Source organism: Heptranchias perlo, chromosome 18, assembly GCF_035084215.1.
Source record: "Heptranchias perlo isolate sHepPer1 chromosome 18, sHepPer1.hap1, whole genome shotgun sequence".
Lineage (NCBI taxonomy): Eukaryota > Metazoa > Chordata > Chondrichthyes > Hexanchiformes > Hexanchidae > Heptranchias > Heptranchias perlo.
In genome coordinates, this window is record NC_090342.1 from 40,782,203 (window position 1) to 40,854,291 (window position 72,089).

The 72,089-nt window shown below is 44.4% G+C and overlaps 1 long non-coding RNA gene across 2 annotated transcripts; it reads right to left on the bottom strand.

The window, feature by feature from the left end:
- Window positions 1-11,328: 11,328 nt before the first annotated feature.
- LOC137335003 (uncharacterized) lies at window positions 11,329-37,874 on the bottom strand. Of its 2 annotated transcripts, none has more exons than XR_010966295.1 (3): window positions 37,677-37,874; window positions 13,535-13,708; window positions 11,329-11,652 (listed from the first exon to the last, which is right to left on the bottom strand). It is a non-coding gene; the product is annotated as an uncharacterized lncRNA (long non-coding RNA). The 2 variants fall into 2 exon arrangements; XR_010966296.1 differs by having other exon boundaries at window positions 13,494-13,708.
- Window positions 37,875-72,089: the final 34,215 nt, after the last annotated feature.

Genomic DNA, 72,089 nt, shown 5'->3' on the forward strand with positions numbered 1-72,089 from the left:
AGGAGGGGCCATGAAATAACACTGGCGAGCAAAATAAAGGAAAATCCTAAGATGTTTTATAAGTATATTAAGGGTAAGAGGATAACGAGGGAAAAAATAGGGCCCATTAGGGACAAAAATGGCAATCTGTGTGTGGAGCCGGCAGATGTAGGAGGGGTTCTAAATGAATTTTTTGCATCTGTTTTCACTGTGGAGAAGGACGATGTAGACATAGAAATACGGCAGGGGGACTGTGATATACTCGAACATATTAACATCGAGCGGGAGGAGGTATTAGCGGTTTTAGCAGGCCTAAAAATGGATAAATCCCCAGGCCCGGACGAAATGTATCCCAGGCTACTGTGTGAGGCAAAGGAGGAGATTGCGGGGGCTCTAACACATATATTCAGAACCTCTCTGGCCACAGGGGATGTGCCAGAGGACTGGAGAACCACTAATGTAGTACCATTATTCAAGAAGGGGAGTAGGGAAAAACTGGGGAACTATAGGCCAGTGAGCCTAACATCAGTGGTAGGAAAATTACTGGAAAAAATTCTGAAGGACAAAATTAGTCTCCACTTGGAGAAGCAAGGATTAATCAGGGATAGTCAACATGGCTTTGTCAAGGGAAGATCATGCCTGACTAATTTGATTGAATTTTTTGAGGGGGTGACTAGGCGTGTGGATGAGGGTAACGCAGTGGATGTGGTATACATGGATTTCAGTAAGGCCTTCGATAAAGTCCCGCACAGGAGACTGGTCAAGAAGGTACGAGCCCATGGAATCCAGGGTGCCTTGGCACTTTGGATACAAAACTGGCTTAGTGGCAGAAGGCAGAGGGTGATGGTCGAAGGTTGTTTTTGTGACTGGAAGCCTGTGGCCAGTGGGGTACCACAGGGATCGGTGCTGGGTCCCTTGCTGTTTGTGGTCTACATTAACGACTTGGATATGAATGTAAAAGGTATGATCAGTAAGTTCGCTGATGATACAAAAATTGGTAGGGTGGTAAATAGCGAGCAGAATAGCCTCAGTCTGCAGGACGATATAGATGGGATGGTCAGATGGGCGGAACAGTGGCAAATGGAATTTAACCCGGAAAAGTGCGAGGTGATGCACTTTGGAGGGACTAACAAGGCAAGGGAATACACAATGAATGGGAGGACCCTAGGCAAGACAGAGGGTCAGAGGGATCTTGGTGTGCAAGTTCACAGATCCCTGAAGGCGGCGGAACAGGTAGATAAGGTGGTAAAGAAGGCATATGGGATACTTGCCTTTATTAGCCGAGGCATAGAATATAAGAGCAAGGAGGTTATGATGGAGCTGTATAAAACACTGGTTAGGCCACAGCTGGAGTACTGTGTGCAGTTCTGGTCGCTACACTACAGGAAGGATGTGATCGCTTTGGAGAGGGTGCAGAGGAGATTCACCAGGATGTTACCAGGGCTGGAGCGCTTCAGCTATGAAGAGAGACTGGGAAGATTGGGTTTGTTTTCCTTGGAGCAGAGGAGGCTGAGGGGGGACATGATTGAGGTGTACAAAATTATGAGGGGCACAGATAGGATGGATACTAAGGAGCTTTTTCCCTTCGTTGAGGGTTCTATAACAAGGGGGCATAGATTCAAGGTAAAAGGCGGGAGGTTTAGAGGGGATTTGAGAAAGAACTTTTTCACCCAGAGGGTGGTTGGAGTCTGGAACTCACTGCCTGAAAGGGTTGTGGAGGCAGGAACCCTCACAACATTCAAGAAGCATTTGGATGAGCACTTGAAATGCCATAGCATACAAGGCTACGGACCAAATGCTGGAATATGGGATTAGATTAGACAGGGCTTGATGGCCGGCGCGGACACGATGGGCCGAAGGGCCTCTATCCGTGCTCTATAACTCTATGACTCTATGAGTGTGGGAGAATGCGTTAGTGTACTCACTTTGCCGGACCTAGTGAGATCATTGAATCTCTTGCGTCACTGGATCCATGTTCTTGTGGCGTTGCCCCTGCTGCTAACCTCCGCGGCCACCTCCGCCCATGCCTTCCTGGTGGCGGAGGCAGGGCACTTCCTTCCATCGCTGGGGAACAACGTCTCCCTCCTCCTCCTTACCCCGTCCAGCAGCAGCTGGAGTGAGTCGTCAGAAAATCGTGGGGCAGCCTTACCCCTGGGGTGCTACTTCTTGTTTGCAGCAGGAGGAGCATTGGTGGACTGCCCCTTTAAATAGAGCTCCACCATCACTCAGACGTCACTGCGCATGCGCAGGCCGCCGGCGCGCAGCTGAGCGGCGGAAAACCCGTAACCACAGGTAAATGACTTTAATTATCCTGTGATCGCGCGGGGGACGCACTCATTTCACCGGGCGCGTTACCCACGTGCCCGATAGCCCCCCCGCCGAGAACCCACAGCCCTGCTAACATCGGGCCCAGTGTGTTTGATAGAAAGAGAGAATGAGAAAGAGAATGCACTAGGGAGAGAGAGATAATGCATTGGGGGAGAGGGAGATAGGTCATGAGGAAATGAGAAAGACAGTGTGTGACGGAGAGAGAATGTGAGAGAGGGAAAGAAATGCTGGGCAGGGAGACAGAGTCACTATGTGAAAGAGAGAAACGGTTTATGAGGGAGTGAGAGACAGTGCATGAGGAACATAGACATTATGTGAAGGCAAGATAGAAACTATTCACGATGGAGAGATAGAAAGAGAAAATTAGGAAGTGTACAAGAGGCAAACAGAGTACCAGGCAAAATGAAAAGGAAAAGAAAGACTTACATGCTGAGACAGATAAGGAGAAAAATGAAGAGAGTCAAAAAGGGAGAACAGAATCAAAACAAGACTTATATAAAAGAGACTGAGTTAGAGATAATTTTCAGAAAGCATTTGATAAATTGTCTCACAAGAGGCTTGTTAGAAAAATTCAGGTGTATGGTACAATAGACAATATGGCAGCATGGATAGAAAGTTGGTTGATTGAGAGGAAAGAAAGAGTTAGGATACACAAAATGTGTGAAAGACATATAGAGGCGAAAAGCTAGAGAGTGGAAGACATACAAAAAGAGAAAGAATGAGAGTGGTGTACAAGGAGAGAAACATTTTTCTATTTTTTTGCCCATGAGCAATTCCACTGGAGATCAACCGTAATTCGAGCGAGTGATTTGATGCAGTAAAAAATGTCAAAAATCGCAGTACCCCTGCGGCAGAAATGGCAAAAATCTCAGGAAACCACAGGAGATAGTTTTCTCACAATTCCAGTCAGTTTTTCCTCCGACTGGCAGTTTCATTTAACATTTTAAATGTGTCTCTTTCAGCCTGCTGAACAAAGGAGGAGGTTTCCAGCTGTTTACTGCTGGCAGTATTGCACTCAGTTCACCAGAACTGTTTAAAATTAGAATCAGGATTGAGTTGCCGATAAATGAAACACATGTCAATGGTGAAAATTGGTTTTGTTTTTGTCTTTTTGTCTGATTTTCCTCAGTGTTCATAATTAGAGAGTTCTACTTCCTCACTGTTTCATGAATATGAAATTTTGAATGAATCAAATGTCACACAGATATTTGAATGAGTATGACACCAAAATGTGACACAAGTGTGACAGGCCACATGGAACAGTGCTATTTTTAGTTTAGATACAAAGATAGATAGATGTATCTGGATTGATTGGTTTGACATGAAAATTAAACACTATGATTTGAGAACATGTCAGCAGTCTGCAATGCAAGTATTCTGCCTTGTGAGATCTAGGACTACACTCGGCAATTATGATCTACATAAAACATTGAATAATCCCAGGGAATAGCCACTGAAAAAACCTTTTGAAGTGAATTACAGTTGTAATGCCAGAGACAAGCTTTCAAAATAAAGATACAAAATTAGGATTAGTTTTGGTAACTAAGGGGTTAACAGCTCTTGTAATGTGTGAAGTCATTTTACCATCCCCAGCTGGGCAAACAAACCAAATCAGACACTGATGAAGTGCAGCCAAAGCGTCTGACAATAAAAAATGCTGAATTTACACCTAGAGAACCAAAGAATTAGATCCACGGATAAGCTTCATTCTGAGAACATTTATTATTGACCTTGACAGACAAAAGAAACAGATGTCCTACCACTTTACGGTCATAAGGAAATGAGGATGTGTCTCCATTTCATAGACTGTAAAATGTGTTTAAATGCATTAAATATCCCTGCAGGGGACAGAGAGGAGAGAAAGCAAGTGTTTAAGACATCATTTAGTGTAACCGTGCAAATCTACAGGTTAAAGTTTGTAATGCAAGTGAGGACCAAAAAGTAGTAATTGCATACATTAAACAGGAATTTATACATTCATGATAATATATATATATATTTTTTGAAATGAGAAAAATAATTATGAAAACAAATATAAAGGAGCTACAAGGCAGGCAAGGTCGCAACAGAAGGGGCACTAAAATGTGATGTGGAAGTGGCCATTTGACTAGATACGTCAATGAGGCAAATCCCTACATCTGGCTAAGCACAAAGCCAAATCACTCTATGGAACCTTTTAATTTTAGTCTTCAGTATTTCTTGGTATCTTAGTGGTGATTAGTTTTCCTCACACGCCAACCCACTGAACTCAGAAAAGCTGACGAACAGCTTTAAAAAGCTGATAACACAAAAAACAATGTACAACCGAAAATAGCCCTGATTAAAGGCATATGACAAAGGCCACTGCTTTAAAGTGTCTGTGTAAGTTAAATTCCTCTTTATGACAATGGATTTCAGGGTTTTTATTAGTGTTTGTTTTTCAGTGAAAACTGAAACCCAACAACCTCATGCGTGACATACAGTAAGTAATAGTTACAGTAGGAGTGCAGTGGGACATGAACTTGTCCTAACTTAACCTACAGCTATATTCCATCAGTTGTATTATTGGAAACAAAAATGCAATTTTAACAAAAGTGGATTTAGAAATTTTTGAAAGGGGAAGTGAGTTCTGATGTTACAAAATATGTTTTCTAGAGGGGTTGGGGGTATGCTCCTAGGAAATTTTAATTTTTGACACTTTTTTGCACATTTCCAGTATTTTGAAAAGTATTGTGATTCAGCATTTGGAGCCAAAAGTAATATATGTAGGTAATCTGTAGTTGTTGCAAGTTACCATTGAAACTTGATTTTTGCACTATCAGAAGTTAACACTCAGTGAGTATGTAGCCAGATGCCATAGCTTCTGTTGGAACAGCACACTGATCTTTGACAAGTCTCTCCTTGCTCAGAGATTGATTGAGATGCTACTTTGTGTTCTACCAATGAACTTGCTTAAGACTAAAGGTTATTTCCCAGTGAGGGAGAACCTAAGTGTCAAAAGCTAGAATCTGAACTCACAAGCTAATAGGTTGGGAGCCCAATCCTGCACCAGCAGAGCTATTAGACAGCCCTAAATTATGGGACTAGTTTTTAGCAATATTATCGTTATAGTTTAAACTTTGAAATATTGAATCTTCTCAACAGTCAGATATGAGGAAAACTTTTAGATATTTTAAGTGTTTTTTAATTCAGCTGTCAGCCGTGGCTGAGTGGTAGCACCTACATCTCTGTGTTCAAGGCCCACTCCAGGGACTTGAGCACAAAATCTAGGCTGACACTCCAGTGCAGTACTGAGGGAGTGCTGCATTGTCAGAAGTGACATCTTTTGGATGAGACATTAAACCGAGACCCCATTTGCCCTCTCAGGTGGATGTAAAAGATCTCATGGCACTATTTCGAAGAGCAGAGGAGTTCTCCCCGGTGTTCTGGCCAATATTTATCCTTCAACCAAAATCACAAACAGATTATCTTGTCATTATCACATTGCCGTTTGTGGGAGCTTGTTGTGCACAAATTGACTGCTGCATTTCTTACATTACAGCAGTGACTACACTTCAAAAAGTGCTTCATTGGCTGTAAAGCGCTTTGGGACATCCTGAGGTCATGAAAGGCACTATATAAATGCATATATAATTTCATTTTCTCTTTTAAATGAAAGATATTCACTTGGTGGCAGCTGAATAAAAAGGCTGTGCCATCCTGAAACATAAGAGTCAGCATCTGAAATGTAAGAGTCTCATCTTCTGTGCAAGAAGGATTACAGTGCTGTGGGAGGCAAAGAGGCTTGTCAGTGAATGACTGTTGGTGTAAAAACATTAGGTTAAGAATTTTTTTAAAATTGAGAATCATTATTCCTGAAAATATAAGTGTGTGAACAAAAATCACCAGAAATATCCAGGAAGTCACTAATGATCCCCTGTTTTTGATACAGTCTGTTCTTGTTTGGATTAGAAGTGGTTGTGCTGGGTCTTAGGAAAAGGGAGGTGAACAGGCGCGAATTGTACAGGGGAATTATAAATGAACGAATTCAGCAGGACATGTAAAGTGTAGGACGGCATTCAGTCCAAATTTGAGTAGGCCAGAAAATAATGACCATGTGATCTGACTACACTCAATTATTTTCTTCCAGCAGCCAGTTAGGCCCTCACCTCGCACTGCTTTTTTCGTGTGTTCTGAGAGTGACGAGCCATTCCCTCATCATTTTTACCGATTACATACACTGTTAGAACCGCACTGCCAAAAATGAATAGTGCTGGCTGCAGGACGTTAAGAGACGTGTAAGAGGGCAACATCTAACAAAATTAGGGAAGAACAGGTGCTTCCTATTGCACTGGACCTTAAGAATGCTTTTATATTGTAGCCGTGCAGCTAACAATAGAAGCCCAGGTTTCCCTCAATCAGCTACAACCCAATGGCCCGACAGTCAGGGAACCAAAGGCAGAGTGGAGCTGGGTGTATGAATGCGCTGTTGTGTTAGAAGAGTTTGTTTCAGTAAAGTAAATGCAGGGAGCCATTTACCCTGTCAACATTTACACTTGGTCAAGCAACTGGATATCTGTATAACACAGTGGAGACCAGCATGCCTGGCACCAGACTGAAAACTAAGAGGGGAGTACGGTGCAATTCAAACCACTCTCCTCAGACAGGAAGAGTGGGAAATTTGCAATGTAAAAATGGCTTCAAATACATTCTGTGTAGTTAGGTGATCTAAAAAAATTAATAAAACTTATTAACAATTGGCGATAGCCTTCTTTTCCTTATTTACACAGAATGTGGTTGATAGTATTTGTGTTCTTTAAGGAAAGGGATGGCAATGGTGGAGAAGGAAGCATTCGTCTACTTTTTTTGCAATCTGTGTCTTTTTGAGTGCTCCTAGTTCAGATACAGTATGGATGAGGTGCAGAGCGAAGTTTCCTCTACACGGCTCCAACTCCAACCTCAGAACCGGATCCTCTACTGCGTGTGTGTAATATTTCCATTTCCCACATCAGCCACAGCTGGGGCTGGTGCAGGCTGAACGGCATGTTCTGAGCTGAAATGTTGGTGGTCTGTGTTGTTATGGAATTAATGTTGGTTAAGGAATTAATACGAATACTTCGCATTGAAATTATTACCCCCTCCCAGCAATGTTCAATGTTTTAAATTTAAAGTCAGTTTATTAAGTTGAATTTTTAACTATGATGATTTATTCTCCCATTTTCTCTCCTGCTCTCCTGAAGGTGCTGGATCGTGTAGGACGCAGGGTTTCATGGGCACCAGCCAGCTGGCCTGCCCTTACTGTGTGAGTCTAGATATTGAACAGCTACAAGCTATCTAACTGTAGAATTGCAGAACCTAAATAAAGATAAAACAACCAAACAGGGAAACAAAGAATAGGCAGGACTGGGGAAAAGCAAACAGGGCAATAGGAAGGTGAATTATAGATAGTAGCAAGATGGATCCAGATACATTGTTTTGCTACCTATACAGTAGGTGAAATAGTAAAGGAAGAAGTTGGGTAGAAATATTATGAATTAGATTAATTCTTCACATAGGACTTCCAGTATGAAAATTGGGAACAAATTCAAATCTAGTTTTTCTTGGCTTGAGGAACTATTACACATGTAAAGGTCTGTAAAACTCACAATTTTGGCATTCTCCTGATACTTTTTCTTGTGTCCAGTGTAAAAGAGTACTTCCTATAAGCCAGAAACATGATCTTGGCCAAGCTTCCACACTTGCAGCCCATGATTTTTCACCCATTCATTTTAAATGGAAAATCACAGGCTGGCAAGCACAGAAGTGGAAAATCCCAGCTCTTAAGCATAAATTTGGGAGAGCGCATGCCCAGGGCAAACAACGGTCCCCTTATACTGCTGATAAGCTTATTGAATACAGTACGAGACACCTTATACTGTCCAGAGCTCTCCGATTGACCAACAAATTATTGGACAAATCATAGATCTCAGGCTATAAAGCAATCATATTTGAGAAGTAAAATTAGCAGGAAGAGCAAATAAAGCTTTTCCAAGGTTACAATACTTGACTTAAATTTACAGTCTCTGTTCTGAGACAATAGACATGCCATCAAAATCCTTGAGGGCACTTGGACCAAGATCAGTATATGTATGAAATCGGGTATTTACAGAGTGTTCCTCAAGCTTCAGTTGGTCAACCTGTTGAAGCAGACACTCATTAAATAACTTACATTTGGGGCAAAAGGTTATACCTACCATTTGCTTTGAAATCTGAACAGATATTAAAAAGGTGAGTTTGACATTTAACTACAGCTAGCTTTTGGAAGACATCGGACTAGTTTCTCAAACTTGTTTTTAACCAATAACTTTCTTGCAGGATAAGGCTATTCAATATTAAGTGTTATCATTACTTTCGGCAATTAACACTTGTAGACAGCAGTGACTCATCTGTCCCTTTGAAGTGACAAATATCGTGTATTTTAGGTATCCACTCAGGCAGTCTGTTTTCAGTCAGCAGAACACTAATTAAAATGATCACCAGCTGTCCAGTTACCAAAATCCCATTAAGGAACTATAAAAAACAGAGAATTTATTATTAGAAACCAAACAAATCTGACCCATCACATGTGTTGTGGAAATTTTTTTTAAAATTACACCCAGACCAGATGAGATGAAACACCTTGTCTTCACGAAAATGAGGGAATAAATGGGTGAGGGCTGCAGTTAGTACTCTGGGGTAGGTGATGCAATAGGTTTCATGGGATTGGGGGTAATATATTAGCATAGATTTGAGGATTGGTTAACAGACAGAAAACAGAGAGAATAGGAATAAACGGGTCATTTTCGGGTTGGCAGGCTGTAACTAGTGGAGTGCCGCAAGGATCAGTGCTGGGGCCTCAGCTATTTACAATATATATCAGTGACTTAGATGAGGGGATCGAGTGTAATGTATCCAAGTTTGCTGACGATACAAAGCTAGATGGGAAAGTAAGCTGTGAGAAGGACGTAAAGAGGCTGCAAAGGGAGATAGACAGGTTAAGTGAGAGGGTGAGAAGGGCGACAGATGGAACATAATGTGGGGAAATGTGAAATTATCCACTTTGGTAGGAAGAATAGAAAAGCAGAATATTTTTTTAAAAGGTGAGAGACTAAGAAATGTTGGTAGTCAGGGGGATTTGGGTGTCCTTGTATACGAATCACAGAAAGTTAACATGCAGGTACAGCAAGCAATTAGGAAGGCAAATGGTATGTTAGCCTTTATTGCAAGGGGGTTGGAGTATAAAGGTAAGGAGGTCTTGCTGCAATTATATAGAGCTCTGGTGAGACCATACCTGGAGTATTCTGTACAGTTTTGGTCTCCTTACCTAAGGAAGGATATACTTGCCTTAGAGGGAGTACAACAAAGGTTCACGAGATTGATTCCTGGGATGAGAAGATGTCCTATGAGGAGAGATTGAGCCTATATTCTCTGGAGTTTAGAAGAATGAGAGATGATCTCATTGAAACATATAAAATTCTTAGAGGGCTTGACAGGGTATTTGCTGAGAGGCTGTTTCTCCTGGCTGGAGAGTCTAGAACAAGGGGTCATAGTCTCAAGATAAAGGGTGGGCCATTTAGGACAGAGATGAGGAAAAATTTCTTCACTCCAAGGGTTGTGAATCATTGGAATTCTCTACCTCACAGGTCTGTGGATGTTCAGTCAGAGTATACTCAAGATTGAGATCGATAGATTTTTAGACATTAAGGGAATCAAGGGAAATGGGGATAGGGCAAGAAAGTGGAGTTGAGATAGAAGATCAGCCATGATCTTATTGAATGCCGGAGCAGACTTGAGGGGCCGTATGGCCTACTCCTGCTCCTATTTCTTATGTTCTTATGTCTCGCCTGGGGGTTGGGGGGTGGGAAACATATGGGAATGCCAAAGTTCAGATAGTAGGATTACATAAAGGAGGACCTGTGTGGAAGAATGGCAGAGGAGAGAGGGTGATGGTGAGATCTTGTTTGATGGGCCAAATGACCTTTTCTCATCTATTAATGCTCTTATGTAATATCATTTTAAAGTTTGTTTTACTATTGTAGATTAAATAATTAAAAAAACAGAAACATGATGAGGTTTCTTTTCATGCAACGAACGATGACCAAAAATATATAGAGAAAACTCCACCCATTAAATATGCAATGTTAAAATTTATATACAGTGATCATTTTTGTGCTCACCAATGTAGGAGAATTGAGACAAATAGAACACTTTGTCACTGTATTGCACCCTTTGTCAGCACTAAGCACTCTCAGGTCAGATATAACACAGGTTAGATGCAGGGTAAAGCTCCTTTTAATCTACTCTAACAATGGATCTTAATTCAGTGTCTGAAGGCAAGACCTACTGCACCACCTTGATAGGTCTATTTCTATTTTCCCACATCAGGAATCCTAATGATCCTTATGGATGACATTTATAATTCAATGTTAGCTTGGTGGTGAACTGTGGATTGGTTTTGCTTTGGGCCTGATCCAAATGGAACTGGGTTGGTTGCTTTTACATAGAACCTATACAACTGACAAAGGGAAGAGACTTTTGTGTCATCAGCTTGGATTCAAACCCAATTCTCAAGAGGTGAAAGAAAGAACTTGCATTTATATTGTTCCTTTCATATACTTGGGACATCCAAAAGTGCTTCACTGCCAAATAATTTATTTTTGGAGTGCAGTCATTATTGTTTTGTAGAAAACCATAGCAGCCAATTTGTGCATAGCAAGGTCCCACAAATAGCAATGAGATAAATGACCAGTTAATGTGTTTTGGTAGTGTTGGTTAAGGGATAAATGTTGGCCAGAATACTGTAAGAACTCCCTTGCCCTTCATTGAAAGTGCCAGGGGATCTTTTACATCCACCTTAGAGGGCACAGGGCCTCAGTTTAACAAAAGACAGCAACTCTGGCATTGCCACTCCCTTAGTACTGCACTGAAATAACAGCCTAGATTATGCAGTGACACTTGAACACTTGATCTTCTGACTCTGAGGCGAGACTGTCACCACAATGCCAAGTTGGCACTTAAAAGACAATAGAAGCAATCTCCATACATTAGATTTATTGCAAGTTATTTAGAGTCTGTCAGGTACAAAACATTAAGCACAGCCGTGGCTTTTAAGTGGTAGTGTTAAAGTGACATTGCCTTAGGCCCAGTGGATTACTGGTACTCAGTGCAGTCACTTTCTGATATGACTTGTGATTCTCAGAAGTACTCCTACGAACCACAGACGGGCCATTTATTGTTTTCTCACTTCCAAGTAAGTAAAAAAAGGTAGATGATGCCATACAAACCAAGAGGGTCTCAGGTTAATACCTGGTGTGTGCTGTTAGTTCATCTCAGCCAGGGCGGCAGTATGGTTGCTTCATCTGGCCTCAGCTGCAGAGGGATAATAAAATGAGTTAGGATTTCTGCTCCTAATTGCTGTTAGTGACTCCTGCTGGAAAGTGCTTGGGTGCAGACATTTGAGGAGGATAGAATTGAGTTTGGTTGTAATGCTTTCATGGTTAAATAGTCCGAAGATACGGGGGGTAATTTTTGGTTTTGGCATGAGCAGTTGTGGATCGTCCGCCAGCTTCAAAGGAAAGGAAAATCGGGCGGGGTGTATAATGGGCGGCCGATCCACAATTGACAGTTTTCAACCTGCACCAAAACCGAAAATGACCTCCACTGTCTCGGTTCAAACTTGACAATTGGCCACTTGAGCGAGGTGTAGGAAGGTAGCTGACACACATGGAACTATCCCAGTGCGATTCAGCACCTTCAGGATAAGTCACAAGAAAAAGATAGACGTTCTAGGAGCTTCAAATGAAGATGGAAAGGAACTTTTTATTTTTCCCAGGAGAAACCGTTTGTTCATGGTTACACAATACAAAAAAAGAGGAAGCATGTCAAGTTTCAGATTTCAAATTTCAAAACCATAAATTGCATCATCGCAAAATAGTTGCAAGTGTTCCTTCTACCAGTCATGTAGAACAAGGGCTAGCTTTCTGACCAGCAATGTACCCGTCATGTTTTTGGATTGTATCACTAGATTCTTTCTTGGGTTTAGTGTCGCTGGTTACTCCCATAAGTGGACTTCAAACCCCTAAGATGCTGGTCATTGAATGAAGCAACTCCGGCCAAGTGGCACCTGAAATGTACTATTGTCCTCAGTCTTATCAATTTACATTTATGAAGAACACTGCAATCAGCTTGTCTGGAGTTGAACTGATGTATTTATCCTTTGAAACATACCCCGTATGATCTTGTTTTAATCCCTACATGCTGATTCTAGCAATACAAAATAGAAGTTTAAAAATTCATCACAGACAAAAATGTTTTGGCATAGTCTCACTCTCGTCTTGCCTATCCTACACTAAAAAACCTGACTTCAAAATATACAACAGTTTAATTGAATTATCATGTACTTGTATATTTACTGTTATGAAAATGAGGATAAGATGGTTGATCCTTATCCTTCAGTTGGCCAACCTATCATAATTTTCTCTCACACAAAGTACTCAAATGTATTATTGAAATGGCAGGGCAGGTTTGTTCTGTTCCCAAGCAAGTGATTTTGATATTAGAGGTCACATAGCATCACGTAGTTGTGAAATATCTGATTCATGAACAATGCATAAAATTGGAAGTTTCTGGTATATATCACATTTTATTTAATTCAAACAAGCCAATTCTGTTCTGTTGCTTTTATACTGCTACAAAAATGAACAAGAAACCCTAATTGTGTAAAGGGTTTTCATGTGTAAAGTGCAGTGTGGAAATTGGTTCAGGGAGGGGTCAAATGATATATTTTACATCGAAACTACAGCACAGAAACAGGCCATTTGGCCCAACTGGTCTATGCTGGCAATTATACTCCACATAAGCCTCCTCCCTCCTTAATTCATCTAACCCTATCAGGATACCCTTTTATTCCTTTCTCTCTCTCTTGCTTATTTAGCTTCCCTTTAAATGCATCTATGTTATTTTCCTCAACTACTCCATGTTGGAGCGCGTTTCACATTCTTACCACTCTTTGAGTAAAGAAGTTTCTCCTGAATTCCCTATTGGACTTATTAGTGACTATTTTATATTTATGACCTCTAGTTTTGGACTCCCCCACAAGTGGAAACATTTTCTCCACATTTACTCGATCAAACCCTATCAACATCCTAAAGACCTCTATCAGGATTCATTTTGGGAAGACTGAAAGCATCTCTTAAGTCTCTGGTACTCACAATATGGTCCAGGGGCCACTGGCAGTCTGAATTTCCTTTACCTGTGGCTGTTGGCAGACTTGCTGCTCCATCACTCAGTCTGCATTCACAGCTTGTCCAGCTTGGCGATGGTACTTTGATTTACTGATATGAATGTTCTGGAATTCAGTACTGTTCCATCTCCATTTTGTACTCTCCAGGATTATTCCAGCTTCCATTCAGCAAGTGAAAGGATCCTATTTAAATTGAAATATAAATACAACAATTAGTCCTTTTAGACTTTTTTTTCCCCCTTTCCAGTGGGGAAGTGCCTGGTCTTCACATGGAAACTTCATCGTGGCACCATTGAAATCAGGAGCTCACTGTATGGGAACTGACAAATGCAGAGCCGGCTCCCATCCTGTGGTGCAGAGTATTGCAACATTCCTGAGAGTGGTCCTTGAGAAAGACTTCTGTTGAGATTGTGGTTCTTGACAAAAAGTTATTGAGTAACACAGCTTTGTAAACACAGGCCCGTATTTATGTGTTCTGAAATGGAGGCAGTGGTGTTGATGGAGTTTTAACAGAAGTATCATTACAAAAGAAAATCTGAAAGTTCCCTCATGATAACATTCTGAAAGTTTTCAAATCTGTCCCCATGATTTGGAAACAAATAATTAACTTGAAGCATCACAGATTATGGCCAACTGTCGGGAGTTTGATGCTTTAGATTAATAAAAGTCATCTTTTTATAGCAAATCTCACTTATCAAGAGAAGATGCAAAAAAGCTTTATAAGGATGATACCAGAACTGAGAGATTATAACTATCAGGAAAGACTGGGCTTGCGTGATTTTGGCGATGGTACTTTGATTTACTGATATGGCCCCTCCCCATCCCTGTGGTGGGGGGTTCAGCTTAGACCATTCTAAATTATTACCCATGTTCATTTTGCTTCCCCCACCCTACCTGTGGGACAGCATAAGACTATTAGTGGAAAAAGAAAATTAAGACTCCCACTGCATTTCATTACCAGAAATCTAAAGCTTATTACATTTGTTTATATTTAGAGTAGTGAGTCAACCAGGCAGGAATGGCTGGGACCACAGACTGCTGTTAGACTGGGGCCTGTAATGCTTGTCACACCCACATGGTTGGCAAACAGCACTAATCGTAAACAAATACAACTAATTTTACACAACTGTTCATCTGTAATTAAAGGGGAACATTAGACACACACTGTGAGCATAGAACAACAGATAAAATTAACAAACAAGATGAGAAGCCAGAATAAACTTTTCTCCCCCCACAGATTAGTTATATGTAATAGTCTCCAAAATAAAGAAGTTGAGGCTGAAATTACATGGAATTTACAGCACAGAAACAGGCCATTTGGCCAAACTGGTCACTGTCGGTGTTTATGCTCCATACGAGTCTCCTCCCACCCTACTTCATCCAACCCTATCAACATTACCTTCTATTCCTTTCTCCCGTCTCTACTTATCTGACTTCCTCTTAAATGTGTCTATGCTATTTGCCTCAATTACTCCTTGTGATAGCATGTTCCACATTCTAACCACTCTCTGGGTAAAGAAGTTTCTCCTGAATTCCTTATTGGATTTATTAGTGATTATCTTACATTTACGACCCCTAGTTTTGGACTCCCCCACAAGTGGAAACATCTTCTCTACGTCAACCCTATCAAACCCCTTCATAAATTTTAAAAACCTCCTCTATCAGGTCACCCCTCAGCCTTCTCTTTTCTAGAGAAAAGAGCCCCAGCCTGTTCAGTCTTTCCTGATAGTTATAACCTCTCAGTTCTGGTATCATCCTTGTAAATCTTTTTTGCATCTTCTCTATATCAGTTTTGTATCATGGAGACCAGAACTGAGCACAGTATTTTGTGTGATCTAATGGAGTTTCTACATGAGTTTAACATGACTTCTCTGTATTTCAGTTCTATTCCTCTAGAAATCAACCCCAGTGCTTGGTTTGCTTTTTTATGACCTTGTTAACCTGTGTTGCTACTTTTAATAAAAACAGAAAATGCTGGAAATACTCAGCAAGTCAGGCAGCATCTGTGGAGAAAGAAACGTAGTTAACATTTCAGGTCGATGACCTTCAGAGACCTTCCCTTTTGTTCTTTCATCTCCTTCCCTCCCATTCTCCTGACTGTACTTGTTAAAAAACTGTTTAATCTTCCTGAAACATTAACTCTGACTTGCTGAGTATTTCCAGCATTTTCAGTTTTTATTTCAGATTTCCAGCATCCGCAGATTTTGCTTTTACTACTTTTAATAATTTGTGAATCTGTACCCCTAGATCCCTTTGCTCCTCTACCCCATGTAGACTCTTAATTTCCAAGGAGTACATGGCCTCCTTATTTCTCCTACCAAAATGCCCCACCTCACATTTATCTGTATTGAAATTCATTTGCCATTTATATGGCCATTCTGTAAGTTTATTAACATTTTGTCGCAGACTTCCTCAGAATTAGCTATACTCCTCCCCAATTTGGTGTCATCCGCAAATTTTGAAATTGTACTTCCGATCCAGAGTCCAGATCGTTTATGTAAATGTTGAACAAGTGGTCCCAGCACCGATCCCTGTGGAAAAACACTTCCAAGCTTCTGGCAGTCTGAATAAATAACTTTTTTTTGTTTTGTAGCCAACTTGCTATCCATTCTGCTACTTACCCCCTGACTCCACATGCTCTGACCTTAGTTGTGAGTTTAAATAGTCTAGTTCGATGATTAACTCCTTTTATAAGGAGCTGAATAAATATCTGGTTGGGAATGGTTATAGTTGGAATGTGCAATTGTAGGGATGGACAGAGATGATCAAGTATGCCATGGGATTTGTCCGTTTAAAAGGAGCAAAAATATTAGAATGATTCAGCAGTGGTGGTGGGCCAATTTTTTTACTCCAGTCTGCTGAGTGTTTGTGGTTGATCTATATACAGACATAAAGACACCAATCCTACTGCCACCAATATCTGCAAGGGAATCCTCTTGCCTTATGTCACATCTACTTCTCATGAACATGAATGCAGGGGGCCCATGGAAGTTCTTTAACTACAGTGCTTCAAACATTGAGTGGGGAAAAAGGAATTTGAGCCTCTTCAAGTTGGAGCCAAGAGAAGAATCAGGACCAGCATAAGAAAGCAGAGATTCTTAAATTACAGTTCACCAAATACTGGCAGTGCTGATATGATGTAAAAGACACAAATATTTGCAGAGTGACATACAAACAGCCTTCATTTCAACATGTCACATGAGCCTTGGTCTTTTCTTAATTTGTGATGTTTTGGATAGATTTGCACATTTTTATGCTATCTACATGTTCAAATTTAATTGGGTCACAGAGTAATGTTGAGTTGGGTTGAGCTTTGAGAAACATTGCAATAAAGAATGAACGCTCTTCCCAGAGTTACAATGACGCAACACATTGCGACGTCACCATAATGATCCACCCTGGTTCAATGTCTCCCACTCTGCTGAGTACTCAATCTCAGCTGCACTGTTGCAGAAAGTCACCTGAGTTCCACTCAATGCCTTTCTAGTGGAAGGGGGAAAAAGGGATTAGAGAGAATTCAGAGGGGAAATCAACATTGGGCCAGCATTGTATACTTCCCAGACATCCTTCTGTCACTTATCTGCCATTCAAACACCTCAGAATATGAACATTGGGATATTAAAAAAATTAAACCAAGGGCTTACCAGCAGCATTACATACTGCGTTGGTAAACATAACTATTTATTGCTGTCTGTAACACACAACTGTCACCCACTGGACCGTGCAGCTTGGTAATCTGATTACACAGTTTGTATTTATCAACTCAATAGAAACCATAGCTTCCACACCAAGAGAAACACCATTGTTATAATTTATAAAGCCAGCTGCTTTGGCCAAGCTGGAGTAGTCCAATCCTTAATGCTGATTTTACTTATTTTCTTTAGCAGTACCATACATTCCTCCTGAATAGTGTGGCTAAGCCACCAGAAAAACATGTTAAGCAGGCTGCTCCCAGTCACATGAGCTATTAGGTCAGTGAGCCATGCAGGATATCACACAAGGAGCTTCTCAAAACAATGCAGCAAAATGGTGGGTAACATCAAAGGGTGCGGTGGGGGTGGGGTGCGAGGAGCAAAGTTCTGATTTAGATAATTAATGTAACAATTGTCAACGTATAAGTTTCTACACTGGAAGAATGGATGGTGAATTCACGAAAACACAAGCTGTCATTTTGTTAGCTTGAGGTCCCCTATTCAAGAAGGGAATCAACATAATTAAATGCTGTAACCAATGAAATACATTAGTTTGAATATTAAACACGGTCTTATCATATGCCATCTACTGTCACAGAAATATATTTTTAGGTGCCCAAGGGCCCAGCTAGTTAGATTTGCAGATTCTAGTACACGATTGATGAGTTCAGTATTTGTTGCTTGTTTAGAGACTGTGTCATTGAGGCTTGAATGCATGCAATGTGGGTTGGAATTTAATTAGGTTTCTAGCATGTGACAGTTAATGCTCTTTAAAAAAAAAGAGATTTTCCCACATTATCCAGTTCCCTTTTTAAAGCCATCTCTCTTCCCCTTATAGGGTCTTCTACGATATATACCTTGTCCTGACTGAGCGCAAAGGCAGGACTCTCCCAGTATCGCTTTGAATCATGCATTAGGAACTGCATAAGACCAATGGGGAGAGGCCATCCTGTTTCTCTAAATAGGTTTTTTGCTTTTCTTTTCCAGTCAGGATTTGATGACAATGCCAAGATGGTGGAACTGGGTATACAGAAATTCAAGTGCATCATTGACCATAAAGCTATACGTTGCTATGTCAACCTGTTGAGCCAATGGGTGCCTCTTTTTTAAAAAAAGATATTCTTAAGGTACATGATTGAGATGTTCCATCCCATTATGAGCCATTTTAGTTATACAAAAAAGATTCTGATCACTGGAAAGTGGGAAGAGGGAGAATGAAAAACTTATCTTGGATAAATAACTCCAAATGTGAAGGTTAATTGGAGGGAGAACGGATGGACAGTCTTACATATCACAATCTAATGTTGTGATAGTTTTCACTTGTACTGATGTTCAGCTCTATTCACTGGCTCCTTGGGGAGAAAGTCAATTACATATATGAACAAAGGTTCTGTGCTGAAAGGTTTTTCTCATCTTATTGTTTGCCTTTGTTGAACTGAAAGCACTAATGAATGCAAAAACATCTTCAGCATTTAAGACAGTTCTGGAAGTGAAAGAGGCATTAAGCAGCCAGTCAGAAAGCTGGAATCTAGTAAATAATGTTAGTTCCTTACTATAATGCTGTCTGATCTACCATAGTCTCTACTATAACCCCATTTAACACCAGGGTCACTGATTGCAATTTTCGTTGAAAAAGGGACGGAATCATAGAATTTGATTTCCAAATACTGGTACTAATTCCACAAACCCATATAATAAAAACTAATTGCCCTTACTGCAAGAAGACCAAACTGTGCAATGATTCCCAAAACACAAGTAAAATCCTGGTATTCTGTGTAATAAAAATTTGACTTATTCATTTACCGTAAACCAATGGCATTGTCTGTGATTCCTTCTGAACTATACATAGCAACGTGTGGTCACCAGTGCAATGTTAAAACCATACAATGCTGCTGCTCAGCACTTTCGTTATAGTCTCAGAGATGAGTAAATTGAACCAAATGTTAGTACTGGTGTATTAAATCATTGTTAATGGCCATTATAAAAGAGCTGTATAGTCTGTTTGCTGTTAGTGTCTCACTGAACCAGACAGACTGCCCTTTGTTTTTAATACCCTGAAGTTTCAAACTGGCAGTTGGACCAAAATAACCACAACATAAACTGTTTTTTCAATGTGTACATGAGAAATTTCATAAATCAGCATGTTTCTAGCCCAATAAGGAAGGAAGCAGTGTTGGATCTAGTTCTAGGGAATGAAGTAGGGCAAGTGGAGTATGTTTTAGTGGGAGAACATCTGGGCAATAGTGATCATGATATAATTAGGTTTAAAACAGTTACGGAAAGGGACAAAGAAAAATCAACGGTGAAAATGCCCAACTGGAAGAGAGCCAATTTCAGTAATGAGAAGGAATCTAGCTCAGGTCGACTGGAAACAAAGATTGGTCAAGAAAACAGTAAATGAGCAATAGCAGGCCTTCAAGGCGAAAATAGTTTGGGTAAAAAACCAAGCATATTCCCATAAGGAGGAGAGATAGGGCATCCAAAGCTGGAACTCCCTGGATGACAAAGGAAATAAAGGTTAAAATGTCAGGTACAGAATACAGTAGAAAACTGGACAGAATACAGAGAGTTCAGGGGGAAATTGAAAAAGGATATAAGAATGGCAAAGAGAGAATATGAGAGAAGAACCATCTGGTTCACTAACGTCCTTTAGGGAAGGAAACCTGCCGTCCTTACCCGGTCTGGCCTATTTGTGACTCCAGACCCACAGCAATGTGGTTGATTCTTAATTGCCATCTGAAATGGCCGAGAAAGCCACTCAATTGTAAAATCTCGCTAAAAAATGTCAAAATAAGAATAAAACCGGACGGACCACCCGGCATCAGACCATTAGGCACCGGACACGACAAAGGCAAACCAAGCCCAGTCGACCCTGCAAAGTCCTCCTCACTAACATCTGGGGACTTGTGCCAAAATTGGGAAAGCTGTCCCACAGACTAGTCAAGCAACAGCCTGACATAGCCATACTCACAGAGTCATACCTTTCAGCCAACGTCCCAGACTCTTCCATCACCACCACTGGGTATGTCCTGTCCCACTGGCAGGACAGACCCACCAGAGGTGGCGGTACAGTGATATACAGTCAGGAGGGAGTGGCCCAGGGAGTCCTCAACATTGGTGACTCTGGACCCCATGAAATCTCATGGCATCAGGTCAAACATGGGCGAGGAAACCTCCTGCTGATTACCACCTACCACCCTCCCTCAGCTGATGAATCAGTCCTCCTCCATGTTGAACACCACTTGGAGGAAGTACTGAGGGTAGCAAGGGCGCAAAATGTACTCTGGGTGGGGGACTTCAATGTCTATCAGCAAGAGTGGCTTGGTAGCACCATTACTAACCAAGCTGGCCGAGTCCTGAAGGACATAGCTGCCAGATTGGGCCTGCGGCAGGTGGTGAGCAAACCAACACGAGGGAAAAACTTACTTGACCTAGTCCTCACCAATCTACCTGTTGCAAATGCATCTGTCTATGACAGTATTGGTAGGAGTGACCACCGCACAGTCCTCATGGAGACGAAGTCCCATCTTCGCACTGAGGACACCATCCAACGTGTTATGTGGCACTATCATCATGCTAAATGGGATAGATTCAGAACAGATCTAGCAGCTCAAAACTGGGCATCCATGAGGCACTGTGGGCCATCAACAGCAGCAGAATTGTATTCCAGCACAATCTGTAACCTCATGGCCAGGCATATTCCTCACTCTACCATTACCAACAAGCCAGGGGATCAACCCTGGTTTAATGAAGAGTGTAGAAGAGCATGCCAGGAGCAGCACCAGGCGTACCTCAAAATGAGGTGCCAATCTGGTGAAGCTACAACTCAGGACTACATGCATGCTGAACAGTGGAAGCAACATGCTATAGTCAGAGCTAAGCGATTCCACAAACAACGGATCAGATCGAAGCTCTGCAGTCCTGCCACATCCAGTCGTGAATGGTGGTGGACAATTAAACAACCAACGGGAGGAGGAGGCTCTGTAAACATCCCCATCCTCAATGATGGCTGAGTCCAAAAGACAAGGTTGAAGCGTTTGCAACCATCTTCAGCCAGAAGTGCCAAGTAGATGATCCATCTCGGCCTCCCAATATCCCCACCATCACAGAAACCAGTCTTCAGCCAATTCGATTCACTCCACGTGATATCAAGAAATGGCTGAGTGCACTGGATACAGCAAAGGCTATGGGCCCCGACAACATCCCAGCTGTAGTGCTGAAGACTTGTGCTCCAGAACCAGCTGCGCCTCTAGCCAAGCTGTTCCAGTACAGCTAAAACATTGGCATCTACCCGACAATGTGGAAAATTGTCCAGGTATGTCCTATCCACAAAAAGCAGGACAAATCCAATCCAGCCAATTACCGCCCCATCAGTCTACTCTCAATCATCAGCAAAGTGATGGAAGGTGTCATCAACAGTGCTATCAAGCGGCATTACTCACCAATAACCTGTTCACTGATGCTCAGTTTGGGTTCCTCCAGGACCACTCGGCTCCAGACCTCATTACAGCCTTGGTCCCAACATGGACAAAAGAGCTGAATTCTAAAGGTGAGGTGAGAGTGACTGCCCTTCACATCAAGGCAGCATTTGACCAAGTGTGGCACCAAGGAGCCCTAGTAAAATTGAAGTCAATGGGAATCGGGGGAAAACTCTCCAGTGGCTGGAGTCATATCTAGCACAAAGGAAGATGGTACTGGTTGTTGGAGGCCAATCATCTCAGCCTCAGGACATTGCTGCATGAGTTCCTCAGGGCAGTATCCTAGGCCCAACCATCTTCAGCTGCTTCATCAATGACCTTCCCTCCATCGTAAGGTCAGAAATGGGGATGGTTGCTGATGATTGCACAGTGTTCAGTTCCATTCGCAACCCCTCAGATAATGAAGCAGTCCGTGCCCACATGCAGCAAGACCTGGACAACATCCAGGCTTGGGCTGATAAGTGGCAAGTAACATTCGCGCTAGACAATGACTATCTCCAACAAGAGAGTGTCTAACCACCTCCTTTTGACATTCAACGGCATTACCATCGCCGAAACCCTCACCATCAACATCCTGGGGATCACCATTGACCAGAAACTTAACTGGACCAGCCTTTTAAATACTGTGGCTACAAGAGCAGGTCAGAGGCTGGGTATTCTGCGGCGAGTGATTCACCTCCTGACTCCCCAAAGCCTTTCCACCATCTACAAGGCACAAGTCAGGAGTGCAGTGGAAGATTCGGCGATGGTAATGCCATTGAATGTCAAGGGGAGGTGGTTAGATTCTCTCTTGTTGGAGACGATCATTGCCTGGCACTTGTCTGGCACGAATGTTACTTGCCACTTATGAGCCCAAGCCTGGATGTTGTCCAGGTATTGCTGCATGCGGGCTCGGACTGCTTCATTATTTGAGGGGTTGCGAATGGAACTGAACACTGTGCAATCATCAGCGAACATCCCCATTTCTGACCTTATGATGGAGGGAAGGTCATTGATGAAGCAGCTGAAGATGGTTGGGCCTAGGACACTGCCCTGAGGAACTCCGGCAGCAATGCCCTGAGATGATTGGCCTCCAACAACCACTACCATCTTCCTTTGTGCAAGGTATGACTCCAGCCACTGGAGAGTTTCCCCCTGATTCCCATTGACTTCAATTTTACTAGGGCTCCTTGGTGCCACACTCGGTCAAATGCTGCCTTGATATGAAGGGCAGTCACACTCACCTCACCTCTGGAATTCAACTCTTTTGTCCATGTTTGGATCAAGGCTGTAATGAGGTCTGGAGCCGAGTGGTCCTGGTGGAACCCAAACTGAGCGTCGGTGAGCAGGTTATTGGTGAATAAGTGCCGCTTGATAGCACTGTCGACGACACCTTCCATCACTTTGCTGATGATTGAGAGTAGACTGATGGGGCGATAATTGGCCGGATTGGATTTCTCCTGCTTTTTGTGGACAGGACATACCTGGGCAATTTTCCACATTATCGGGTAGATGCCAGTGTTGTAGCTATACTGGAACAGCTTGGCTAGAGGCGCAGCTATTTCTGGAGCACAAGTCTTCAGCACTACAGCTGGGATGTTGTCGGGGCCCATAGCCTTTGCTGTATCCAGTGCACTCAGCCGTTTCTTGATGTCACGTGGAGTGAATCGAATTGGCTGAAGACTGGTTTCTGTGATGGTGGGGTTATCGGGAGGAGGCTGAGATGGATCATCTACTTGGCACTTCTGGCTGAAGATGGTTGCAAACGTTTCAGCCTTGTCTTTTGCACACACATGCTGGACTCTGCCATCATTGAGGATGGGGATATTTGCAGAGCCTCCTCCTCCCATTAGTTGTTTAATTGTCCACCACCATTCATGACTGGATGTGGCAGGACTGCAGAGATTTGATCTGATCCATTGGTTGTGGAATCGCTTAGCTCTGTCTATAGCATGTTGCTTCCACTGTTCAGCATGCATGTAGTCCTGAGTTGTAGCTTCACCAGATTGGCACCTCATTTTGAGGTACGCCTGGTGCTGCTCCTGGCATGCTCTTCTACACTCCTCATTGAACCAGGGTTGATCCCCTGGCTTGTTGGTAATGGTAGAGTGAGGAATATGCCGGGCCATGAGGTTACAGATTGTGCTGGAATACAATTCTGCTGCTGCTGATGGCCCACAGCACCTCATGGATGCCCAGTTTTGAGCTGCTAGACCTGTTCTGAATCTATCCCATTTAGCACGGTGGTAGTGCCACACAACACGTTGGATGGTGTCCTCAATGCAAAGACGAGACTTCGTCTTTACGAGGTCTGTGCGGTGGTCACTCATACCAAAACTGTCATGGACAGATGCATTTGCAACAGGTAGATTGGTGAGGACGAGGTCAAGTAAGTTTTTCCCTCGTGTTGGTTCGTTCACCACCTGCCGCAGGCCCAGTCTGGCAGCTATGTCCTTCAGGACTCGGCCAGCTTGGTCAGTAGTGGTGCTACCAAGCCACTTTTGGTGGTAGACATTGAAGTTCCCCACCCAGAGTACATTTTGTGCCCTTGCTACCCTCAATGCATCCTCTAAGTGGTGTTCAACATGGAGGAGAACTGATTCATCAGCTGAGGGAGGACGGTAGGTGGTAATCAGCAGGAGGTTTCCTCGCCCATTTTTGACCTGATGCCATGAGATTTCATGGGGTCCAGAGTCACCAATGTTGAGGACTCCCAGGGCCACTCCCTCCTGAATGTATATCAGTGTTCCGCCACTTCTGGTGGATCTGTCCTACCAGTGGGACAGGACATACCCAGGGGTGGTGATGGAAGAGTCTGGGACGTTAGCTGAAAGGTATGATTCCGTGAGTATGGCTATGTCAGGCTGTTGCTTGACTAGTCTGTGGTACAGCTCTCCCAATTTTGGCACAAGTCCCCAGATGTTAGCGAGGAGGACTTTGCAGGGTCGACTGGGCTTGGTTTGCCTTTGTCGTGTCCGGTGCCTAGCGGTCCGATCTCTATCACCTAGAAGGACAAGAGCAGCAGGCACATGGGAACAACACCACCTGTATGTTCCCCTCCAAGTCACACACCATCCCGACTTGGAAATATATCGCCGTTCCTTCATCGTCGCTGGGTCAAAATCCTGGAACTCCCTTCCTAACAGCACTTGTGGGAGAACCATGAACTGCAGCAGTTCAAGAAGGCGGCTCACCACCACCTTCTCAAGGGCAATTAGGGATGGGCAATAAATGCTGGCCTCGCCAGCGACGCCCACGTCCCATAAACGAATTTTTAAAAAATTAGCAGTTAACATAAAAGGGAACCCAAAAGTCTTTTATAAACATATAAATAGTAAAAGGATAGTTAAAGGAACATGGGGCCAATTAGGGACAAAGACTGGTACTCTTGTGGAAGCAGAGGGCATGACTGAGGTACTGAATGAGTACTTTGCATTTGTCTTCACAAAAGAAGAGGAAGTTAATGTCGCAGTAGAGAAGGAGGGAGTAGAGATATTGGATAGGATAAAAATAGATAGAAAGGAGGTGTTAAATAGGTTGGCATCACTCAAAGTTAATGAGTCACCTGGTCCAGTTGGGATGCATCCTCGTGGGATGCAAGGGTGGAGATAGCAGAAGTTCTGACCACAATCTTTCAATCCTCCTTGGAAATGGGAATGAAGCCATAGGACTGGACGATTGCAAATGGTATATCCCTATTCAAAAAAAGGGAGAGGGATAAACCTGGTAACTACAGGTCAGTCAGTCTAACATCAGTGGTGGGAAAACTACTAGAGACCATTGTCAAGGACAAAATTAATTCTCACTTGGAGAAGTGCGAGTTAATAAGGGACAGCCAGCATGGATTTGTTAAACTTAAATTGTGTCTGACTAACCTGATTGAGTTCTTTGTGAAGTAGCAGAGAGGGTTGATGAAAGTACTGCAGTAGATGTATATATGGACTTTCAAAAGGCATTTGATAAAACAGAAGCACATGGGATTAGAGGGACAGTGATAACTTGGGTACGTAATTGGCTGTGGGATAGGAGGCAGAGAACAATGGTGAATGGATGTTTTTCTGACTGGAGAGGAGTATGCAGTGGGGGTCCCCCAGGGGTCGGTATTAGGACCATTGCTTTTCTTGTTATATATAAATAACCTGGACTTGGATATAAGGAGCACAATTTCAAATTTCCGGACAATACAAAACTTGACAATATAGTAAATAGTGAGGACGATTGTAGCAGACTTCAGGAGGACATAGAGACTGGTGAAACGGGAAGATGCATGGCAGGTGTAATTTAATGTGGTTGAGTGTGAGGTGATGCACTTTGGGAGGAACAACACAGAGGCAGTATAATCTAAATGGTGCTATTTTGAGTGGGGTGTAAGTGTAGAGTGATCTGGGGGTGCATATTCACAAATCTTTGAAGGTGGCAAGGCAAGTTGATAAGGTGATTAAGAAAGCATATGGGACACTTGGCTTTGTAAATAGGGGCTGAATATAAAAACAAGGAACTCATGCTAAACCTTTATAAATTACTGGTTAGGCCTCAGCTGGTGCATTGTATACAATTCTAGCCACCACACTTTAGCACGTATGTCAAGGCCTTGGAGAGGGTACAAAGGAGGTTTACCAGGATGATACCACGGATGAGAGACTTCAGTTATGTGGAGAGATTGGAGAAGCTGGGGTTGTTCTTCCTAGAGCAGAGAAAATTAAGGGAAGACATAATAGAGGTATTGAAAATTAAGAGGGGATTTGTTAGAGCAAGTAGGGAGAAACTGTTTCCTTTGGCAAGTGGGTTGGTAACCCAAGGTCATAGATTTAAAATAATTGGCAAAAGAACTAGAGGGGAAATGAGGAAAATTTGTTCTCACACAGAGGGGTTGTTAAGATCTGGGACACATTATCTGAAAGGGTGGTGGAAGCAGATTACTTAAGAACTTTCAAAAGGGAATTGGACATATACTTGAAGAGGACTAATTGCAGGGTTATAAGGAAAAAGTTGGGGTGTGAAAATTGGATAGCTCTTTCAAACAGCCGGCATAGGCACGATGGGCCGAATGGCCTCTTTTGTGCTGTAAGATTCTATGATTCTATGAATTCAAAAAATTGCAATCAAATAAACAAAAGCTTGTGCTAATTTGTCTCACATCTTGTGCCTGATCGGTAAAATACAAATATGGCCACAGTTTATTTGCTATTGCTAAATGTCAAAGAGCTTAACTTTCTAATAAATACAAAAAAAAGATTCTCACCTCATACAAAAAGCCTTGTAGTAGGTAATCCATCTATACCCAATTACATATGGATTGTATGGGCTATCTGCCCACACCTCACTTCTACCCAAATGGCAAAAGTACTAGCTAGCTTAACTCGCAGAAACTTCCACTAGATGTTGAGAGCGTATAGACAGGCGATCAGTGATACTATATGTTGGTGTGACCATGCAGGGTAGCAGAATCTAATTAACCTACTCATTATCTATGGCCCAAATCCTAACTTAGTAAACACAAGGTGTATCACTTTGGTGCTACACTTGCGTGCTTAGGAGGGTGGGAGGGTGCAGAAGAATCTCTTGATTATTTGGGGGGAATGTGTGAGTGGGATTTTGATAACAGTCATCAAATTGATTTATTCTTGGGATGATTAGCAATCACAGTTTTAATTTATCCAGGTGAAATTCAGCAGGCTCTCCTTTTATATACAGAAGAAATAGAACCCGTGCCATTCAAACGCAGTTCAACGGGGACATGCAAACAACTACGGCTCAGTTTAGAGCATTAAATATCTCCATATGCTGATGATACTATGTTATACATCTCTAAAACATTTTATCATTCCCAAATGTCAAAACCCACATTAAAATTAAACTGTGTGGAGCTGTGCTGGAGTACAAGATCCACCGTACTGTGACGGGTGTGTGGAACTGTGCTGGAGTACAGTATCCACCATACTGTGGAGTACAGTATCCACCGTACTGTGACAGGTGTGTGGAGCTGTGCTGGAGTACAGGATCCACCGTACTGTGACGGGTGTGTGGAACTGTGCTGGAGTACAGTATCCACCGTACTGTGGAGTAGAGTATCCACCGTACTGTGACGGGCGTGTGGAACGGTGCTGGAGTACAGTATCCACCGTACTGTGGAGTACAGTATCCACCGTACTGTGAAGGGAATGTGGAACTGTGCTGGAGTACAGGATCCACCGTACTGTGAAGGGAATGTGGAACTGTGCTGGAGTACAGGATCCACCGTACTGTGAAGGGAATGTGGAACTGTGCTGGAGTACAGGATCCAGTGTACTGTGACAGGTGTGTGGAACTGTGCTGGATTACAGTATCCACCGTACTGTGACAGGTGTGTGGAACTGTGCTGGAGTACAAGATCCACCGTACTGTGACGGGTATGTGGAACTGTGCTGGAGTACAAGATCCACCGTACTGTGACGGGTGTGTGGAACTGTGCTGGAGTACAGGATCCACCGTACTGTGACGGGTGTGTGGAACTGTGCTGGAGTACAGGATCCACCATACTGTGGAGTACAGTATCCACCGTACTGTGACAGGTGTGTGGAGCTGTGCTGGAGTACAGGATCCACCGTACTGTGACGGGTGTGTGGAACTGTGCTGGAGTACAAGATCCACCGTACTGTGACGGGTGTGTGGAACTGTGCTGGAGTACAAGATCCACCGTACTGTGACGGGCGTGTGGAACGGTGCTGGAGTACAGTATCCACCGTACTGTGGAGTACAGTATCCACCGTACTGTGAAGGGACTGTGGAACTGTGCTGGAGTACAGGATCCACCGTACTGTGAAGGGAATGTGGAACTGTGCTGGAGTACAGGATCCACCGTACTGTGAAGGGAATGTGGAACTGTGCTGGAGTACAGGATCCACCGTACTGTGAAGGGAATGTGGAACTGTGCTGGAGTACAGGATCCACCGTACTGTGGAGTACAGGATCCAGCGTACTGTGACGGGTGTGTGGAACTGTGCTGGATTACAGGATCCAGCGTACTGTGACAGGTGTGTGGAACTGTGCTGGATTACAGGATCCAGCGTACTGTGACAGGTGTGTGGAACTGTGCTGGATTACAGGATCCAGTGTACTGTGACGGGTGTGTGGAACTGTGCTGGATTACAGGATCCAGCGTACTGTGACAGGTGTGTGGAACTGTGCTGGATTACAGGATCCACCGTACTGTGACGGGTGTGTGGAACTGTGCTGGAGTACAGTATCCAGTGTACTGTGACGGGTGTGTGGAACTGTGCTGGAGTACAGGATCCAGTGTACTGTGACAGGTGTGTGGAGCTGTGCTGGAGTACAAGATCCAGCGTACTGTGACGGGTATGTGGAGCTGTGCTGGATTATAGGATCCACCGTACTGTGACAGGTGTGTCGAACTGTGCTGGATTATAGGATCCACCGTACTGTGACGGGTGTGTGGAGCTGTGCTGGATTACAGGATCCACCGTACTGTGACGGGTGTGTCGAACTGTGCTGGATTATAGGATCCACCGTACTGTGACGGGTGTGTGGAGCTGTGCTGGATTACAGGATCCACCGTACTGTGGAGTACAGGATCCACTGTACTGTGACGGGTGTGTGGAGCTGTGCTGGATTATAGGATCCACCGTACTGTGACGGGTGTGTCGAACTGTGCTGGATTATAGGATCCACCGTACTGTGACAGGTGTGTGGAGCTGTGCTGGATTACAGGATCCACTGTATTGTGACAGGTGTGTGGCATTAAGGTAAGTACGTCCCTAGGTATTGAAGCATACCCGTTTAAATAGACCAATTAAGTAATTTGGCCTGAAGGTTCCAGATAATTTGCAGTCCATATGTTGCGTCAATTATCTCCCTGTCCTGTGTACAATCAAGGATGACATCACCAGATGGATAACATTCCCAATTGTGCTGAGTCACTCCTTTAAAAAGGGATTTTTTTTAAAAAGGACTTTGGTGCTTATTGCAATGCTACTGATTCACAACATTTATAGGAATTGTTCCATGTTAAGGAGAGGTTTCACAGAAATGAATGCAGTCTGCCTGTGAGTGTACACTCCAAACAAGGCACTGCTCTTTGAGAATGTTCTTTGGAGTCTAATGGTCAGCACTGATTAAAGAGAAACACTTTAGTCATTTAGTATAAAAAATGACTAAACAGTTAGACATTTATACTGGAAAATTGAAAAAAGTTTTAAATGTTGCCTGATACTTATTACAGGTTGTGAAGAATCCCAGTAATTTGCTCACTATTTAGTAGTAAAACATCAGAGAGATATCAATGTTGCCTGACCCTTCAGAGTTTCATCTGGTGTATTACTCGTGCATTTCCTAGAAACTTGCGCCTTAACAATGGCGCATCTATGTCATAAAGCCACGTTCTGCGCAAATGTCTAAGGAAAGTATGGCGGTGGCCAGTTTTTATGCTATTCTGTAATTTCCTGGGCCTTGCGATCCACTTCACTGAGACTGTCACTGAAACCCTCCATTCAAAAGGGCTGCGAGTGCAAATTTCCTGGAATTACACTTGTTACGCTGAGAAATCTGGGCACAGGTGGGCCTGAGGTGATCTGCCCGCAGCGTAATTTATGGTTGTCATGTGATCCTCCTGGGAGGACTATTCAAGCTTTGTGGCTTCATCTCTGCAGTTTGGAATTTTTTTTCCAGGTTTTTTTTGCGCTTGTCTCTTACTGACCCAGAGTCACGTGAATGTCTGAAGCTGATAGTTTTAAGGCCCCAACCCTCTCAAAAGAGCAAAAGTAGCTGCAATGGCTGTCCCATTGGGAATTCAACTATTCACCATTATTATGAGGAGCAGCCGAAGCAGGAAGCATATAGAGTGAGGCATCATGTGAGGAGACCGCAGTGAACTCACTATTACCTGTGCCGCTGCCCCTCTCCCAAAGAGCGCGTATGGGGCACGTCGGAGGAGCAATGCAGGCACGGTCTGTGCTCCACAAAGGATTGGCAACACCTGCAGGTTCAGTCTGTGCTTCATGAAGAATTGGCCATCTGTGTGAAATGCTGCAGGAAGACCTGTGGTCATGGTTTACTTCCTGTAAGGCCTGATCGGTCGAGATGAAGGTGATCATGGCCCTCAATTTTCACAGTTCCGGATCCGCATCTTTGCGACATCAGCCAGGGAGCTGTCGAGGCCTGCGTTCTACAGGTGACATGTAAGCCGGGATCCTCTTCCGCGGGGCATCATACTTCATCCAATGTGGCACATCCCCTGTGGAGGAGGGGGCTCCAGCCATTAAACCAATAAAGTATATCAATGCAGAGCATCCAGGAAGCTGTCACGACACCTTTGCCCTTTGCCATCACTGATTTATTCATCGAGGAGGGACAAACAAACAAACGGATGAAACCTGGAGGACATGGCCCATCTCCTGAAACCGTGGCTGATGGCATCATTCCAGGTCAACCACAATGCAGCACAGGAAAGCTGCAATCGTGTACACACAGTGACCTGGCAGGGGGTGGGGAGGACCATTAAGGTGCTGAAAGCTCGCTTCAAGTGCCTGGGCAGGACTTGGGGTTGGGGTCCTACAGAGGGTGGCAAGGATTGTAGTGGCCTGCTGTTCACTGCACAATTTCATCTTTCTGGAAGGGCTCAGCCTGGTCTTGGCAGACGAGGAGTCTGTGGAACCTGAGGATCCCGGCTTACATGTCCCCAAGCCCAGAGATGGTGGCTGTCAGAGGAGACAACGCTTGAAGCTACAAGGGAAGTCAGAGGGCAGATGGTGGCTGAGTTGCTCAGGAGGTGATTGGTGGGGACTTTCAGTATAATTCCCCCCTCCCTGCGTCAAGCCAACTAACGTCAATGATGTCTCTCAACCACACTGTTGTGGACTGTTCCCTGTGGGGCTCTCAACACCTGTTCTCAGCGTTTTATAGATGCACACAAGGTTCCCTAGCCTGCCATTGGTCAATCCGCCTTACTGCTATGTTCATTGCAGTGTATGCAAATGAGCTCCCCGTAAATTATGGGGTAAGTTTGTGTCAGGAAGATTGGCACGCAAAACAGCATGATATACCTTGCTCATTATTATTTATGTATGTATATGAAAACTGCAAATACTTACAGCTGCCACACGATGGCACTCTTAGACCTTGTGTGTTAATACAGCTCAAGTATGACCTTGTATTTTCCAAGCCCAAAACAAATCAGGCCACTCAATATGCTATGCCTTCTAAAACCCAGGTATTTCAAAACTTTGAAGTTTCCATGTTTGTTATGGGATGGCAATTTTAAAAAAAATTGTACAACAAACAGAATTTTTCCCTTAGCTGAGGTGGTAGAGTGATGTGGAGATGCCGGTGATGGACTGGGGTTGACAATTGTAAACAATTTTACAACACCAAGTTACAGTCCAACAATTTTATTTTAAAAAATAAAATTGTTGGACTATAACTTGGTGTTGTAAAATTGTTTACAATTGTCAACCCCAGTCCATCACCGGCATCTCCACATAATGGCTACCATCGACACCACAAACTGCCGGCTCACAGTGGAAAAGGATATCCAAGAAGATCGCGCATATAGACACAGTCATCAAGTTTTTACAGAGCTGCAAGAAAGCAGACAAGATCCCGAAAGGACTACAGATCACGAACCCACTCAAGTCCACATACAACTCGGATTACGCTGAGAGACTCTGCCGTCGTACCTCTCGCACACTCCGCAACCATCTCATACACCAACTCTACAACAGACGCCGCAACCTCGAAACTAAGATAGAGTCCATACTCTCAACCTGTACTCAAGACACAGCAGACCAGCTACGAGATACCGCCAAACAGACGAGGCAACGGAACTACGCTGCCTACATGAAAACCAAGAGCAGGAAGCTTGAGAATCTTGGCATCACCACCAGCATCGACCAAGCTTCCCCTGGTACCACGGTTGCAACCACAGGGAAGTCTATCGTCAATTTGTCCGACCACACCCTTCAACCAGACGAAATCGAAGTTCTCAGCCGAGGGCTCAATTTCTGCCCCACTACCAAAATGGACCCCATTAGTCTCGCGGCGGACACAGAGGAATTCATCAGGAGAATGAGGCTCCAGGAATTCTTCCACAAACCCCAAAATTCCAGCAGCGAACCCAATGAGACAATCAACGATCCGGAACAGCAGACAGAGGGATCTGTGGTACAGCAACCGAAGAGGAAAGAGTCAAACTGGACTCCTCCGGAGGGTCGCTGCCCTCAGCTTGACATGTATGCTCAAGCTGTCAGGAAATGCGTCAATGCCTGATTCATCAGCCGCACTCAGAAGACAGTCCAGAATGTCACCCGAGCACAACGCAACGCCATCAACGCTCTCAAGACCAACCGCAACATCGTCATCAAACCAGCAGACAAAGGAGGAGCCATCGTCATACAGAACAGAACGGACTATTGCAAAGAAGCATACCGACAACTGGACAACCAGGAATACTACAGACGGTTACCCGCAGATCCGACCAAAGAACACACCCACCAGCTCAACAAACTGATCAAGACCTTCAATCCAGACCTTCAAAGCATCCTACGCGCTCTCATCCCACGTTCTCCCCGCGTGGGAGACTTCTACTGCCTCCCAAAGATACACAAAGCCAACACACCCGGACGTCCTATCGTATCAGGCAACGGAACCCTGTGTGAGAACCTCTCTGGATACATCGAGGGCATCCTGAAACCCATCGTACAGGGAACCCCCAGCTTCTGTCGCGACACTACAGACTTCCTACAAAAACTCAGTACCCACGGACCAGTTGAACCAGGAACACGTCTCACCACGATGGACGTCTCGGCACTCGACACCAGTATCCCCCACGATGACGGCATCACTGCGACAGCATCAATACTCAACACCAACAACAGCCAATCTCCAGACGCCATCCTACAACTCATCCGCTTCATCCTGGATCACAATGTCTTCACCTTCGATAACCAGTTCTTTACCCAAACACACGGAACAGCCATGGGGACCAAATTCGCACCCCAATACGCCAACATTTTCATGCACAAGTTCGAGCGGGACTTCTTCACTGCACAGGACTTCCAACCAACACTATACACCAGATACATCGACGACATTTTCTTTCTATGGACCCACGGCGAAGAATCACCAAAGAGACTACACGATAACATCAACAAGTTCTATCCCACCATCAAGCTCACCATGGACTACTCCTCAGAATCAGTTTCTTTCTTGGACACACGAATCTCCATCAAAGACGGGCACCTCAGAATCTCACTCTACCGCAAGCCCACGGACAACCTCACGATGCTCCACTTTTCCAGCTTCCACCCTAACCACGTCAAAGAGGCCATCCCCTATGGACAGGCTCTGCGAATACACAGGGTCTGCTCAGACGAGGAGGAACGCGATGGACACCTACAGACGCTGAAAGACGCCCTCGTAAGAACGGGATATGACGCTCGACTCATCGATCGACAGTTCCGACGGGCCACAGCGAAAAATCGCATAGACCTCCTCAGAAGACTAACATGGGACGCAACCAACAGAGTACCCTTCGTCGTCCAGTACTTCCCCGGAGCGGAGAAACTACGCCATGTTCTCCGCAGCCTTCAACATGTCATCAATGACGACGAACACCTCGCTATGGCCATCCCCACACCTCCACTACTCGCCTTCAAACAGCCACCCAACCTCAAACAGACTATCGTTCGCAGCAAATTACCCAGCTTTCAGGAGAACAGCGTCCACGACACCACACAACCCTGCCACGGTAACCTCTGCAAGACATGCCAGATCATCGACACAGATACCACCATCTCACGAGAGGACACCACCCACCAGGTGCATGGTTCATACTCCTGTGACTCGGCCAACGTTGTCTACCTCATACGTTGCAGGAAAGGATGCCCCAAAGCATGGTACATTGGTGAGACCATGCAGACGCTGCGACAACGGATGAACGGACACCGCGCAACAATCGCCAGACAGGAGGGTTCCCTCCCAGTCGGGGAACACTTCAGCAGTCAAGGACATTCAGCCACCGACCTTCGGGTAAGCGTACTCCAAGGCGGCCTTCGAGACACACGACAACGCAAAATCGTCGAGCAGAAATTGATAGCCAAGTTCCGCACCCATGAGGACGGCCTCAACCGGGATCTTGGGTTCATGTCACGCTACACGTAACCCCACCAGCGAACAAAAGTTAACTGTTTTTAATATAACGGGTCAATTGCTGTCTTTTCCTTTTGGATGTTTCTATGTTTCTGCCTCTCTCTCTCTGTTTTTTTTTGTTCTGGCCATTTGTATATTCGGTGGCCCTGTAGGTAACACCTATCTGTCAGAACACTTTGGTTGCCTTGGCAACGGGCAGTTGAAAAGACTGTCTGTAATCACCAGGTATTGTTCTGTGATTTATAAATGCGAGAGGTTCGAGGATTTCTTGACATTCACCTGAGGAAGGAGGAAGCCTCCGAAAGCTTGTGAATTTTAAAATAAAATTGTTGGACTATAACTTGGTGTTGTAAAATTGTTTACAAGAGGTGGTAGAGTGTCAGTGCTGTAGACCAAGAGCATGTCATTGTTATTAGTCCGGTGGCTGTGGCAATATTGCCTAAGGATAAAAATATTTTCCTGTGAATCTATGCTTAGTGGGAGATTACTGGCAATTTGTCAATTCAAATGTTACTGCTCGCCCAGAGTATAGCCTTAGAAGTTGACCAATGCAGCAGGGACCCTGCTATAGTGTATTTCTCGTGTATTTTAACTGTGTACGTTACTCACAAGATGACTGTTACAGAACTACTTATAATGGAATCTGCACTCCTGAGCAGCTGGATAAACATATGGTATATTCTTGCTGCAATATATCAGGTCGAGAATGAGCATTTTGATGTGTTCCCATAAGTTTCAATGTTGTCATTGGTCAACTGGCTAGATCCAAACTGGAAAAGTGAGTCAGGGTGCAAGATGTAGTTTGTAAGCCAGCAATGAGGTACTGAATGTAAAGTTTTTAAAACCATACTAAATATAGCAGGTGACACACCTGGCATAATCCAGACAAGTGGGCGGTTATAATCCCAGGTCACTTACCTGCCAGGGAGCTAACCTGTCAAGATTTGTACTTGCTGCACTGAGCAGGCAGTAAGGACACCCACTTAAAGCCAGCAGGGTCCGACATAGCTTTTGCGTGTCAGGTCCCAGTGATGACATCAGGACCGAACTGCAACATTTACTAGGAGGCCTGAGCAGGAAACAGCAGTCAGTTTGGCCGACACAGCATGGGAGTGGAGCGGGGCCAGAACAGGCCCCAAAACACAAGTTGAAATATTTAAAATGATTCCCTTGTGGGGCCAGGAGGAACTGGAAGTCCTCCTCTGGGCCCATCAAGGAAAGCTTAGGCCTTCCCTGCTGCGATATCACCCCCACCCCCAATTGTAGGGACGACTGTGGGGCAGCCCGGCAGCTAAGACCACGGACTTGTCTACTTGGCGGGTAGCCTCTGGGTGTGCTAATTTGCGCTGCTTCCTGCCAATTTACTGCCCAGAATGGGGCCCTGGAGTTGAGACGCCAAGTCACTTTTTCCCCCCGGAGTGGGTGAGTTTTGGACTGACATCAAAACTCACCCACTGAAAAACAGAAACCAGTTAAAACTGGGGCTACAGTTTTCCTTTATAATTTGAACCTGGATTATTAGGAACCCTGTTCTCCACGGTGTTCTGGCCAATATTTATCCCTCACCCAACGTAACTAAAAAACGATTCTGTTCATTATTAAATTGCTGTCTGTGAGACCTTGGTGTGTGTAAATTGGCTGCCGTGTTTCCTATATTACAACAGTGTCTACACTTCAAAAGTACTTCATTGGCTGTAAAGTGCTTTGAGACGTCTGGAGGTCGTGAAAGGTGCTCTATAAATGAAATTCTCTCTTTTTGAAAACAATCTTAACATGGGAATTAGGTACAATACTTAGAGCAGGGTCAAAGTTTGAAGGAATGGACTAGGAAATCCTTTTGCAGATCCAGGAGATAGAGATACATTCCCACACAAGACACATCAGCACAGTCTGCTTATACAGTAGTATACAGGAGTTTAAATAGGATATAAAAAACACTTCTTTTTCACTCATTGTGAATAGAAAAGGGGCTACTTGGAGACATGATTGAAGCTAATTTCATTTTATATCCAAACATTCCTGAGACCTCACCACCTCCACATCACCTGTTGGTTCCTGTGTGTATATCAGCCGAGTCCTTGCACTATTTAATAGATGAGTCTTATTTAGCAGCAAGTCTTTGGGGCTTATGTTTTTCCCTTGTGCTGTGTTTGAAGGTTATTTATTCATTTGGGAATATATATTTGTTCAGATGCAACAGTGCTCAATATTACTTTTAATGCTTGCACAATGCCATTGCATGCAGCCTGCTATGCAGGTGTTAAATGCATTAATCAGGATTGTAACCCACATTGTGCCATTTTCCCTCCCATCCCCCCACTTCAATCTTATTAGCAAAGTTTTCACGGAAGTGTTAATGCAACCTGAGGACAGGATTGGTCTGACTGTGATTGCCATGTCACAGGGGAATAACCTGCCAAATATCATAGGTTCAGACATCAAGAACAGGCACTTGACAGTTACTGTGGAACTGTACCCTAGCAACAGGCAGTGCCTTCACAAAAGAAGGGGGAAAAGTAACCATTTAAAAAAAAGAGTTTTAGACAATAACAGACTTAACTAAGTGTGATTGTGCAGTGTAAATGTCGGAGGGAATCCTGTGACCAATTTTTATATTTTATGCTATTAAAGAGAATGTTTATAGAAAGATCATTACACACCCACTGCCTGCTTCAGAAAATGTGCTGCAGTAATTCTTAAATTATAATTACTTCTGGTTCTTCCAGGGACTGGTGCACTGAAATTACGATTGCCAATCTGGATTAATGAACAACATTCTTGCAAGAGAGTTTTACTTTCTTTGAAGTTTTAAGTGCTGCATGAGACCAAATACAGTACATGGAGGGTAAAGAGAATACTGACCTTCAGACCATATCTGTATTGCATTTAGGTCATGCAAGAGCTGTAGGATTCCACACAAGACACTTGAGCTACAGCACATTGCAGAGCTTCTTCAAATGTATCTCGTCCATGACATTAGAGGTGGAGTTCTCCCTTCTATGTGCTTTGTCAGATGGTGGAGATGAGATATCTGTCCTGCGATGGTCTTGTGGGAGAATTTCCATACAAGAGATTGTGCTGTTGCCTGACCGTATAGTCAAGGGTTTGTTCCAAACACATTTGGTGTTTTTGCTGGTCTTGGGTGTGATCCCCTTCTCCATTCAGCACGGCTTGTTTCTGGTGAGCTGGCACCACCTCCTCAATGATGGTGGTGGCAGTCAGTTATGCTGACCCTGAAGATATGATTGAGGAAGAATCACCTGCACAGAGAGGGCAAAGGTTTGCTTTCATGTTGCATAAAATGAGGATAACTTTGAAAAAAGTTTGAACATCAAACATGATTATGTTGAACATGAAAAAGTGCAATTGTGGACCAAGGTCACTTACATATGTTTTAAGTACTTTATACTATTGCAATGGCGATAATACAATATTACCACAGCTCTGACTGTTGTAGGTGAAATATCAGAAAATGCTTGATAAATTAATGTTCAGAATTGATGGAGTCAGATGATGTAAGGTCACTGCTGCTAAAGGAGGAATATCATACAAGTTTTTTCTTTGAACTAGTGTCTGGTTTTGTACTTTGTCTATTGGTTAGAATATTCTTCTCTTGCAAAGTGTTTGAACATTGAGGTTGTGACAGTCCTTAGCAAGGGATGTGACTTTCCATAGTTAACCCTTTTTTGAAATAATTTGTCATACTGTTCAGTGGCCTAATATTGTAGGCATTTGGTTTCTATACTCAAAAATCTAAGTGGTAATTTACTGAATTGTGTCAGATAGATGTTAAATATCCCATGCTGAGTTCACAGCCTATACTTACAGAATTTAAAACAGTTATTCATGAGCTACACAGCAGCAGATGCCAGTGACTGACTGCCTTTTACTGTGAGTGTGGAACCATTTCCAAAATTCAGCTTCTGTGTGCATTGCAATTTATCACATTTTCTATTTTCAATCAGCATGTGACAATCTTCCAGCTGTCATATAATATGACCTAATTCTAATGTCAGTTGAGTGGTAATGTGAATTTTATAGGAATGTGAATTTTATAGGAATGTGAATCCATAACATCCCAAACAATCAAAGGAAGCTTAGAACACAAAAGCACGTTAAGATTTCCACAACTTGCTGACCCAATGAGGGAAATTTTACTGTAGTTAGGGATTTTAAGAGTTGGTCGTTTGTTTAGTGCTGATTTGCAAATAAAAAAAACCTAGGGCAGTATAAATTGTTCCTGTATTAATGTTTCATCAAAACAGTAGAAATACATAAGAGGGAGGCTGAGGGTTAATCATGTCAGCACAAACACATTTGTTTATTTTTTGTCACTAAGAAACTATTAATAATGATTCTGTGTAGAGCAATTTGTGGTGTTTAATTTAATCTCTTCACGTAGGAACAGCTTATTCCAGCAGTGATTAAATTAGCCACTTTCTAAGCCGGAAAGCAGAGGATGAATAGGTAGGAGTGTTTGCTTTAGGACAACTGTGTATTTGTTTATCCTGAGCTGTTTACACAATTCTTAAAGTTATAGTGCGTTGGAAGTTTTAAAATGTGAAATATGAGGGGTTGGATTTTCTTCTGATCGGCGGGTTAGTGTTGGGGCAGGACTACCGCTTTCCCATGTGACTCCACTGATAAGCGGCTAGTTTTCCTCCCAGGGCCCTCATTTGCTACGTAGAGCAGGTTTAGACCGGCAATACCACTTCTCAAAAGGTTTACCATTGCTGGGAGGGAGGGGAATTCAATGCTGTCGCATTTAAAGCATTGCAGCCATTATAGGGGCTCATGTTTTTGGTAGAACAGGGGATAGGAGCAGCTAAAATGTCAGACGCAACCTCGGGGGTGTCAGTTGTAAGGTTCCCCACCTGTAGAGGGTCTTTTGACAGAAGTGAGGGCCAGAAGAGTAAGACTGTTGGGGACCAAGGACAGGAAGCCCCATAGAGGGTTGTTCATGCACTATGGAAAGAGGTGGCAGAGGCAATCTCCACCACCCCAAGAACTGCCATACTGTACAGGGAGAGATTCTGGTAGCAAAAATAAGTCAACAACAAGCTTGCATTTATATAGCACCTTTAACGTAGTAAAACATCCCAAGGCACTTCATATGAGTGTTATCAAACAAAATTTGACACAGCCATATAAAGAGATATTAGGACAGGTGATAAAGGTAGGTTCTAAGGACAGTCTTAAAGGAGGAGAGCGGAGCAGAGAGACTTAGGGAGGGAATTCCAGAGCTTAGCGGCTAGGCAGCTGAAAGCACGGCTGCCAATGGTGGAGCGATTAAATCGGGGATGTGCAAGAGTCCAGAATTGGAGGAGTGCAGAGATTTTGGAGGGTTGTAGGGCTGGATGAGGTTAGAGGTAGGGAGGGGTGAGGCCATGGAGGGATTTGAAAACAAGGATGAGAATTTTAAATTTGAGGCGTTGCCAGACCGGGAGCCAATGTAGGTCCGTGAGCACAGGGGTGATGGGTAAATGGGACCTGGTGCAAGTTAGGATACGGGGAGCAGAGTTTTAGATGAGCTCAAGTTTACAGAGGGTGCAAGGTGGGAGGCCGGCCAGGAGAGCATTGGAATAGTAGAGTCTAGAGGTAATAATTGCATGGATTCAGCAGCAGATGAACTGAGGCAGGGCTGAGACAGGTGATGTTACAGAGGTGGAAGTAGGCTGTCTTAGTGATGGAGTGGTATGTGGTCAGAAGCTCCTCTCAGGATCAAATCGGATGCCAAGGTTACAAACAGTCTGGTTCAGCCTCAGCCACTGGCCAGGGAGAGGAATGGAGTCAGTGGCGAGGGAACGGAGGGTGTGGCGGGGACCAAGACAATGGCTTCGGTCCTCCTAATATTTAGCTGGAGGAAAGTTCTGCTCATACAATACTGGATGTCAGACAAGCAGTGGAGGGTCGCAGGGAGGTGGTGGAGGTAGAGCTGGGTGTCATCAGCGTACATGTAGAACTTGATGTCGTATTTTCAGATAATGTCGCCTAGGGGCAGCATGTTGATGAGAAAAAGCAGGGGGCTAAGGATAGATCCTTGGGGACTCCAGAGGTAATGGTGCGGGAATGGGAAGAGAAGCCATTGCAGGTGATTCTCTTGCTACGACTGGATAGATAGGAATTGAACCAGGTGAGTGCAGTCCCACCCAGCTGGATGACAGAGGAGAGGCTAGGAGGAGGATGGTGTGGTCCACCATGTCAAAGGCTATAGACAAGTCGAAAAGGATGAGGAGGGATAGTTTACCACGGTCACAGTCATATAGGATGTCATTTGTGACTGTTAAGGGCTGTTTCAGTACGGTGGCGGGAGTGGAAATCTGATTGGAGGGGTTCAAACATGGAGTTGCGGGAATGATGGGCATGGATTTGGGGGGATGACAACATGTTCAAGGATTGGAGAGGAAAGGGTGGTTGGAGATGGGCAGGTATTTTGCAAGGACAGAAGGGTGGGTTTGTTGAGGAGGGGGGTGATGGCAAATTTGAAGGGGAAGGGGACTGTACCTGAAGAGAGGGAACGGTTAACAATATCAACTAACAGGGGGGCCAGGAAGAGAAATTGGGTGATCAGCAGATTAGTGGGAATAGGGTCAAGGGAGCAGGAGGTGGGTCTCATGGACAAGATGAGCTCGCAGAGGGCATGAGGGGAGATAGGAGGGAAACTAGAAAAAGATGAGAGTTCAGGGCTAGGGCGGAGGGGAACCACAGGGAAAGTTTGGGTTGGTGAGGGGAAGGAAGGGAAACAGTAGAGGCAGCTGAACGGATGGTCTCAATCTTAGTGAGAAAGAAGTCCATGAGCTCCCCGCACTTACTGTTGGAGGTGAGGATGGAGGGGGCAGGGGGTAGGTAGTGGAGAAGAGAAGCCAGGGGTTATCTTTGCATTTGAGAATGATCCTGGAATAGTGATCAGTTTTGGCAGCAGAGTGCAGGGCCCAATAGTGCGTTATGTGGTCCAGCCAGATCTGGCGATGAGTAGCTAAACCAGTTGTCTGCCATAAACGTTCAGGTCTGCATCCTTTGGACTTAAGGGAGTGGAGGCGAGGGCCATACCAGGGGAACAACCAGGGTGAGAAAGTAATGGTTTTAGTGGGGACAAGGGCATCAAAGGTAGAGGTGAGGTTGTGATTGAGTAGATCGGTAGCTGCAGAAATGTCATGGTGAATGGAGGGCCAAAGGCTGGACAGTTGGGAATTTGTAAGTGACTTGGGGGAAGAGTTTTTTCTCCCCCAGGGTCAGACACAGAAGGAAATGGGGTTGGGAGGTGGAAAGGGGATGTGAGTGAAGAGGGATACAAGGAAGGGATCAGAGGTGGCCTTATCTGTGATTGACACAATAGGAGTAGAGAGGCCATGTGAGATGGCAAAGTCAAGAGGGTGGCCATGAATATGGGTAGGGGAGTTTATATGGAGGGAGACCAAGGGAGGATAGGAGAGCAGTGAACTCAGGAGGAGAGAGCATGATGAGTTGAGATGGAGGTTGAAATCACCAAGGATAAGAAGTCACTCAGTGCAGAGGCTGAGGGAGGAAAGCAATGAAGATATCTTAGTGAGAACCTTGGTGTGGTACTTGGGTGGGTGGTAGAGAACGAGGATTTTATAGGAGAGGCAAGAGGGGTGGAACAAGGTGAGATACTCAAAGGAGGAGAAGGTGTCAGAGGAGTAGGGGGATCGACCAAGGTGTGATTTGTTGATAAGGACGACATCGCCACTGCGACGGTCTGGGCAGGCAAGTGGTGGAAGATATAACCAGGTGGGGAGGCTTCATTAAGGGGGAAGGTGTCATCACCCATCAGCCAGTTTTCAGCCAAGGCCATGGTGTCTATGCAATCATCCACAATAAGCTCATGGATGGCAAGGGCCTTGTTCATAAGTGAATGGACATTCTGGAGGATGATATGGAGAGGGGTGGTGATAGTTGATCTGCTGGCAGAGTCCACAGGGTCAGCACTGGAAGGGGTGAATGGGACAGGAAGGAGATTGGCAAGGTTAGCCCCAAGCTGGGCAGGAAGGTTGGGGCAGTTGGGGTTGCTGCTCAAAAGGAGGCAGTGACAAGTGCCTCGAAGGGCCCTTCAGAGGATGCCAAGAGAGACACAGTGGGACGCTGTAGGTTTATCTAAGAGGGAGTCAAGTCTGGGACAGCGGCAGTAGGAGGGCCAAGGAGTGCTGAAGGGTTGGGGTAGGAATTTGGGGGGAGCAAAGTACCCGAAAGGCAAGAAATAAAATGAGGCATGATGGCAGCAGAGGGGGGCTTAGGAGGGATAAAGAGGGCTCAAGAAGAAAAAAAAAGGAAATAGAAGTGATGGGCTCAGGTCTGGAATGGCCGCCAAAACGCATGTGAATGGACATAGAAACTCAAGTTACATAAGCGTGGTTACATACCAAGATTAGGATAGATATGTCTTTGTAATAAATGGAGAATAGAGAGGAGACAGTAGGAGTGAGTCCAAAGTCAGAGGTCCCGTGGTGGGATGAAGTTGATGTAGATAGGGTGGAGTCAGCTTGGAGCATTGACAAACTGATGCCCAGGTTCAGGGATAGGAGTGGAGGGCGAGTGAGTCCAGAAGCTATTTGAAGGGTAGAGTATCGGAGGATGCACTGCTGGAGGTACTTCTGTGGAAATGAAGAGCCAGGACGTGTGCAGAGTCGATCATGGGGCAGAAAGCAGGTGGCGAGGTTGGAGATCACTATAAGATCCAGAAGTGGTGGAGAACTGGACTTTGGCCCAGGAAAGTGAATTTCTGGCCTGCACCCACAGTAGCAAAAAGCTGAAAAACCAGTCAAGTCACAATACACACCCTCTACCACTCAGAGCTTCACTCACCTCCTTACTGCTCATACTCTTTCTTTGTCAACATCTAGGTGTCAGAGGAACTTGCTTCTGCAAAGGATAACCTCTGCAAACATTCAAGCACCATCTATACTCAAAACTACTGTCAATTCACTTTGCGTGCCACAAGGGCTCCTGCCAATCTTCAAGAATATTTGATTTAAAAAAGGGACAATGTGCCTGCTTCTCTCATCATCACGGGATGCATGTACTCCTAAGGGGATGTGTCCATGCCACTCATGTCTCCAACATTATGTTTTCTCCCGCCGAAGGAAAAGATCATCTATAACCATTGCCAGCAAATACAACTGGGGAAGGAACACCAGCACTAAAAACCCTGGGGGTTATATTTGTTAACCCCCAAAACCGGGCGCAGGCATTGCAGTCCGCGATTAACTCATTCCCGGTGCTTCCGTCGCAGGCAGCAGGAGGCATTCATCCAGCCTGAGCACTCACCTAAGGCAAACATTGAAAACCTGCATTGACCTGATGATTCAAGGACATTCGCACTTTCCAACAGCAGGGGGAGCCTGAATCTCAAGGACAGGCTGTATCTCTGACAGGCGGCCTGCACCTCTTAAAGGCAGCCCGTACCTGTTATTTGCAAAAAATAAGATATGGGTCCGCACGGAGTCTGAACCGAGATCAGACATTGCGCACGTAAAACATAGATATAGGTCCCGCCCCCTATGTTTACAAACTGTTGAATTATGTTAAAACATTGAATAAAGGTTGTGCACTACTAAATCCCACATCCTCCAAACTGCATGCCAGACTTCACCAATCTGCCGGTCCGAGTTAGTACCAGGCCTGTGAGAGTGCGTGCACCAAGGTTCTCTGCTATGCACTAGAGACCTTGGTGCAAGGGATGGACAGAAGGAGGGGCATCCTATATTCTGGGGTGGTGGGGGGGCAAGATGTCCTCCAGACATTTGCTCAAAAGGCAGTAGGGGACAAAGTCAATACCAGGTGCATAGCACCACAAACATGGATGCAGTGCAGGAAGAAGTTCAATGCTTTGATACGAGTGGTCAAGGTGAGTAAGGTCAACTGACGAGTGGCATCTCCGACCAACTGTACCACTAGCTGCATCCACTGCTCCACCCACTACACCCCCCACCCCCATACCAACAAACTCTTCCAATCAAATGCTTTCTCTCACCCATTGCCACTTTTGCAAGCCGCACACCCACAACTCACAGGTCCTGCACACTGGCAGCTATTCAACCACAGCAGGCACATTCCCCAGACACTTCTCGCTTTCTTGCGAGAGACAGTGGCACATAACAGGAAGCAGCAAGTGGCAGTGGCATTTAGCTCCTCGAGCCTGTTCTGCCATTCAATGAGATTTTTTTTTATTTGTTCATGGGATGTGGGCGTCGCTGGCGAGGCCAGCATTTATTGCCCATCCCTCATGGTTGGTCTGTGACCTAACTCCATATCTCTTAATACCCTTGGTTAACAGAAATCTATCAATCTCAGATTTAAAATTCACAATTGAGCTAGCATCAACTACCATTTGCAGAAGAGCATTCCAAACTTCTCCCACCCTTTGTGTGTAGAAGCATTTCCTAACTTCACTCCTGCATGTCCTAGCTCCAAATGTTAGGATGAAGGGACACAGCCTAGTATTCAAGTACAGGAGACCTCCAAAAAAAAAATAGGTACAAATACATCAGCAGCCAGAAGCAATAATCCAGCAACTAACCTGTAAATCCTGCATGGTCCTTTAAATATGATTTGGGGTAGAGGGGGTCCTCCAGGCACTCTAAGACATGTTCAGATGGTCGCTGTTAAGACAGTGTGTTGAGTGGAGCGTTAAATGCCAAAATGGTGTGTATGACTTTAAATCAGCGTTGCACACTGATTGAACACATATTCTCCCTACTTTACATGCTGGCGTTCGTTATCTGTGCATGCGCTAAACCCTTTACGAAGATGGCGACCGGTGCACATCACCCTAGAAGCCATCTTGGATATTCAGGCGGTCGCGTAGTGCCAAAACAACGGCACAATTTAGTGTCCCGAGTCCACATGAAGAGGAGATGTTAGACATCATAGGCATGATGTGGAGATGCCGGTGATGGACTGGGGTTGACAAATGTAAAGAATCTTACAACACCAGGTTATAGTCCAACAATTTTATTTGAAAATCACACGCTTTCGGAGGCTTCCTCCTTCGTGACGAAGGAGGAAGCCTCCGAAAGCTTGTGATTTTCAAATAAAATTGTTGGACTATAACCTGGTGTTGTAAGATTCCTTACATCATAGGCAGACAGACAAGAAAGGCTGTGGTTGATGGCAAGGTGGCAAGTGAAAGTTGTTAAAGGCTGGGAAATGCTCATCAATAGGTACTGTCGGTTTTTATGTCTTTTCTCAAAGTATTGCAATGCTCTTACACTCAACTATTATTTCTTTAAGGGGAACTGTCGCTGCGTGCACAGCTAAATACGCTCTTCTGATTTTCACATCGTAGTCGGTGCCTTGCAGGAAGAACACTTCCAGATCTGAACCTGCTGGCACATTGAGAACTACAACTGCTGCCCAATCTTCACTAACAGTAATTGCATCTCACCTACTCCAGGACCAGCCCAGAGACACTCACTCAGTTAGAATTGGAAGGGTTTTCACCAGGTGAAGCACAGAGCACTAGTGAGCACAAGGATCTGAGAGTGGAAGAGGGGGAAGAATAGTGTTCCTTTGTGGAAGGTGGAGACATCAGCTGAAGAGTCGAGGGACCCAGATCTCAGGGGCCCAGTGTTGAAAAGCACTATGATTAGGGAGCATCAATCGTGGGTGGAGGCAGTGGAGATGGTTTCCCTGCATGTGGTTGAGATGAAGGACTAGTGAGGGGAGTCCATTACCTGCCCCTGCAACACATTGCAGGAAGTCTCTCATGCTATGCTGAACACCCTGGAAACAGTGACAGCCCAGGAGGCTTCTGCAGCATTAAGGCACCAGGAAGCACTTTTAAGGACATTGGTGGCTTCCAGAGTGACACCTAAAAGTACTGCAATAGATGCTTTAAACAGAGCACATTCACAGGGCTTCCAAGACATGATTGAGAACACCAACTAGTAGCATCTCAGAGCCTGTGCCCAGTACCAGTGGGCAGCAAGAAGTAGTCACAGATACTGCTGCCTTTCTGCAGAGTGGTCATAAACTTGCCGTCACTGCAAGAGAAAGGCTGCCAAACGCTGGTCCCTCTGGGACAGCTGCTTCCCTGAGACAATAATCACCTGAGGGGTCTAAGGCTCTAGGAGAACCTTTCCAGCCATTCACTGCTTAACCTCCTCACTCAGGGAGCACTTCATAGGAGCAATAGATTAACTCACTTGCTCAAGCTCCTAGGTCATGAATGCTTTTGCTGGCACCTTTTGATGAATGTTTCTGTGCAAAGTAAATACCATTTAACCAGAGTGCAGAGTTCATTTCTCTGCCTGCTTACTTAATAGACCTGGATGGTACCACAGGAAAGGTGAATGAAATAGGCCAAAATCTTTGACAGTAAAAAGGAGTTTGTGAAGGGGAAAGCTGGAAAATAAACAATGCAATAGTGTTAAAATCATCTTCATTACTTCAAATGCAAACATCTAGAGCATGTACAGTGTTTGTTTCCAAATCTACCCTGCAATATAAACAATTGCATCCAGTGATATAGAAAGGGTAGTGCAGCATCAGCAGCATCAGCAGAACCCTGGCAGCTGGTTGTCAGCCCTCCTTGGGGAGTAACTATATGTGGTGCAGGAAGGGGGAAAGAGAGGGATGGAAACATGTTTTTTTTTTAAAAAGGGGGAAGACACATTAAAGAGCAGGTTTTATCAGTAATCTTTTAAAGAATCATTTACATAGAACAGCCATTAACTTATTTAATAATTTTGTACTTTTTGGTTAATTTTGTGATGAACAAGAAGTACTGACAACACTAGTGAAAGGAAATTCATTCAGCTGAGGTATAGGCACCATAAGCCAGGGTACTTCTGAGATTATGCCTTTTAGCTTTGTGTTAATTGTATCACATGATTAGACTCCATGACACCTCCCAGATCCTGAAATGATGCAAGAACAGTTGATGAGAAAAGTCAATTTGGGTAATCAAAGCTCATCTCTCTGGTATCCTAACATTTCCAGTCTAGCATTAAAATGCATTTCAAATGCCTGGCCCATTATTTCAAATCTTTGCCATCTTTAAAAAAATCATTTCAGGTCCTCCTGACTTCATGTTACTTTGAATTCATAATCTAGGTTTACCTTACCTATACATGAAACCATATTATCAGAACTTGCTATTTAATACAAATATTTAAAAATACCAAGACTACTCCCCTACCCACTAGAATGTTAAACTGCAGTCAGAACAGAGAATACAAATCAGAGGAAGTCAACAATAACAACTAGCATTTATGTAGCTCTTTAAATATCAAAAAGCATCCCATGGTCAAAGTGTAGAGCACTCTGCCCAGACCAGGCTGGGAGCGCTCTGTTCAGTCCTGATCATCAAGACATAAGTGTCATACTCAAACAACCAGGCAATGAAGAATTGAATACTGGAACCAAGTCTTCTGTTGTTCACAAACTTTTATTTACTGAGATACACACCATGCATCCTTTAACTAAAACTCCCCTCATCCCAAGTTTGCTCCCTTATAAATGACCCTAAGCGTGGTCCCAATTGCGACATGCATCTGAACACAATTAACATCAATTGGTACAAATCACATGTCTATAATTAACAATAAGGGAGACATTCGAGTGCGGAAGGTAGTGCAGAGAAGCGCCATGAGGTTGATGCCTAGTGTCAGAGGTCAGAGGTCAGAATTATGAGGAAAGACTGGAGAAGCTTGGGCTTGTCTGCCTGAAAGGAGATGTCTAGGGGGTTAACTTATAGAAGCATATAAAATAGTTAATGGTATGCAAAAAGTAAATACGGAATATTACTTTCAAAGTAAATTTTGTTAGTAACTCAAGGGGACACAGATTCAAACTATTAAGGGTAAATTTAGGACTGATATTAAGAAGATCTTCATATAAAGAGCGATCAACGCATAGAATGGACTCTCGGACAGAGTGGGGGAGGTGACAACCCTGGAAACAATTGAATTTTGCAATGGTGGGACATTAGGGTCTTTCTGGATGGATGAACTAAGATGAGCCAGATGGCCTTCTTCAGCTGTAATTATTTTGTGATCTTAGAAAGGATGTTAATTTTAATAGTAACTGATTTAAAAGCAGTTATAGTAGTGACACTCTGTCTTTGAAAGTACTCACCTATTTAAAAGGACTATGGGAATGATTTTAACCCTAGCTGCCTGGCAGAAACCAGACACGGGGGCATTTAAAATTGCCCCAGGTCACTTACTTGCCCTGGAGTCACTGGGAGCTGACCAGTCGCGATTTTAACCTGCTCTCTTGAGCTGCCAGCAAGGACACCCCCCCAAAGCCGGCGGGGTTCTTATTAGCATATGCATGTCGGGTCCCGATGATGCCAGAGAGGAAGTGGATCGGTGCCAGAAGAGGCCCAAGAAAGTAAGTTTTAAACCCGTTTTTACTTTCCTTGTCGGGCCAGGAAGAGCAGAAGCTTCAGCCTCCCCTGCCATGATACCGCCCACCCCCGCCCCCCCCAATGATGACAGCAATCCCGTGGGACGGACCAGTAGTTGATCCTGCTGCTTACATGGTATGACTCTGGGCCGCGAGAATTTCTGCTGCTTTTCGCCAACTTCCTGCCTGGGCCTCTTTGTGCTGCAGCAGGTGAGTTTTGAACTGACACCAAAACTGGCCCACAGTTAAAATCAGGGCTTATGTTTTCATGAAAAGATGTTAAACAAATGTTTTTTCTATCCAACTGCACAAACAACACAATGACATAAATAATATTGAAACTGTTAGTCGCAGGTAACTCCACAGCAACAAAAATGATGTATGGCTTTTCTCCCTTTCCAAAAAAAAATCACTGAACAGGGCCCATTTAAATTTGTATCAAGGTGCAGGGAAATCATCTTTATTTTGGCAGCTGTTTTATTGAAATGTATGATAATCATCATGATCCTATATGAAGCAAAGACTTGGGCTGGAACGAAAGCTGTACAAACAAAGCTGAATATTATCCTCTTTAACCAGCTTGGCAACCCCACAAATTTCAAGGGCAGACCATGACCGTGAAATCACAGTGAGAAGAGGAAGAAGATCATAAATGTCCCGGAGGAATGTCCCGGAGAGCGATGCTGGACACATTAATATCACTGAGGAGGAGGAAACAGCATTTAACTAAGGACAGCGGAGTATGACAGTGATAGGTGGCTGATGCCTATCTACAGACATAAGAACATAAAGCAGGGAATTAGGCCAAACAAGCCCACTTTTTAAAGGACATTTTTTTTTATTCGTTCATGGGATGTGGGCGTCGCTGGCGAGGCCGGCATTTATTGCCCATCCCTAATTGCCCTTGAGAAGGTGGTGGTGAGCCGCCTTCTTGAACCGCTGCAGTCCGTGTGGTGAAGGTTCTCCCACAGTGCTGTTAGGAAGGGAGTTCCAGGATTTTGACCCAGCGACGATGAAGGAACGGTGATATATTTCCAAGTCGGGATGGTGTGTGACTTGGAGGGGAACGTGCAGGTGGTGTTGTTCCCATGTGCCTGCTGCTCTTGTCCTTCTAGGTGGTAGAGGTCACGGGTTTGGGAGGTGCTGTCGAAGAAGCCTTGGCGAGTTGCTGCAGTGCATCCTGTGGATGGTATACACTGTAGCCACTGTGCGCTGGTGGTGAAGGGAGTGAATGTTTAGGGTGGTGGATGGGGTGCCAATCAAGCGGGCTGCTTTGTCCTGGATGGTGTCGAGCTTCTTGAGTGTTGTTGGAGCTGCACTCATCCAGGCAAGTGGAGAGTATTCCATCACACTCCTGACTTGTGCCTTGTAGATGGTGGAAAGGCTTTGGGGAGTCAGGAGGTGAGTCACTCGCCGCAGAATACCCAGCCTCTGACCTGCTCTTGTAGCCACAGTATTTATATGGCTGGTCCAGTTAAGTTTCTGGTCAATGGTGACCCCAAGGATGTTGATGGTGGGGGATTCGGCGATGGTAATGCCGTTGAATGTCAAGGGGAGGTGGTTAGACTCTCTCTTGTTGGAGATAGTCATTGCCTGGCACTTGTCTGGCATGAATGTTAGTTGCCCAAGCCTGGATGTTGTTCAGGTCTTGCTGCATGTGGGCTTAGACTGCTTCATTATTTGAGGGGTTGCGAATGGAAATGAACACTGTGCAATCATCAGCGAGCATCCTCATTTCTGACTTTATGATGGAGGGAAGGTCATTGATGAAGCTGCTGAAGATGGTTGGGCCTAGGACACTGCCCTGAGGAACTCCTGCAGCAATGCCCTGGGGCTGAGATGATTGGCCTCCAACAACCACCACCATCTTCCTTTGTGCTAGGTATGACTCCAGCCACTGGAGAGTTTTCCCCCTGATTCCCATTGACTTCAATTTTACTAGGGCTCCTTGGTGCCACACTCGGTCAAATGCTGCCTTGACATGCACTATCCCAATCATGGAAAGTTCTGTACGAATACACCCTAGTATTTTCCAAAGATGATCAAGCAGTGTACCAGAATACTCAACCATTCTCACACCTCCACTATGCAATCCTGGCCTGACAACATTTTTTCTCCTTTATTGCCTCCCACCCCCTCCATTTGTGTAGTTTTATAAAAAGTAATTTAATCCCATAGAGAGTGAGCAGTGTAGATTCAATATAATACTGCCATCAAAGTCACAAATTACATCCTTTGTGACTGTGACTATGGTGCACTATCCCTCCTTGGTTAAGCCGTAATTACTATCAGTTAAACATTGGGAAGACCGAAGCAATCATCTTTGGCCCCCACCATAACCTCCGTACCCTTGCCATCGATTCCATTCCACTCCCGGCCATTGATCGGGTTGAGCCATTTTGTTCGCGACCTTGGTGGCCTAATCAACCCTGTGCTGAGCTTTTGACCCCGTATTCGCTCCATCACAAACAGCACCTACTTCCACCTCTGTAACATCGCCCGTCTCCGCACTGGCTCAGCCCATCTGCTGCCGAAACTTTTATCCATGCCTTTGTCACTATCAGGCTCATCTATTCCAGACTAGGAACTGGTAGGATACACCGCAAGACTTCAGTCCCATGTGAAACTTGTCTTCACATGCACATAGTCCAAGTTATGGGAGACAACTGATAAGAATACAAAACTTTTATTGTTTTTTGAACAGGTGGAGTAAATATAAGTGTAACATGATATCATCTTTCTAAATATGCTGATTTTTTTTTTTGCTTCTGTTTGAGCTTACTTTTAATAAACACAAATCAGTAGTTGTAGTCTGAACTGATGGCCTGTCATTGTGGTGTTCACCACCAGTCGAAGAGATCAGGAGTGTGCAGTGATCTCTCATATTATCTCCAGTACATACCTCCATGGCAAAAGTATTTATTGTTTGCCTGGAAGCTCACCATCTTAGATACATTGCACATAATGTCAACTTCAACTAAAAGGAAATGCGTGTTTGTCGATGCAGGTTTCTGGAGAAAGTCTAAATCCTAATTGGTGGGAGCTAACATGGAATAAATATCATCTGCAGATCAAAACTAGACTGTGCAAATTTTAAAATTAAAATATATTAATAGAAGCAAACAGCGACATTAAATTGATCGCCAGGGCTCAGAAAGGCCTGATCACAAACTAGAATTAGCTCGGCTGGCTGCAGAGGAAAACGATAAAGCAAATGCATAACAGAAGTGCTTACAACTGGAGGCTGCAAAGGAGCAGCACAAGCACAAGAGGCTCAGTATCAACATGTGAAAGGTGAATAAGAAGGTCAGTGCCAGCAGTGGAGCGTCAGCGCAGATACCTGCCAAGGGAAAGGGTCGTCAGTGCGAGCAGGAGAAGGCTACATGGAAGCACAAGGCAGAGAAAAGGAGAAACAACACTGACAGGCACAACTGGAAAAGGAGGGCTTCTCGACCATGAGACTTGTGAATGGGGGTCTGGTTGATTTAGTTCATAACTGCAGAATAATTTCACTCAATCTAAACTTATTCCAAATTTTAAAGTGAAGTATACGGATGGATTTTTGGACAGCTTTGGAATTGTTGGTAAACCACCTGGGTCAAAATAAAGCAATGCGGGCAGAATGGCCTGTGCCATCACTCACTTTTCAGGTGTGGAAAGTGCAGATTGTGAAAGGAGCGATTTTCACTAATTATGACTTGACACCAGAAGCATAGTCAGAAGTTTAAAAGGTGCCACGTCACACTGAATCTCAAAAGGCTCTGCCAAATGTATCACACAAGCAATATGGGCTTCTTTCATGGTATGAACAGAATTTGGTACCAGATGCCACCGATAACCCGCATAAGGAACCTCTTTAAATTTTGATGAATTTAAATTCACTCTTTCAGTGCAGGTACAGCTGCTACGTGCTTCGTTTAATATCAAAGCCTGGTCGATACATTGGCAAAGAGGGTGCAGTAGTGTAGTGGTTATGGTACTGGACTAGTTACCCAGAGGTTGTGATCTTAAATCCTATCATTGCAAGTTTTGAAATTAAATTCACTAAATCTGGTAATCTGTGGGATGACAATGGGGATTGGGATGCTGGGGGTGGGGGGGATATCATAGAATCACAGAAATATACGGCTCAGAAGGAGGCCGTTTGGCCCATCATCTCTGTGTCAGCCGAAAAAGAACTATCCAGCCTAATCCCACATTCCAGCTCTTGGTCAGTAGCCTTGTAGGTTACGGCACTTCAAGTGCACATCCAAGTACTTTTTAAATGCGATGAGGGTTTCTGCCTCTACCATCCTTTCAGGTAGTGATCTCCAGACCCCAGCACCCTCTGGGTGAAAAAATTTCACCTCAACTCCCCTCTAATCCTTCTACCAATTACTTTAAATCTATGCCCCCTGGTTATTGACCTCTCTGCTAAGGGAAATAAGTCCTTCCTATCCACTCTATCTAGGCCCCTCATTATTTTATACACCTCAATTAAATCTCCCCTCAGCCTCCTCTGTTACTAAGAAAACAACCCCAGCCTACCCAATCTTTTCTCATAGCTAAAGTTCTCCAGTGCTGGCAACATCCTCATAAATCTCCTCTGTACCCTCTCCAGTGGAATCACATCTTTCCTGTAATGTGGTGACCAGGATTGTATGCAGTACTCAAGCTGTGACCTAACTAGTATTTTATACCGTTCTAGCATAACCTCCCTGCTCTTAAATTCTATGCCTCGGCTAATAAAGGAAAGTATCACGTATGCCTTCTTAACCACCTTATCTACCTGTCCTGCTACCTTCAGCGATCTGTGGACATGCACTCCAAGGTCCCTATGTTCCTCTACACTTCTCAGTATCTTACCATTTATTGTGTATTCCCTTGCCTTGTTTGCCCTCCCCAAATGCATTACCTCACACTTCTTTGGATTGAATTCTATTTGCCAATTTTCTGTCCACTTGACCAATTCTGTCCAATTGATATCTTCCTGCAATCTAAAGCTTTCCTCCTCACTATTAACCAAGTGGCCAATTTTTGTATCATCTACAAAATTCTTAATCATGCCTCCTATATTTAAGTCTAAATCATTGATATATACCACAAAAAGCAAGGGACCTAGTACTGAGCCCTGCGGAACCCCACTGGAAACAGCCTTCCAGCCACATAAACATCCATCGACCATTACCCTTTGCTTCCTGCCACTGAGCCAATTTTGGATCCAACTTGCCACTTTCTATTGGATCCCATGGGCTTTTACTTTTCTGACCAGTCTGCCATGTGGGACCTTGTCAACAGCCTTGCTAAAATCTATGTAGACTACATCAAATGCGCTACCCTCATCGACCCTCCTCGTTACCTCCTCAAAAAATTCAATCAAGTTAGTCTCTCACGACCTTCCCTTAACAAATCCATGTTGACTGTCCTTGATTAATCCGTGCCTTTCTAAATGACAATTAATACTGGCTTCAGAATTTTTTCCAATAATTTGCCCACCAACGAGGTTAGGCTGACTGGCGTATAATTACTCGGTCTATCCCTTTCTCCTTTTTTAAACAATGGTGCAACGTTAGCGGTCCTCCAGTCTTCCAGCTCCATGCTGTAGCCAGAGAGGATTGGAAAATGATGGTCAGAGCCCCCGTTATTTCCTCCCTTACATCTCTTAACAGCCTGGGATACATTTCATCCAGGCCTGGCGATTTATCCACTTTCAAAGATGCTAAACCCCTTAATATTTCCTCTCTCACTATGTTTATCCCATCCAATATTTTACACTCCTCCTCCTTAACCACAATGTCTACATCTTCCCCCTTTTTTTGTGAAGACTAGTATCTCGTCTCTAGAAGACTAGTATTTTGTGAAGGTCACTAATGACCTTCAGAGAAGTGAACATACCACCCTACCTGGTCTGGCCTACATGTGACTCTGGTCCAACATTAATTCGTTGACTCTCAGGCCAACTAGGGATGGGCAATAAATGCTTTCTTGCCAGTATTTTATCACATCCAAGGAACAAATAAAAAAAACAACAGCTGTTATCAACTTTATTGTCCTGAGACATCGGGCTCAATTTTGAAATGGTGGTGGGTTGGCAGCGGGAGGGGGAGGTGAAGGTGCACGTGGCAAACCCGAATAAACAAAATTTACCGTTTCCGACGCGATCGCAACGTAATTGATGGTGATTAAAGTTCTTTCCGGGTTTTGTGCTCGGCAGCCATCCTGATTGACAGGCTGGCTGCCAACAAGAGCTGCAACGCCGGCGGAGGGGGGGGGGGGGGGGGAGAGTGGAAGATCGGGGGGGAGAGTGGAAGATCGGGGGGAGAGTGGAAGATCGGGGGTAGGGGGAGAGTGGAAGATCGGGGGGAGAGTGGAAGATCGGGGGTGGGGGGAGAGTGGAAGATCGGGGGTGGGGGGAGAGTGGAAGATCGGGGGGAGAGTGGAAGATCGGGGGGGGGAGAGTGGAAGATCGGTGGGGAGAGTGGAAGATCGGGGGGAGAGTGGAAGATCGGGGGGGGGAGAGTGGAAGATCGGCGGGGAGAGTGGAAGATCGGGGGGAGAGTGGAAGATCGGGGGGGGAGAGTGGAAGATCGGGGGGAGAGTGGAAGATCGGGGGGGGAGAGTGGAAGATCGGGGGGGGAGAGTGGAAGATCGGGGGGAGAGTGGAAGATCGGGGGGAGAGTGGAAGATCGGGGGGGGAGAGTGGAAGATCGGGGGGGGGAGAGTGGAAGATCGGGGGGAGAGTGGAAGATCGGGGGGGGAGAGTGGAAGATCGGGGGGAGAGTGGAAGATCGGGGGGGGGAGAGTGGAAGATCGGGGGGAGAGTGGAAGATCGGGGGGGGGAGAGTGGAAGATCGGGGGGGGAGAGTGGAAGATCGGCGGGGAGAGTGGAAGATCGGGGGGGGGGGAGAGTGGAAGATCGGGGGGGAGAGTGGACAATCGGGAGGGGAAGATCGGTGGGGGAGAGAGGGGAAGATTGGGAGGAGAGTGGAAGATCGGGGGGAGAGTGGAAGATCGGGGGGGGGAGAGTGGAAGATCGGCGGGGGGGAGAGTGGAAGATCGGGGGGGGAGAGTGGAAGATCGGCGGGGGAGAGTGGAAGATCGGGGGGGGGAGAGTGGAAGATCGGGGGGGAGAGTGGAAGATCGGGGGGGGAGAGTGGAAGATCGGCGGGGAGAGTGGAAGATCGGGGGGAGAGGGGAAGATCGGGGGGAGAGGGGAAGATCGGGGGGAGAGGGGAAGATCAGGAGGGGAAGATCGGTGGGGGAGAGAGGGGAAGATTGGGGGGAGAGTGGAAGATCGGGGGGAGAGTGGAAGATCGGGGTGAGAGTGGAAGATCGAGGGGGGAGAAGAGAAGATTGGGGGGAGAGGAGAAGATCGGGGGGGGAGAGAGGGGAAGATCGGGGGGGGAGAGAGGAGAAGATCGGGGGGTAAAGAGGGGGAGATCGGGGGGACATCGGGGGTGGGGTGAAGAGGGAGACATCAAACATCGGAGCAGGGTGGAAAGGTAGGTTGATTTTGTGTTTTAACTTTGTGCAATGGTTTTTATTTAATTTATTTCGTTTCTTTTTGCCTGATCCGACCCTTCATGCCTGGTTTCAGAAGCTGTGGGATAGCCGCCCAGGTAAGTTAAAAATCGTTCTAACTACCTAATATGTCACAAGTAAGGTGCCATAAGTACCTCATGAGGTACATTTGGTTCTGTAACTGTCATCCCACCTGCTTTAATTGCCGGCAGGACTTCCAGATTCGGGATGCCCGCATACACACAGGTGCGTCCGTGGGGAACTCAGAAGTCGGTGGGTTGGAGCCAGCTTCCGAACCCGCTCTGCATTTCTGCAATTTTCGCAGTCCCCCCACCCTCAATGCACCCGCAATTTACGTTTAAAATCGAGCCCATTGTGTTTATGCTTGGAACCTTCATTCCTTAAACAAATAAAGAGCACACCACTAGATGGAAGCATTTATGTTTCTAGGTAACTGGGTTCTTGGCTCATCGATCGCTATGGTAACCTGACTCATTTGCTCTATTCTTGGTAAATGAGATACAACATTTTCTTGATAACTAGGATCAGAATTTATTGATTTAGTGCTCAGGGTTGTGATGCAGACACAGGAGAATTTCTCTCAATGCTTATTAACTCTTGTTTGCATTTGGAAAATATGAAGATTTTATTGTGTTACACTAATAACGTGAGTGAAACTCATTTGTGGGAATGAAGACTTCCTCCACCCCCTTTCCCCTCCCCTCCATTTGCTTTGCTCTATTTAGCTCTCAGTTAGCTGGCTTTTATTTTTAAAACTATTTTAGTTTGGATTTTCCATAAATTGCAATCGAAAACTTATTGGCACTTGAAGCAATAAAATTGCTAATTACTTCTTAAACAACTATTGTATTTCAGAGTCTGAGGAGAGCAATGATGAGCAATGCAACAAAACATCAATTCAGCAAGCCAGGCCATTGGAATGTTTTCTCCCTTCCCCTTGTCATACCATCTGCTCGGCCTTGTCCCACTGCCTGGCATTTAACTTGGTTAATCAGGGGTCCTACTGCTGGATTAGAATTATCAGGCACAATAAAGCCCACCATCCATAAATCTGCTGTAAAGTCTGGATCCTACATTGCCCAGTCTCCCAGCACACAATGCAAAAAGTATATAATAGGGCACTATTATATACTCATTATATACCCAGCCTCTGACCTGCTCTTGTAGCCACAGTATTTATGTGGCTGGTCCAGTTAAGTTTCTGGTAAATGGTGACCCCCAGGACGTTGATGATAATGTAGTTGAATGTCAAGGGGAGGTGGTTAGACTCTCTCCTATTGGAGATGGCCATTGCCTGGCACTTGTCTGGCACGAATGTTACTTGTCACTTATCAGCCCAAGCCTGAATGTTATCCAGGTCTTGCTGCATGTGGGCATGGACTACTTCATTATCTGAGGGGTTCTGAATAGAACTGAACACTGCAATCATCAGCGAACATCCCCATTTCTGACCTTATGACGGAGGGAAGGTCATTGATGAAGCAGCTGAAAATGGTTGGGCCAAGGACTGAGGAACTCCTGCAGCAATGTCCTTGGGCTGAGATGATTGGCCTCCAACAACCACTACCATCTTCCTTTGTGCTAGGTATGACTCCAGCCACTGGAGCGTTTTCCCCCGATTCCCATTGACTCCAATTTTATTAGGGTTCCTTGGTGCCACACTCGGTCAAATGCTGCCTTGATGGCAAGGGCAGTCACTCTCACCTCACTTCTAGAATTCAGCTCCTTTGTTCATGTTTGGACCAAGGCTGTAATGAGGTCTGGAGCCGAGGGGTCCTGGTGGAACCCAAATGGATGGGGATGTTCACGGTGCCTCCTCCTCCTGTTAGTTGTTTAATTGTCCACCACCATTCACGACTGGATATGGCAGGACTGCAGAACTTTGATCTGATCCGTTGGTTGTGGAATCGCTTAGCACGTTGCTTCTGCTGTTTAGCATGCATGTAGTCCTGTGTTGTAGCTTCACTAGGTTGGCACCTCATTTTGAGGTGCTACACCTGGCATGCTCTTCTACACTCCTCATTGAACCAGGGTTGATCCCCTGACTCTGGTAGAGTGTGGAATATGCCGGGCCATGAGGCTACAGATTGTGCTGGAATACAATTCTGCTGCTGCTGATGGCCCACAGCGCCTTGTGGATGCCCAGTTTTGAGCTGCTAGATCTGTTCTGAATCTATCCCATTTAGCATGGTGATAGTGCCACACAACACGTTGGATGGTGTCCTCAGCGTGAAGACGTGACTTCGACTCCAGAAGGACTGTGCAGCGGTCACTCCTACCAATACTGTCATGGACAGATGCATTTGCGACAGGTAGATTGGTGAGGACGAAGTAAAGTAGGATTTTCCCCCGTGTTGGTTTGCTCACCACCTGCCGCAGGCCCAGTCTGGCAGCTATGCCCTTCAGGACTCGGCCAGCTCGGTCAGCAGTGGTGCTACCAAGCCGCTCTTGGTAGATTGGTGATCGACATTGAAGTTCCCCACCCAGATTACATTCTGTGCCCTTGCTACCCTCAGTGCTTCCTCCAAGTGGTGCTCAACATGGAGGAGGATTGATTCATCAGCTGAGGGAGGGCGGTAGGTGGTAATTAGCAGGAGGTTTCCTTGCCCACGTTTGACCTGATGCCATGAGATCTCATGGGGTCCGGAGTTAATGTTGAGGACTCCCAGGACCACGCCCTCCTGACTGCATATCACTGTACCACCAACTCTGGTGGGTCTGTCCTGCTGGTGGGACAGGTCATACCCAGGGATGGTGATGGAAGAGTCTGGGATGTTGGCTTAAAGGTATGATTCTGTGAGTATGGCTATGTCAGGTTGTTGCTTGACTAGTCTGTAGGACAGCTCTCCCAATTTTGGCACATCCCCAGATGTTCGTGAGGAGGACCTTTCAGGGTTGAACTGGGCTTGGTTTGTCTTTGTCGCTTCTGGTGCCTAGTGCTCCGATGCCGGGTGGTCCGTTTGGTTTTATTCTTATTGTGACTTTCTGTAGTGAGATTGTACAACTGAGTGGCTTGCTAGGCCATTTCAGAGGGCGATTAAGAATCAACCACATTCCTGTGGATCTGGAGTCACATATAGACCAGACCAGGTAAGGACAGCAGGTTTCCTCCCCTAAAGTGAACCAAATGGGTTTTTATGACAATCCAGTAGTTTCATGGCCACCATTACTGATACTAGCTTTTTTAAAATTCCTTATTTTATTTCATTAATTGAATTTAAATTCCCCAGCTGCCGTGGCGGGATTTGAACTTATAACTCTGGATTATTAGTCCAGGCCTCTGGATTACAAGTCCAGTAACATAACCACTATGCTATCGTACCCATAAACTTCAATATCAATCCTGGAGCATTCCCATTATATTTTCTTCTCTCTTGCTGTGGGTCATAGGTTATCTGCCAATGGCGATCAGTACAAGTTCTAGGGAGCTGAATGATTGATTGTTTACTTAGATGGACAGTAACAAGTAATGTGTAACTGGAAATTGAACTTAGTACAACTAATGTCTATGAATCACCTGGCATAAAGCAATCAGCTTTCTGCTGGAAGGCATTACCTTGAGGCCAGTCTAAGGACACACATTTCCAGAGTTTGGTGCCTATCATGATTGGGATTAAAGTGGCTCCAGATTGATGTGGCTGATAGTGGAAGTTTAGAATCAAGTCAAGCCTCTGTCGCAGACTTGGTAATCCAATATCTGGACCATTATAGACCATGACCAGCAATATTTCCTTTGCTGTTGGAACTGAGAGGCAGGAGGGGGAGGGGGTTATATTTAGAGAGCAGCAGACCAGGGATGAATCATGACCATGTGGACATGCTGAGGGTATGGCAATCTGGTAGCTGCAGTACTGGACTAGGAACTTAGATATTGTGAGTTCATGATGCCAACATAGCAAGTTAAGAAATGGATTTTTTTTTTAAATGTTTAATTTGTGGGTTAGAAACAGACAATGGCTACAACCGCTGATACTTTGTTGTAAAAAACAAACTGGTTCACTAATGTCCTTCAGGAAAGGGACACTACCACCCCTACCTGGTCTGGCGTACATGTGACTCCAGTCCCACTTAATGTGGTTTATTTTAATGCCCTCAAGGCAACTAGGGATGGGCAATAAATATTTTCTTGCCAATGTCACCCACATCCCAAGAACAAATTTTTAAAAGTCAAAAAATATCCTGGACTTCTGCACAAGAGATTATGGACCACACCTTCATCCAGTAGGTCCTCATTTCCTTTTTGTAAGTATATAGAAGGTGCTTTTTTGATCAGCAGTACATCTGACACACATTAAAACCACTCCCCATGTTTGATTTTCTGATTCAAGCTACAGAGAAATCTCCACCCACCTGTAGACATTCTGTTTGTCCACTATCAAATACACACTCTCTACTTATATATCTCACTTAGCTAAGAGCTTAGTGCAGCTTGGCAAAGCTACCAAGTGCATTCAAGAGAACGAGTTTAACGAACTAAAACTGCTCAGCCTACCAGCACAGATCACTGGTAAGCTTCCCACTGTGTGTCCACACTACCCATTAGGATTTTGGCCTGCAGTGTGATCTGGAGCCAAGAATCCCAGCTCCAGTGATAGGCATACCTTTCCAGCATCCATTAAAAATAGAAAGAACTTGTATTTATCTAGTGCCTTTCATGTCCCAAAGCACTTTACAGCCAACAAATTACTTCGAAGTGTAATCACAATTGTTTTGTAGGCAAATAATGGCCAATCCTGCTTCCAATCACAATAAAAGAAAGTTGAATTTATTACTACGTATATGGTATTCCAGGTTCAACTACTCTAATGCCTCCCAGGCCTTCAGGCAAAACTGCTTTCAACATTCCTGAAGATTTTTGCTTTTATCTTAAAAATCCTGTTTGAACCAACTGCAGCCCAGAAACTATGAATATAAGAACTTGACATTGGGTTACTTTAGCTTTTAGCTCCCTGGCTTATAGAATCATAGAATCATAGAAGTTACAACATGGAAACAGGCCCTTCGGCCCAACATGTCCATGTCGCCCAGTTTATACCACTAAGCTAGTCCCAATTGCCTGCACTTGGCCCATATCCCTCCATACCCATCTTACCCATGTAACTGTCCAAATGCTTTTTAAAAGACAAAATTGTACCCGCCTCTACTACTGCCTCTGGCAGCTCGTTCCAGACACTCACCACCCTTTGAGTGAAAAAATTGCCCCTCTGGACCCTTTTGTATCTCTCCCCTCTCACCTTAAATCTATGCCCCCTCGTTATAGACTCCCCTACCTTTGGGAAAAGATTTTGACTATCGACCTTATCTATGCCCCTCATTATTTTATAGACTTCGATAAGATCACCCCTAAACCTCCTGCTCTCCAGGGAAAAAAGTCCCAGTCTGTCTAACCTCTCCCTGTAAGTCAAACCATCAAGTCCCGGTAGCATCCTAGTAAATCTTTTCTGCACTCTTTCTAGTTTAATAATATCCTTTCTGTAATAGGGTGACCAGAACTGTACACAGTACTCCAAGTGTGGCCTCACCAATGCCCTGTACAACTTCAACAAGACATCCCAACTCCTGCATTCAATGTTCTGACCAATGAAACCAAGCATGCTGAATGCCTTCTTCACTACCCTATCCACCTGTGACTCCACTTTCAAGGAGCTATGAATCTGTACTCCCAGATCTCTTTGTTCTATAACTCTCCCCAACGCCCTACCATTAACGGAGTATGTCCTGGCCCGATTCGATCTACCAAAATGCATCACCTCACATTTATCTAAATTAAACTCCATCTGCCATTCATCGGCCCACTGGCCCAATTTATCAAGATCCCGTTGCAATCCTAGATAACCTTCTTCACTGTCCACAATGCCACCAATCTTGGTGTCATCTGCAAACTTACTAACCATGCCTCCTAAATTCTCATCCAAATCATTAATATAAATAACAAATAACAGCGGACCCAGCACCGATCCCTGAGGCACACCGCTGGACACAGGCATCCAGTTTGAAAAACAACCCTCGACAACCACCCTCTGTCTTCTGTCGTCAAGCCAATTTTGTATCCAATTGGCTACCTCACCTTGGATCCCATGAGATTTAACCTTATGTAACAACCTACCATGCGGTACCTTGTCAAATGCTTTGCTGAAGTCCATGTAGACCACGTCTACTGCACAGCCCTCATCTATCTTCTTGGTTACCCCTTCAAAAAACTCAATCAAATTCGTGAGACATGATTTTCCTCTCACAAAACCATGCTGACTGTTCCTAATTAGTCCCTGCCTCTCCAAATGCCTGTAGATCCTGTCCCTCAGAATACCCTCTAACAACTTACCCACTACAGATGTCAGGCTCACTGGTCTGTAATTCCCAGGCTTTTCCTTGCCGCCCTTCTTAAACAAAGGCACAACATTTGCTACCCTCCAATCTTCAGGCACCTCACCTGTAGCGGTGGATGATTCAAATATCTCTGCTAGGGGACCCGCAATTTCCTCCCTAACCTCCCATAACGTCCTGGGATACATTTCATCAGGTCCCGGAGATTTATCTACCTTGATGCGCGTTAAGACTTCCAGCACCTCCCTCTCTGTAATATGTACACCCCTCAAGACATCACTATTTATTTCCCCAAGTTCCCTAACATCCATGCCTTTCTCAACCGTAAATACCGATGTGAAATATTCATTCAGGATCTCACCCATCTCTTGTGGTTCCGCACATAGATGACCTTGTTGATCCTTAAGAGGCCCTACTCTCTCCCTAGTTACCCTTTTGCCCTCTAAATATCACAAGAGAATCAATCAGCCTTACCAGTGCTCGTGAATGGGATGTCAACAGGTAACAGTAACAGGGCACTTTCTCCATCTCCATTCTTTTCCAAACTCCTAATTTAAGTAGAGATTTATATTATAGCATCCAATGTGTTTGTACTTATCTAAATTTCTACCTCTGAGACGACATGTTAAAAATACTGTTTTCTGATTACTAACTAAGGCAGTTCTGGGGATTGAGTGGAGTTGGAAATTAATCCAAGGTCCTTCACCGAAGTAATTTATGCAAATAGGAGATGGAAAAACCTTAGTCACTAGTCTGAGTGATATAAATTTAAATATATATTGGATGTAGGTTTTCCTAGTAATCAGTGCAAATTATTTTTGATAAACTTTCAGAAATAATTCTACAATGGTTCAGTACAATTGCCTCCATGTATCATGAAGGGTCTAGACAGAGTAGATAGAGAGAAACTGTTCCCGTTGCCAGAAGATTCAAGAACCAGAGGACATAGATCTAAGGTGATTGGCAAAAGAACCAAAGGTGACATGAGGAAAAACTTTTTTACACAGCGAGTGGTTAGGACCTGGAATGTACTGCCTGAGGGGGTGGTGGAGGCAGATTCAATCATGGCCTTCAAAAGGGAACTGGATAAGTACTTGAAAGGAAAAAATTTGCAGGGCTACAGGGATAGGGCGGGGGAGTGGGATTAGCTGGATTGCTCTTGCATTGAGCTGGCATGGACTAGATGGGCCGAATGGCCTCCTTTCGTGCTTTAACCTTTCTATGATTCTATGATTCAATGAGTGCACTGGCAGTTGTCATCCAAACAGATAGCTGTTAACAGCACAAAACTGACCCCAAACTGAATCAAACTATCCCTCTGAAGTGTACACTATTACTAAAAAAGGTAGGTAGAGTGATTTCAAGGCATTAATCAAACCACATTATGTTGCCACTGAAGACATCATAGCAATGTAAAAATTACAAGAAGATGGGACACAATAGGTAGAGTTTGCACTCCCTGCACAGAGCCTTGCCTGCCAGGAGTAATAATAATCATGAACCTTGACAACACCAACCTGTCCCTTAAGACAGGTGGCACCTAAAGGCCAGCTCTGGAATCAGTAGCGCCAAGTTATTCTTGGGAGCAGTTTACTCCTGAACTGCACCTGGTGCCAACATAGGACATCTGAGTGTAGAGGTCGCTGACATTCATTTTTTATGATATTAACATTGCTGCATCCTCTTCGGGTACAGACACAGATACAGACACCAGAAAAGCCCTACAGGAAATTCATCTGCAGTATTATTCATGTGCATAACAGGGGCGGAGGGATAATAGCCACTTTTTCTGTACGTAACACCCGTTTTTCAGGTACTACGTGAGAGTTAAACCCAGGGAATTTGCCCTAAGATTTGCCAAACACTTTTTCAGGAAGACAGCATTCTTCTAAATATAACAGCAAGTACTGGAGGACAAATTATTGTTTATGTACAGCCCTCCCCCTCTTCCCCAAGGCATAAATTCTACTGCTTTGCATTGTGCAAACATCAGGGAATTTAACTTCCACTAATGCTTTAACTGGTCAGAGTAAACAAAATTCTCGAGTATCAATTTACTGCGATGTTCAAACCAAAAGACCATTTATAAAGAGCTGCCATCTAAATGTGCCTGGGTGACGTTGCTGCATATCCCACCCACTCATACCAAGTCCGTTTACTTGGTCAATGCATAGTATTCACTTGGCTTCAAGCAACTTGGCCAAATCCAGGTGCTGCAGAGCTAAGATCAAGATCACCTCCTCATTCTCATTACACTCAAAGCTGGGCAGCTCTCTGCACCAAGGAAACGTCATGCATCATAGGTGCATAAGGTTCAAACTCCTGCCAGTTTGCTTTAGGACATGTGTACAAAGCGAAGAAGGATAAATATTCTGCAGTCTTGCTTGATTGCCCTCGGTGATCAGGGAACATTTCTGCACAGGTAACATTCTGCCCCTTCATAATGTGTCCAGGGTGAGGGGTACAGTGCAATGGTAACTAAAGTAATTGGTTAATCCTCGATGTAATTGGTGTCACGAGGCATGGATTGCATTTGTGCTGCAGACCATGGCTCAAGGTGAATTTCGTAGTGATGTGATATTAATGTCGGATTTATATTATAGAATTAATTGCATCTGAAGCAGTTCTGTAATCTGCTATGGAATCCATCCTTTGATTCTGAAGGGCAGATTTAAATGTGCAATCACCAACACAAAAGCCTGCATTCACACAGTTGTTTGAAAATCACAAACATGGCTTCGAAGGAGTTCTGTAATTTAAAGAGGCCACAAGGTTAACACAAAGGCCTGCAGGAAAACAATACTGGTTTCGCTGATGAAAATGTAATGGCACTCTGGTCCTGGAGGTGAGTTTAAACATTATTCTCATGTCAATATCATTATATTGGCAGGGTTTACAGGAGCAATTTTATGTCGCATTGGGCATCATTTCATACTGGTAAATAACCTGGAAAAGTAATCGAGGCCACAATCATTTATTTCTAAGCATCACCAGCTGATTCTTCACTCATTGCGTGGTGGTGGTCTCAGCATAATCGGGTGCTTTCAGGCAGGCCCAGTTCCTGGGGTAGCTCAAGATTAACTCCACCAAAATGTTTGCATGGAGCCAAGGTCAGCATGGCTCATTTACAACTTGCATTTAGATAGCGCCTTTAACATAGAAAAACATTCCAAGACTTTATGCCCAGCCCTGAACGTGCATCTTTCTCTAGTTTCTCTCCTATCTCTCCCCATGTCCTCTCTGAGCTCATTTTTCCATCAGACCTATCTCCTGCTCTTTTGACCCTATTCCCACTAACATGCTGACCATCCAACTTCCCTTCCCGACTCCATGCTAGCTAATATTGTAAACTGTTCCCTCTCCTCATGTACTGTTCTCCTCCCTATAAAATTTGACATTGTCACCCCCCTCCTCAAAAAAAATTCCTTGACCCCTTTGTCCTTGCAAACTACTGCCCCATCTCTAACCTCCCTTCCCCAAACCTTCCCTTCCTCTCCAAAGTCCTTGAACGTGTAGTCGCTTCCATAATCTGTGCTCATCCTTCTTCATCTCCATGTTTGAACCTCTCCAATCTGATTTCTGCCCATGCCACAGCACTGAAACAGCCCTAAACAAAGTCACAAATTACATCTTTTGTGACTGTGGCCATGGTGCACTATCCCTTCTCATCTTTCTGACATGGTTAACCACCATCCTCCTACAACGCCTCACCGTTGTTCAACTGAGTGGGACTGCCCTTGCCTAGTTCCACTCTTACCTATCTAGTCATAGCCAGAGAATGTTCTGCAATGACTTCTCTTCTCGCAGCGGAACGTTAGCGCTGGAGACCCCCAAGGATCTATCCTTGATCACCCCCCCCCACTATTTCTCATCTCATCACAAAAGAAGAGGATGAAGTTAATGTCGCAGCTGAGGAGGGAGTAGAGATATTGATTGGATTAAAAATAGATAGAAAGCAGGTGCTAGATAGGTGGGCATCACTCAAAGTTAACAAGTCACCCGGTCCAGATGGGATGCATCCTAGGTTTCTGAAGGACGCAAGAGTGGAGATAGCAGAAGCTCTGTCCACAATCTTTCAATCCTTCTTGGATATGGGAGTGGTGCCAGAGGACTGGAAGATTGCAAATGTTACACGCCTATTCAAAAAAGGGAAGAGGGATAAACCTAGTAACTACAGGCCAGACAGTCTAACGTCAGTGGTGGGAAAACTTCTAGAGACTATTGTCAAAGACAAAATTAATTCTTACTTAGAGAAACATGGGTTAATAAGGGACAGCCAGCATAGATTTGTTAAAGGCAAATTATGTCTGACTAACCTGATTGAGTTCTTTGATGAAGTATCGGAGAGGGCTGATGAAGGTAATGTAGTAGATGTTGTATATATGGGCTTTCAAAAGGCATTTGATAAAGTACCACATAACAGACTTATTCGGAAAATAGAAGCAGATGGTATTAAAGGGACAGTGGTAACTTGGGTACGTAATTGGCTGTGGGATAGGAGGCAGAGAGTAGTGGTGAACAGATGTTTTTTTGACTAGAGAGAAGTATGCAGTGGGTCCCAAGGGATCGATATTAGGACCATTGCATTTCTTGTTATATATAAATGACCTGGACTTGGGTATAGGGAGTACAATTTCAAAGTTTGCAGATTACACAAAACTTGGCAACGTAGTAAATAGTGAGGATAGTGGCAGACTTCAGGAGGACATAGACAAACTGGTGAAATGGGCAGATGCATGGCAGATGTAATTCAATGTGGATAAGTGTGAGGTGATGCACGTTGGGAGGAACAACATGGCAAGGCAGTATAATCTAAATGGTACTATTTTGAGGGGGGTGCAAGAGCAGAGGGACCTGAGGGTGCACATTCACAAATCTTTGAAGGTGGCAGGGCAAATTGATAAGGTGGTTAAGAAAACGTATGGGATACTTGGCTTTGTAAATAGGGGCATTGAATGCAAAAGCAAGGAAGTCATGCTAAACTTTTACAAATCACTGGTTAGGCCTCAGCTGCAGTATTGTGTACAATTCTGGGCATCACACTTTAGGAAGGATGTCAAGGCCTTGGAGAGGGTACAGAGGAGATTTACCAGGATGATACCAGGGATGTGGGACTTCAGTTATTGGAGAGATTGGAGAAGCTGGAATTGTTCTCCATAGAGTAGAGAAGGTTAAGGGGAGACCTAATAGAGGTATTCAAAATAATGAGGGATTTTGATAGAGCAAGTAGGGAGAAACTGGGAAGTGAACCGGTAACCAGAGGTCATAGATTTAGAATAATTGGCAAAAGAACTAGAGGGGAAATGGGGAGAAATGTTTTCACACAGCGGGTTGTTAAAATCTGGAACGCATTATCTGAAAGGGTGGTGGGAACAGATTCCATAACAACTTTCAAAAGGCAATTGGACATATACAGAAGAGGACTAATTTGCAGGGTTATGGGGAAAAAAAGAGTGGGACTACATTGGACAGCTCTTTCAAAGCGCTGGCACAGGCATGATGGGCTGAATGGCTTCCTTCTGTGCAGTATGATTCTATGATTTTACATGCTACCCCTCGGCTACATCTATGCTACCTTACCACCACCTCTCGTAACTCCTCCAGTGCCTCTATTATCAGACTGCTTGTCCAAATCCAGTCCTGGATGAGTCACAATATCCTCTAATTAAACATTCGTAAGGCTGAAGCCATTGTCTTTGGCCCCTGTCACAAACTCCTTTCTCTTAAGAACATAAGAACATAAGAAATGGGAGCAGGAGTAGGCCATACGGCCCCTCGAGCCTGCTCCGCCATTCGGTAAGATCATGGCTGATCTTCGACCTCAACTCCACTTTCCCGCCCAATCCCCATATCGCTCGATTCCTTTAGAGCGCAAAAATCTATTGATCTCAGCCTTGATTATACTTAACGACTGAGTACCCACAGCCTGCTGAGGTAGAGAATTCCAAAGATTTACAACTCTCTGATTGAAGAAATTTCTCCTCATCTCAGTCCTAAATTGCCAACTGCTTATCCTGAGACTATGACCCCTAGTTCTAGACTCTCCAGCCAGGGGAAATAGCGTCTCAGCACCTACCCTGTCAAGCCCTCTCAGAATTTTATTTGTTTCAATGAGATTATCTCTAATTCTTGAAAACTCCAGAGAGTATAGGCCCATTCGATTCAATCTCTCCTCAAAGGATAACCCTCATATCCCAGGAATCAATCTAGTGTTGCACCGCCTAAGGCAAGTATATCCTTCCTTAGGTAAGAAGACCAAAACTGTACACAGTACTCCAGGTGTGGTCTCACCAAAGCCCTGTACAATTGCAACAAGGCTTCCTTACTCTTATACTCCAACCCCCTTGCAATAAAGGCCAACATACTATTTGCCTTCCTAATTGCTTGCTGTACCTGCATGTTAACTTTCTGTGATTTGTGTACAAGGACACCCAAATCCCACTGAACACCAATATTTAATAGTTTCTCACCATTAAAAAAAAATTCTATTTTTCTATTCTTCAAAGTGAATAACCTCACATTTCCCCACATTATACTTCATCTGCCACCTTCTTGCCCACTCACTTAACCTGTCTATATTCCTTTGCAGCCTCTTTGCATCCTCCTCACAGTTTACTTTCCCGCCTAGCTTTGTATCGTCAGCAAACTTGGATACATTGCACTTGGTCCCTTCATCTAAGACATTCATATATTCTATTTTCTCCCTCTTTATCAATTTTTTGGTCATCCTTTGCTAGTTTCTAAAATTCTCCCAATCCTTAAGCTTACTACTCTTCTTGGCAACATTATAAACCTCTTCTTTTAATGAAATACTATCCTTAAGTTCTTTAGTTAGCCATCACTTTTCCTATGGAGTTTTCATTCCTCAACGGAATGTATATTTGTTGAGAATTATGAAATATTTCTTTAAATGTTTGCCATTGCTTATCTACCATCATATCTTTTAATCTAATTTCCCAATCAACCTTAGCCAACTCGTTCCTCTTACCTATGTAATTGGCTTTGTTTGAGTTTAAGACTCCAGTTTCGGACTTAAGTACGTCACTCTCAAACTCAATGTGAAATTCTATCTTATTATGTTCACTTCTCCCCAGAAGATCCCTTACTATGAGATTACTAATTAACCCTATTTCATTACACAAGGCAAGATCTAAAATAGCCTGTTGCCTGGTTGGTTCCATGATATATTGTTCTAGGAAAACTGTCCCAAATGTATTCCATGAACTCATCCTCCAAACTACTTTTGCCAATTTGATTTGCCCAGTCTATATGAAGATTAAAGTCCGCCACGATTATTGCATTACCTTTGTTACAAGCTCCTCTTATTTCTTGATTATTACTCTGTCCAACAGTATAACTACTGTCAGGGGGCCTATAAACTCCTCCCACCAGTGTTTTCTGCCTCTTGTTATTTCTGATCTTCACCCATACTGATTCTACTTCCTGATCTTCTCTCGCCATCGATTCCAACCCCCTCCCTGGCCATTGTCTCAGATTGAACCAGACTGTTCACAACCTGGCCCTTCAATTTGACCCTGAGCTGAGCTTCTGACCCCATATCCTCTGAATCGCCTAAATTACCCATTTCTGCCCCGCCTCAGCTTATCTGCTGCTGATACCTTCATTCATGCTTTTGTTATCTCCAGACTCAACTATTCCAATACTCTCCTATCTTCCACCCTCCATAAACTTGAGCTCATTCGAAACTCTGCTGCCCCCATCCTAACTCGCACCCAGTCCCGTTCTCCCAATGCCCTGTGCTCGCCGACCTACATTGGCTCCTGGTCTACCAATGCCTCAATTTTAAAAGTGTCATCCTTGTTTTCAAATCCCTCCATGGCCTCACCCCTCCCTAATTCTGTAACCTCCTCCTGCCCTAAACCGTCCAAGAACTCTGCGTTCCACCAACTCTGAACTCTTGCACATCCCCCACTACTTTCGCCCCATCATTGGCGACCGTGCCTTCAGCCGTATAGGCCCTAATCTCTTGAATTCCCCCCCTAAACCTCTCCACCTCTCTCTCCTCCTTTAAGACCCTCCTTAAAACCTCTCTCTTTAACCCAGCTTTTAGTCATCCATTCTTATATCTTCTTCTTTGATTCGGTGTCAATTTTTGTCTGATTATGCTCCTATGAAGGGGAGCTCCTAACAAGGGAATCCCAGCAGCTGGATGAATATGCTCCATTAGGTCATTTGTACTCTGGGCCTTTTAACAAAATAACGAATCTGAAGTGTCATTGATGTGATACAAAGCTGTTCTCCATGTGTGAAGATGGTCAAATATCTTGTGAGACCCTTTACTAAGGGGTTAGGTGACTCCTGTCAATCGATTCAGTTTACTGTTCTGCTTTATTTTGTTGTCACTGACGTACATAGATAATGGGGGAGGGGAAGTCAGCAGAAAAGAACAGCACCAGGAATCCATGTAATCTCAGGGAGATGATGGAATGACCCTGCAATAATAACCGCGAATGAAATCTGTCTGATCTTTCACTGAATCACCATGGTAATGTTGTGTGATGTTCTGGGATGAGACTGCCACACATTACGAAATGGAAGTCCCTGCACTCTCACTACAGCTGGCAGTCAATAACCCTTAACAACTGTAGTGCCATTACCGAGGCAACCTTTCCATTTTTATTCTAATTAGACAGGTATCTATGAATTGGTTTATGTTTTTGTGCGTTCCCCTATTGCTTTCCTGTTAAAAAAAAATCAACTGTGTAGGAAACAAACATCATCTATGATCATCTCGCTGTAAGAACCTCCAATCAAGCCTCTTCCATATCTTCATATCATAGGATTAGAGGGATTCCCATTGGGAAATCCACTCCCCCAGTCCAGAAATTTCCTTTCTCAGGCACTCACAATAACGGTGAAGAAATCTTCAGGTAAGTTTCAGAGCAAGAACCATTCAGAAATTAAGAACTGAATATTAATCCCCCCCCCACGACGAGCGGGAGAGGGTCGCGGTGGGGCTAAAAACTTCAATATGGGGAACACGACACGCCCCATAGGTGAAGAGCGAGTGTTTTTTTCATTTGTTCATGGGATGTGGGCGTC